A 72,089-nucleotide genomic window follows, 5' to 3' on the forward strand; every position below is an offset into this window, starting at 1 on the left:
AAAAATAAATAAGATAAGATATAATATAAGAAACATAAGCAGCTTTGTTTCTTGTTTTTGATTCGACATAGTCAGTTGTTTGCTTTGTTTCGTATTTGTTTTTTGGGTTTCAACTTTATTTCAGTTAAGTAACGGCGGACAGTTAACCTAACTAGTGTTCCTAGATCCCCTACCAGTCTAATCCTGTAACTGCAAATTTCCCCACATGAACCTTTTATCAAAACGTCACGGAGAACATGCGCCTCGCATGAGAATCGAACTCAAGAGCCCACAATCCGTAGATCTGTGCTCTCCCTACTGAGCTAAGTGGGCAGTTGAATAAATCAGCTACGTTTATTTTCTAAACGAGGATGCATTGTATGGTTAAAGTAACATGGTCATCTAACAGACTCTGCTTAGATTTAATTAAACGGTATATTTGCAGGAAACTTGATAAGGATATCGTGTATACTTCACCTCTTCTAGACTATTCTTCTGTGGACAAGTATTATATAACAAACGACCATTTTCAAACAGATAAGTTCTTACTGGAAGTAAAGGTAATAATTTCTCATTCCTGGTTATCTTTATTTCTTATCTTACCTTTTAATTATACGTGTTTCTTGATATAGATTTGGAACAGTACAATTTGGGAATACTTTTCTCAGTATTGAAAGTGGAGTGAAAAGGGACTCTGTATGAGCATTTTAAAGTTTAAGACCTTTACTATAATCAATTGTTTTTACATTCATATTGCTATTCAATAGACACTTTGAATTCTCTTTAGACAACGGTTGCTAGGTGGTGTGAGTGGTGTAGCACATTTCATTATTTCTTATGAACAGTTCAGTCAAACCGAGTTTGCTATTATTAAAGGTTTTAACTACACATATATGTATAAATCCCGCACGATAACTCAAACGATAACATGTTTGATAATTATGATTTTTCTTCATTAAAACATTTCAATACAGAAAATATTTTGTATAACGTTACAGTGTGCACTTAACTTCTATCATTGACAACCATTTTGAGTTCAACGATGCATGAGACCATAACGAACCATAACAATAAAACAATATTATAAACATGTTGTTGTTTAAATTATCGTGGAGTAGTAGCTCTATTAGCAATATTGCCTTTCTATTTATTGACTTATTGGCACTTGATGCAGCTGGTACAGAACTTCTTGATTCAAAAGACAGTGATGAAATCTCTGCTGTAGAGGTAACTCCATTCATTCTGTCATAGACATATCAACGTAATCTCAAGAGTCTTTTTTCAAAGTAAAAATGTTCAAGTCAAGTCAAGTCAATACTTTTATTCAGAGTCACAGTTTACATGGTGTAAATACATGTGAACAAATAAATACACATAACTGATAAAGTTCATACGGGAGTGGTAATTTCTGAAGGGGAAGTGATCAAATCAAGAAGACACTTTAAATAGAAAAAAAATGATACTATACGATGAAAAATATCAATAACATAATGTCAGATTTAAATAACAAGTAGAAATAAAAAACAAAAGCAAAAATAGAAGTTGAAAAATAAAACAATAAAAAACAAACATTGCTTTCAAATTATATGGCACGTTATTTTTGTTGTGTAATATAGAAGTAGCTAGGTTTGCATATACTCTGTTTTGATTGGACGAGTTCGCAGGGCGCGCGAAGATCACGGAATCCACGTGTACAGTTTATGAATGGAGGCTACTGTCGAGAGTTTATCTTAAATTGTAATAACAAAATAAGTCCGAAAGTACATTTTCCTTATGCTGATATCAAAATGGATTAAGATTTCGGAATGCGTGGACTTACACGAAGGTACTTTATTTTCTTTCTTGACTGAAATACAAACGAACAAGAATTCGTAATGCATGGACTTACACTGGTTTGTTAAATCTTATTAAATCATTTGGTACACAGTAAACACTGTTTAAGAAAGGTATGTATACAGATAGGAAATTACTTAAATTCTCGCAATACATGTTTAACAAATAAGCATAAATTATGAATAATTGTTTCATTTTTGCACGTCATCAGTTCTTTGTATTTCAGGATATTTGGTCTATGGGAAAATCTATGAGGAATATATTTATTCCTAAGAGCTGTAAAGAAAGGACAAATTAAGAGGTAATGCATTTCATCCCCAATATCGTTAAGTGGGCACCGTGGGCACTTTCTCTCCTCATGTGCAACGTTAGATTGTCGCCAGCGCCCGGTTTCAACCGGAAGTCGATGGTTTCCTGTTCTGAAATGCAGGAGACTTAGTCGGAACGAGCAAGGCAACGACATCAAATAGCTTTCCATCAGAAGGTTATCTTTAAATAGGCTATAGCCTGTACCTTTTGATGATCCAGTTAGGGAAGTTGACCACTGCTGGTTAAATTGGTCTGTTAGAACCCTTTTAACCAAAATATCGATACCTTTACAATTTAATGTCGCCTGATTAAGCCAGTAACAGGAATAGCCAGTATTGTCTAGAATGCTCTTAATACAAGATGACCATTTAAAAGCGTGTACAGACTGTATCATGTTCTGATAACAAATATAAACAATTTTAGAATGCTTGGATAAGATTATTTTATTCCAAAACTTTATCATTCTAGCTTTAATGATAATTTCAATTGGGTATCGCCCAAATTCTGCATACAGCATATACCTAGGGGTACTGCTCCTACATTTTCCTATTTTACGTAAAAAAGTACAATGGATATTTTCTATCATGTCTAGATTACTATAGCCCCACACTTCGCACCCGTAAGTTAGTATTGGTAAGATGGTGTGATCAAACAGCTTTAACTGAAGATCCACGGGAAGATCTAGATTATTTATTCTTGAAAAAAGTGCAAACATTGCCTTATTTGCTTGTGAAACAATATTCTTTTGGCATTGTAAGAAACTACCCGATGATGCGAACAGCACTTCTAGATATTTATATGTTTTTACGACATCAACCACTTGTTCACCTACCAGAAAATTATAATTCTGTGGCTTATTAGTTCCGAAAACAATAATTTTGGACTTTGTAAAATTTATATTGAGCTTCCAAGCGCGGCAATACGAAGCAAAATCATTTAGGCTGTTTTGGAAATCTTTTTCGTTATCGCTAATAACAATAGTATCATCTGCGTAAAGTAAAACCAGTAGTTGTAGAAATACGACTGCGTTGTCAATTTCAGCATTTAAATTTATTCCTGCATTTATCGTGGATAAAAAGTCTTCTAAATCATTTAAATACAATGAAAACAAAACTGGAGACAAATTCTCGCCCTGTCGAACCCCGCAATGACTTTCAAATAGATCAGAGTTCTGTCCATTTGCCGAGACACAAGACTTAATATTTTGGTACATGTTGGTTATAACATTGAATATTTTACCACGTATCCCACTTTTAAAAATTTTACTCCATAAACCTGATCTCCAAACTAAATCAAAGGCGGAAGAAAAATCAATAAAACAACAAAATAACTTTTTTTTACTTGATCTTAACTTCTCTATTAAAAAATTTAGTGTAAATATATGGTCTATCGTAGAGTAATCAGCTCTAAAACCAGCCTGATTTTCATGTAACAAATTGTTATCATTCAAAAATAGTTTAATTCTGTCATCTAGTATCGAAGTAAAAAGTTTACCTAAACAGCTTAAAATAGTTATGGGCCTATAGTTACTGGGTGATAGTGGGCTACCTTTGTTTTTGAATATAGGTTGAATAGAACCGATTAGCCATATATCGGGTAAGATACCTGTGTCAAGGATTTTGTTAAATAACAAACAGTAAATGGGAAGCATTAATTCGGTCGTACTTTTTAAGTATTCGTTCGATATTTTGTCAAAGGGCGACGTCGCTTTATTTCTCTTACATTTTGAAATCATTTTTCTGATTTCGTCCGCTGTAATTGGTCTATTTAGCGAATCTAAATTATGTATGTTTGGGACAAACGAGTCATCATAAGGTTCATTAAAATTTTCGTGCCGGGTTTCATTTACCGTTTTATAATAGTCATAAAAAGACTCGATGTTAGGCTTTGTTTCTGTTTTCTTTTTATTAATACTGTTAAGAAGACGCCAGTAATCTCGCGGTCTATGTGAGCTCATGTCGCGTAACTTTTTCTCATGACTATGATTATGCTTACTCAGGTAGGTATTGATTGTTTGTTTATACGCTCGGCTGGTCGCACTTAGTCTGTGTTTATTTAACATCGACCTATTTAACTGATAATCTTTTCTCGCCCTGTTATATTTATTCCTTGCGCGTTTGCAGTGCGGCCCAAACCATGGTTTGTTAGATTTATTTTTACTAAAATATTTTGCATTGGAAAAAGTGCAATCCGCTGAGGTTAGAAAAAGACGAGATATATTTTCGGTAGCTTGATTAATGAGTAATTTAGAATTTTCAGTATTATCATTCCGTAACATTGTGTCTATTTCATCTAAAAGTGACGTATTTAAATTATTAAAAAAATCGTTTTGTTTTCTGTTATCCCATTTCGGAGGGCGAATTGAATTCGGTGTGTCACAAGCTGTTTTCTCTTTTGCTGCGTTAGCCTGAGTACAATTCATACTCAAACAAATCTCTAAAAGACAGTGACCATCTGAGAATATTGGATCTGTTTCTAAAACCTTAAAGTCCTCAATCATGGGCAGAACCGGAAGTGACGAAATAGAATAATCAATAACCGATAGATTTCGGAATGTAAATGCCCCATCGCGATCAGAGCCTATCCTTCCGTTATGAATGAATAAATTGTTATATCTGCATATGTCTAACAACTTATGTCCAAGCCTATCAACTTTGGTACACATGGATGACCTGTCAAGTCGGATATTATAATCGCTTAGTAATCGATATTGGTTAAAAACATTTTCATCTAAATCAAAATGGTTAATTAAAAAATCATCAAACTCTGCATAGTCAGGTAGCGAGCCCGTATGCCCATTTGTGTCACCTAATAATAAGACGTTCTGAAATTCTATACATTTGCTTGCAATATCATTTTCAAACAGAAAATATTCATCCTCATTTAAAAAACGCGACTGCTCAGGCGGTACATACATAGCCCCTATTACAAAATGTAACTCATCTGTTTTAATCTTGAGCCAATAAATGTAGTCACTGTCACTTGACAGTATTTCAATATTATCTAAAAGAGAATTTTTAACGAAAAACCCTATTCCGCCAGATTTCCTTATCACATTTTTTGTCCTTGGTTTTGAAAAAAAAGTATAATTAGGAATGTCAATAATATCATACATATCTAGTTTTGTCTCTACCATGCATAAAATAGAATACTGAGAGATCATATCAAGGAATTCTGGAATGTTAAGCCTGGCCTTAAGGCCGCACACATTCAGCGAGCCTATCTTAAGTTTTTCATTACCTGCTGGGCTACAGTTATTTGATACAGAATTTACCATGGATAAATTACAAGTTAAAACGTTTTCATGACTGAGTGTGGCACTTTCAAAGTTAGTGGAAGTATTTTCACAAGCTTCATTTGACTTACGATTTTCACAGTTACTGATGAATGCATTTTCACAGTTTTTGTTTAAATCCAAATTGACAAATAATTCCTCATTTCCAGTTTGGACTGTTTTAGATCCAAGAGTTAAAGAATTAATTCCACTTTTATATTTTTCAGAAAGATGAATACAGAACAGTTGGTTGGAGGAACACGGCAAGTTTACACATTTGTCACAGAAGTAGGTCACGTTCCCCACGTGATCCTAGGCTTTGTTGTCAATGTTTGAATCTTCGTTGTCAGAGGGTTCCGGAGGTACAGATTGCTGGATGGGTGGGTGGACTCCAAGTAAATAGCCAGGAGCAGTGTTAATTTCTACTGGAACCTGAGAAGGTTCCCCTAAGGTTACCGGTTCGTCATCTGAAGATTCAGAAGAATCGGACATCTGAATATTAGTGTTTTCTGGCTGACGGGAGGGTGGCGCACTCTGCTCATCCCTGGTTAATGGAGAAGAGATTCGAGTTGAACGTTGATAACTCTCCTCCACCCGGGCCCTGACATTGGAATTACGCGAACCACGTAGAATGGCGTGCCAGCCGGGAAATAAGTCGCGTTTCACAGTCCCATTTACAAGTATAGCAGCCGGGAACACGAATTTGGCGTTGCGGAAACCATGTTGATCTCTGGCTCTTGACAACCTGGACATACTACATTGACAAGTATTGTTAAGGTGATGTTGTTTAATCTTGGTTAACCGCTAAAAGCATATCTGAAATGCAGTTGAAACACGGTGCTAATCCCAAAGCAAAACAACAGAAACGTGACAGTCAATCATTAGAGGTCATGTGAACCTGGCGGTACGGAAACTGGCCAAAGTCTAATAAAATAGATTGTAATCATATTGAAGATCTCAGTAAGTACTGTAGTAAAGCATTTACCTTAAGACTCGTGATAATTTCAGTTTGTGGAGACAGTGTTGCTTTTACCTAGAGGATGTGATGTTGTAGTGCAGATCAGATTAAATATTCCACTTGTGTGCACGCTAGGGTACCCGTGTTACTTTGACATTAAACTCTATGTCCCAGATGACGACTGTTCCAACTCATCTGTTGCAATTAAAGGTCAGCAAACATGCGGACACGAATAATTGGTACATATACTGAAGATGAGCTTGTAAACGAGGCACGAATCATCAATATCACAGTAACCACGAAAAATAACGCAAAGTATTCGTTAAAAGATACGTTCTATCTTAAAATGAAATTATCTGCACATGGAGATACCAGTACATTTTGGCTACACACGTTCAGCCAGGTTTTGACGGTAAGAGTATTTAACCATTTTTGACAATTGTAATCTTAATTTGTATGCATAAAAACAATTTTTAACTTATTTTGATTGATGTCGCAATGTCAATATAAAAAGTTTATTTAAGAAATGTTAAAAGGAAAAGGAATTGTACAATTTAAATACAAAAAGAAAAATATAAAACAAAGAAAATCTTGACATTTTCGTCGTTTGGTATACATAGCAGATATTTGTGAATCAAATTACGAATTCTTCTCTTCCCGTACTTGAACCTTTTAGTCTATTCTTAACTCTTTCCATGAATTATCTTAAACAATCATATTTCACAGCACTTTATTTTTTTTGTAAGGTTTTTGTCCGAGATTATGAAAACTACTGGCAAAGAAATTATTGCTACGCAAACAATGACCCGAGATTGCGGACGTTCGATGGGTTTCGTAACTTTGGCGCTTTTCCTTTTGTGGTTCATAAAAATGAACGTAAAAAACTTTTATTAAACGAATAGAGAGAATGTAAATATTAATCATTATCTCCTGAGTCTATTAAAACATGAATGGAATTACAAACATATAATACAGTTACAAAAAGGCACCTTGTTTTTACCATTTTTTTAAATATATATGTTCTTACTCACCCATTTGTATTATGCAGGGTCGCAAGAATAACTTATTGTACATATGAATATTCCATACTATACGCAGAATTATTTGTTGATTAACATCATTTTAGCAATTTCAGGTTTGGTAAAACACATTTTCTGACAACATTATAAAATGTGGCTAAGATGAAAGTAAAAACTTCATATTTTTGTAATGTAGAATGACTTTAATATTTCCTACTTGTAAAATTTACAGATTCAGCTTGAGACCACTCTGTGTGGGGGTTGGCGTGTTGCGTGTGCATGTGGAGTTACCATACGTGCTGGAAGGGACGTATTTATCGTGAACCATTGCCATGGTTACCACATGACAGGTTATTTACTGGCTGACGACGGTATCTTAAGAGAAAGAAAAAGAACTGCACATCGATATCAAGTAAATTTATATTTTTGTAGTAACTGTAGTATGAAATCGAAATCTAACTATATACAATAACAATTAACATGTTTTTTTTTAATCACATCTACTTTACTGGTACAAGGTATACAAGCAGGCATGGTGTATGAATTTGTTTTGGGTTTATATGTATCACAGAGACCATCTTCCGAGCGGCAAGGCGAGCAGTTAGACAAACAAAAAGTACAAAACAAAAAGCAGTTTTATTTTCATGCATTAGCTAATCGTAAAACAAAAAAAACTCGAAGTGTCAAAGCAAAAGAGGTTTTTGTGTTTCTCTGCAACTATGCTCTCTTTCTTCTCTCCCATTCGCTCAGTTTGTTCCCATCACTTCTGCAGATATACCTACCTCATGGCACCAGGGTAGATGTGCGTATCTCCTCTTGGAACGGATTCATGGTCAATGTTTTCGTTTATCCCTCTCCGGCTGATATGGAGAATGTAGGTCTTTGTGGTAATTTTAATGGTGACTGGGAAGATGACTTGATACACAGTGATGGAAAAGTCACTACTTCTAGTCAGTATTACTGGTGGTGGTATACCCCTGACCCCGACGATTTTGTTCAGTTCTGGGGGTATGTATGTGATTTATGAACTTTTAATTCTAAGAAAACAAGACAAAACTATTTAACTCAAGAAGTCGTTTCATGTTTCGTTTGATAATGCAAATTCAAACAAAGATTACAATTTGTATAGCATTAACCTTGACCAACATAAAAACACAAAAATAAAACGCATTTGAATAACTAAAGAATATTAGATGATTATTACTAGTAGTTATTTTCATATAACACAGACTCGCCTTTACTAATGACCTAGACTTGACTGATGTTGATGAGATTGATGCAACCTTACACAGTTGGTATGAGAGTGATGTTTTATGTGTTTGTACCGGAACTGATGGCGATGGAGAAATAAAGTGCTCTGCAAACGAGAAGGACACATGTATAACAAAGCCCGGTAATTCAAGGAGTAGATCTCTCAATAACTGTGCGAAACAAGAGATCTGTTGTCAGCCCTATACAAGAAAACAAACACAGACTTACAAAAATGCGTGAAAAACGCGCTGTAAGTTCCAAGACAGGCAATGTAAATACTGACTTCGATTATTTCATGTCCTTTTGATTTACCATTTGCACTATTTAATTACTGTTTCACAAATATTACATACATTTAAATGATATTTTATTAATATGAAATAAATTCCAGCTATTTCCCCTCTGTTTTAGATTAACTTTTTGCGAAAATACTATCGGAAAAGAGGGTATTTTGTAAAAAAAAAATGCTTAAAATTCACTAAACTTTAGAAAAATGAATTCATATCTAGAGTAAAAAGATAGCTCTAGTTCTAAACATTATACAATAGAATTTTTCAGGAAGAAAGAAATGAAAATCGATTGCCGGGAAAAATCCACATACAACATAATAGACCTTCTAATGTTTTTTGTATTTTTTTTGTAAAACTGCGCCACGCCTGTGGCGTGTTTGACTAATTGAGTTTAATATGCTACGGAAGTGAAATACCAAGTGTTCTGGATTTTGGAATAATTCCGTCTTGCTTTCCAAAAGTAACAGATTGTTTCGCCACATGAAACGAATGAATATAAAAACAAACCCTTTTCTGTCAAATACAGACATCGGACATGCGATATAAAGTCTAACAATTTTAGTAAAGTAATGTTTTTATATAATATTTAGCAGCCGCCTTATCGGCCGCAGCCTCCGACTTTCCTTCAGTGTCAAGCAAGCCCGACGTAACTACAGCCTCTGTCAACATAAATATTTATTTTTATTTTATATTTAGTGTTGTTAGTCATCGGAGTGTTATGGTAACCCATTTTCCTTTTTCTCTGCCTTGGTTGTTGACTTCCTCTTGTTTGCGCGACGATACGGTAAATCAGAAATCGAGCCTAAAACATTACGGTCCAAGCACTGAAAATTTCTGAGATGCTCATGAATGTATCCCACCTAACCAAGAGGCTTGTGGAAAGACGGCTTCATCTGTATCGTTGCTATACACTGGGCACGTTAAATAACCAGACTGTTTATTCGTAAAGAGCTAGGCTTAGGCCATAATAAATTAATTCCTAGATTATCATCCAAATTTTGTTCAAAAAGAGGCCGGGGTGGGAGGTTGGGGGGAGTAGAATTTTATTTTTTATTTTTAAAACAATTGTACTCAGGGATTCCATTTGACCCGGACTTGGGATTTTGACTCTTGAAATAAGCAAATGTGTACATACAGACTCCTAGGATTTCAGCTGAAGGGTCGTTTTCATCAACATGAGGTTTATTTCAGTTTAAACTCACAAAATCAAGCCTAATGTATTCAAAATGAACAGCTATTTATACATTAATCGAACCCCTGAGTACATGTCAAGACAAACGGCGAAAACGGAGTAAAGTAAAAACAAACTAGAAGACTTTTTTTTTATTCTCATATTTTATTTATCAACAATTCAACATTTTATTTAGAAGCTGGATCGACCTGCATTTTTGATAAACCGACTTAGTTTTCTCGAAAATAAAACTAGTATAATATTGTTATATTTGTTGTTTTGTTTTTGCTTGTTTGTTTTTTGTTGTTTTTTTTTAAATGAAATATTTTGAATGAAAAGAAAGCAAATGTTTCGATATTTCGGAATGGTATCTTTCAAAATGACATGAGCTTCTGAAAAATGTTTGACAGTCTTTTTATTACGATCAAATAGCCAGTAATTATCGGCAATAAGCTAGTCACCTCGTGTCAGTTTTGTTGTTCACAGTTTGATCTCGGTTGAAATGATCCACGATATTTATAAGTATCTTAATATATGTAATTTTTAATATTTCTTTAATCAAAATACTTTAAGATTTATATGACATTTATTTTGTTTGAAAGTAAAATATACTACTCGATCTCCTACAATCTCGATACGGAACGTAAGGGCAATCTTAGATTTTAGCGTATGCAGTAGGCGCGGAGAGTAGTTTCCCTTTACCAAAATGGCGAAAATCGGAAACAAAATAAGTTTTAAAGTTGGAAAGTCGTCTTTACGAATTGTGGACAAGACTCTGTGGTAATTTATTCAATTATTGCATGGTTATATTTGTATTAAATTCATATTTATTTAGTCAAGTGGTATGATCAGATGTACATTTATGTGTAACATTGTGCCTAACAGTTCTAAAGAAACATAAAGATAGCCATCTGGTTTTGTCGCAGAATGCTGGATGTGATGAGAGCAAAAGTCTAATTTAAGGCTTGTTTTTGGTTTACTTTCATTGATGGATCTATTATTGTGGGATTGATATTACAGGAATACTAGTAGATCTATTACTACTGGAATTAGAACTCGGGGGTTAAACAAGCTTTTGACACCACTTCAATCTGGATTCATCAAAGGTGATTATACCACAAATCAATTTCTCTACATATACAATGATTTCTGCAAAGCCTTAGACGAAGGAAAAGAAATAAGGGTCGTGTTTTGCGATATATCTAAGGCTTTTGACCGTGTCTGGCATAAGGGGCTCATACAGAAACTATCTTCTATTGGTATCCGAGGTACACTTCTTACTTGGTTTAAGTCTTATCTCTCTGACAGAAAACAACGTGTTGTCATTAACAACGCTTATTCTGAATGGCAAACAGTTCCCGCTGGAGTGCCACAAGGTTCTATCTTAGGCCCCCTTTTATTTCTTATATACATCAATGACATAGTCAATGAAGTAAACTCAAACATCAGACTCTTTGCAGATGACACAAGTCTTTATGTAATCGTAGACCATCCATTTACTGCAGCTCATACTCTAAATACAGACTTAGATAAGATTCACAACTGGGCGAACAAATGGCTCGTAGATATCAATCCTTCCAAAACTGAAACGCTCCTAATCTCAGAAAAAAAGAACAAAGTAAATCACCCAGTCTTAAAAATGAACAACATTCCAATCAAAGCTGTCAAACATCATAAACACCTTGGCATTACTTTTGACAACAACGGGAAATGGCAGTCACATATCACAGCAACCACATCTAAAGCATGGCAAAGATTAGGAATATTAAGATCTTTGAAATTTATACTAAACAGAAAGTCTCTTGAACAGTTATACATATCCTTTATCCGACCTCTCCTAGAATACAGTGACTCTGTCTGGGACAATTGTACCATAGAAGAAAAAAGAAATATTGAATCCGTACAAATTGAGGCAGCGAGAATTGTAACGGGTGCAACAAAATTATGTAATATAGAAAAACTTTATATTGAACACAAATGGGAAAAATTAGCTGACAGAAGAAAAAAACATAAACTGACAACCTTTTACAAAATGAATCACAATATCGCCCCAGATTACTTATCTCAACTCATTCCAGGTCAAACACAATCAAGATAAAATCTCCGTAACATCAATAATACCCCTCAAATTAATACACGTACTCAGTTGTATAAAGACTCCTTTTTAACTTCTGTTATACGTGACTGGAATTCTCTTCCTGAATCAACAAAACTAGCCCCATCTCTGTCTGCTTTCAAAAACAAACTGCCAAAACCCCACTCTTACTATTATCATGGTACAAGAAATGAACAAGTACTTCACACAAGACTACGGCTAGGATGTAGTTCTTTAAATCATGACCTTTTTCGAAAATCAATTACTGAATCACCCTATTGCTCTTGTGGTGAAATCGAAACTTTAAATCACTTTCTTCTCGCATGTCAAAAATATTCTGCTCAAAGACAAAGATTCTTTTCAACTTTGCCTTGTCCTGTAACGTACCAAAAACTTGATATATGGGTCGGAAAATCTTTCTACTGATCAAAATGCTCTTGTCTTTTCAACAGTACAGAAACACATCCTCGCTACTGGGCGATTCACATCGTAGTCTGATCCACGAACTCAATAACTTACTTGTATGTTGTCTTCTGAAGACGAGTAGCACTCAGCATTCAATATCTTTGAAGTATTAATGTGATCCTACAATTCTTTTGTCCCCTCTTCTTTGATGGTCTATTATTTTATTTTTTATATATAATTTTTTTTTCTTCTCTACTCTCCAAAATATGTTTGCTTATTATTAATAAGTAGTCGTACACTAAACATCGCAAGACAAACTTTCAAGGAGCTGTATTAATATAAGCCTCTACAGGCTTGTTTACATATCCTTAGACTAGAAAGCTATGTTCATGTTATTAGTTATTGCTATATAAAACTGTTTGACTTTGTGTATAATTTATAATGAAAATAAATATTGTTTAAACTAATCTGTATTTGTCCATCAAAAATTTTGATATTATCAAAATACCAATAAAGAAACACTACAAATGTTCGACTATTTGATACTCGCCTTAAGATTTTATTAAAACTTGGTCTTGCACACCCGTTATACTATGGGGATGTAGATTATAAAATTGTGAAAATCAAAAGTTAAGCTTTTTGTACAGTTAATCGCTGCGGTTTCCTATTTGATGGTGCTACAACTTAAAAATTGCAAGACTTCTTGCTTTTACTCTTTAATCCTACAAAAATGGACGAAGGGAGTGGAATTTTGTCTTGAAGACCTTAAAGTTAGGCTCTTGGTACTCTTGACAAATTGACCTTTGACAAATTGGTGAGTACATTGGTGTAGTTATACCTGATATTGGCCCTAATTTTATGTTTTACTTGTTATGATCTGGTATATTTTCACAATTGTTAGAGAATGCATTAAACAAATGGTTAGAAAATACTGCTTACAATTTATACAGTCAGAGATTGAAAAGTAGATAATCAAAACAAGTGATGCAATAAAGCTTTCTACTAAGTAAATCAAATAGTTAAACCCTTGACAAATACAGTTTATACTTGAGTTCTCGGACTCATTTATTTTAGATTTCCGGCTACCTCGAAGACATTTTCAAGTCCCGTTCCAAAAAGACATGTGCACAAAATATCATTTTATGTTGAATATCGGTTATCTCGAAGTAAAAAGCTCGATCCTTTGGAGTTCTAGATACAGGGTTTGAATTGCATATGAGAAAACAATTATTGAATATCGTATTTAACAAGAAAAAATGTATCGTATCATCATAGCAAATTCTGTGGCACTCACATTTTCATTGAATTATATGGGCGAATGAGCATAGCCTTATTTCCACCACTGCAGATGCCACAGATATATAATATTCATTCTCGCGATTCGAGGGAAACAGAACAGAATAATTCTATACCGTTGCAAGCTGCAACCTCAGTATTACCCGTATTAATGACCATCAGCCTCGAAGGAATAGATTTATCAATGCTGAAATTTGAAATTCATAGCCTTACTTTTAACGCTGCAGATGTCACATACATATAATATTAATGATAGTCACAGCAGCATGGTTTTGATGTGATTTTGCATTCTGCAAATGTGACAGGAAACATATCTCTTTTATCTTCAATTTGTATCAGTTTTAGGATAATTGTTGAATATGAGGTAGGATTTGAAATATGTAATGGGTCTGACTATATGAGGTAGCTCTGTGAAGATTGTCTAGTTTTTTGAAAACTATATATCAAGAATAATATTCAGGCGAGCAAAAGCATAACCATACCCGACTTCACTCATAGGGAAAGGATTGCTGTAGTCGTTCATAAAAAAAAGAAAGAAAAAAAAACCGAAAAAAAACCCCGTTTAAATCTGTTTACATAGCCACAGTCACGGTTTTTTCGCTACGTATCTATTAACATCGCTTTGCTATACTTAACTCGCTTCACGCAGATGAAACTACATATATATAAAGTTTCGATTTCTTGACTAATGCTGATAATATTTGGATGTTATTTTTTCTGCTAAAACAGGTTCTTTCTATATTTGAGTGGTTATAATCTTGATAAAATGACATAAGTTTTTGATTTATTTCATTTTTTTCTATATTTGCCATACATAACAAGAAATCAATTATAAACGTATGTATTCAGATTCTTTGTAGAAGACATATATCGAGAAAAGCAGGATTTAGGACTGATATATCAATGTTGATTTTAGGAGTAATAAGTCTGTTCCGACAGACACCATCTTAGAACCGTCTCAGTTCTCTATCGATAGAGCGCCCGCTACAAGTGCGGGAGGTCATGTATATGCTCCATGCTGCGTCACGCCAGACCCTTTAAACTTCGAAACAAAGTGACAGGAGATATGGCTGCCTCAGATAAATGAAGGGATTAAAAGTACTTGGGTCGTCCGTGGAGGTTGAAGCAGTTGTGCGTTTTCAAAACAACTGTTAAGGAGAATATTTTTTATCTTTGAAAGCCGAAAAGCTGATTAATGGAAGGTCGGTGGTTCTGTACATGTTTTGCCCGTCCGTTTCGGAAATAATTCTTCGGGCGTCAAAGGGGTCTTTCTTTACCATCGTCATGCTTGTGTTGAAAACGAGGCAAACAAATTAAAAATATTCATTATTTGATTATTTTAGGCTAATCCAGAGACGAATTGGATAGATCTAACATGTGAGGCGATGACAGCAAATATGGAGAACGAAGTGCGAAAGATGTTGTACTGCGGGTAAGCCAGTTAGGAAACAATATACAAGTTTCATGTTTCACTTTTTATGTTGTCAAACTGGTTTGTTCTTGTACAAAGCATATAAATAACATTTTTGCTGTCAGCTTTGTTATAACTCTTAAGGTATGAAAGAAATGGTATTTATTTGTTTGAGAATGATATCGAAGTAAATGCCATATGTAATAGTTGCAAAATATAAAGTACTGTCATTACGGGTGAGATATATTTTGAGCTCGCATGTAAAACAAAGGTTCTTTATATTCCATATTTTTTTAATGGTTGTAACCACATTAAATTTTACTCATTTTTCTAAGCAACATCATTACGTAACAATGTTGTTCTATAACATTTTAATGTGAATGTGTCTTTATTGTGAGATTCTTGTCATTTACATCTTTGTTTTTATCGAAGTTTATTTGATGAGAATTCTCATGTATTTCTTGTTTAAATGTTAAGAATCAGATTTTGGATGAAATGAAGCTAAACCAAGATAAGATCTCGCATATGATGGAATTTATCATTCGGGTTTCGCGATATGTATGTTTGTATACGTTCATATGCAGTTTTCTTGATTCACAGAGAAGATATTGTTACTTGATTACATGTCCAGCTTTTAGTATATTGTATGTGAAAAGATGAACATTAAGTTGACCGTTTTATACAAACTGCAGATAGATATGTATGTAGAGCAAAACGTGATGCTTATGAAAAATCATTGGAGAGCATTTTTCCTAAGCAGGGCTCATATGAAAATATAGTCCTATATTGTCTGAATGTTCTCCATGTAGCAGTACATTTGTGCTAATCTAATTTAAAAGTAATTTACTTACAAATATAAGATTTTCTTGCGTGAATAAATGAATAAATATATCGAATACAAATTGTGTGCTGTAAAGTCAAATTATTCTAGCATAGTTCGAGCTAATAATGAAAGGAAAGGAAAACTTTCTGTTGATGTGTAAAGCTGTGTTATCTTATTAATATACCCAAATAATATTTCGAAAGAGATTGCACACCAAGATCATTTTCTAAGAGCGCGTACTTCACTACAAGACAAAGTAATTAATTTAAATGAATTATTTCTATGAAAGCGTTACAATGAAAAGGTGTTTATCATCGCATTGTAAAATGTATATGTACTTGATATGGTATTGAGGTCGTTTTGATGGTCTTAAATGAAATGAACTTTCAACTTCACGCCCTTGGTGAGGTGAACGTAGTTGTAAATTTATTACAAGAATTATATGTCCAAATTTTTAATATTAGATATATTGAAATTTCAGTCGAGTTTGATTCTTGTATCTATTTATACATATAATGACTGGTTTTCTAACTGGAGCTAGTTTTGCACCTGAAATGGTATTTTGTACTGAAGATGCATTGTATAGAGGGTATTTGTTTGTTTCCAGTGTGATATCAAAATATATCATCACCGATAAGGAAGACAATTCCTTATTTTAACGAAGGCGAAAACAAATTGAAAAATCCTTTCGAAGCAAAGGGCTCCCTCATGTAACCATATAAATGAATAATATCGAATGGACTTAACTTTCCAAAGGACTGCAAATAGTATCACCCAAGCATGGGGGAACGGGGGTGCATTTTACGGCCACATCAAGGCACTCAAAGACTTCATTTGGGAAGTTTAATCAATTCATTTCTATACATTCGGTACTATTAGATCCTTCGAAAGAATAGAACATAATCAAAGGTAACAGCAGACTCGGTTGAGAGATGACGAAATGTGAAATACCCCTCACGTCCCCAGGCACCTGCTCATCAGGAACTCCATTGCTTAAATAAAATTGAATTAAATATTTGGTCCCAAAAGAATAACATACTTTGTCTCGGTATTTTAACAAAGAAAACTATGATAGTTCTTCAGTTGTCTGTTAATTTCACAGTAAAACTATCAGTTATGTTTTTCACTGTTACATAAGTACAGAATGAATAGATTGTTTTGAAACAGGAAATGAAAAAGAAAATTTGTTTGATTTCATAGGAGATCAAAATCTTTGAGTCGTAAACTCCAGATCTTGCATGTTCAATCGTGGCTTCGCCTCTCATGAAAATAATCCGTCTAGTGTTTACTTGGAAAAAAATATTTCGATCTGACGTTGAAACATTCTTTTTATTTCACTAGCGTTTTGTATCTGTAAAGAATGCATTGACATATAGAATAAAACATTTTGTGCGTCTCAATTCGACTGGAAAATATATATCAAATCACGATTTATGTAATGGCAATTGAAGTAATTCTGTTTTTTGTTTCGGTAATAGGCACAACTTCATGTAGTGCTATTTCTGACAGTATGGACTTAAGAAGTCAAAAGTTAGAATCCTAGTAATGTAAACATAATATTCATTGGAATAATACGGGCGATTTTAACATGCATATTTCCTTTCGTCGTATCACATAATGAAAATATATAAATTCATTGTGTTTTAGAAAGAAAAGCCTGATCTTGTCACAAAGATGACAGAAACGTGTGTTGGAAATTGTTCTGGACGTGGGCAATGTATCGAAGGTACAAACTTGACCGGTTGTGTTCTTTTTTACTTTAAGCTATATACACGCTCATTCATAATGTTTTCTGTCTTGATTTCTTCGATAATTATTTTTAAAAAATATGGTAACGTGCTTGTAATGCAGTGTTTCTGATACTTTGTGATTTATTTTGATTTACAATGCCAGATATTTTACAGGCATCTGTGATTGTTACCAAGGATATGCAGAAGACGACTGTTCAATTCCGCGTTCGTTTGTTAAAATTGAGAGAGTCGCTGGAGATGGAGTCTGTGACAAGAAACAGGCCGACTGTACTTGTATATTGCTAACCACTTCAGGATCTCTGGCTGATTCGCTATACACTGCTATTCATTCTGAGGTTCGCCTTTTTAATGTGTAGTTCTAGAAGTATTTTACGATTTTTCAACAATTTATTTACTCTGAGCTAAAGAGAATTTACGATAAATGAGTAAAACACTTCAATATTACACGAAAGATCCACTAACTGAAAAAGGACAAGCCAATCCAGTCGATCTTCAAGAGTACAAGTCATCACCTCAGCGCAAAAAGTGAATAGGTCCTTCTTTAAGTCAGTGCAGTAATCCACTTCTTTCATTGAGGTAACGAAGTGTTGCTCAGATGCTTATTTAGGCATTCGAAATATTAAATTTTCCTGATATGCGTTTTAAAATAAAATTTATTCGAACATGAAATTTATGTATGATGTAATTGAGAATACTGAGAGCAAAAATAACGTATAAATATACATACATGTAATCAAAAAGGGAAGCATACAGCTGTAAACAAAGTTTTCTGAGCATCGTTACTTTGCCTATAACTTCATTTACAAATAATGTTTTTCAACTACATGTATTTGTTGTTTTACAAAATAGTAAAAGACATTTCTTACTAACATATCAAAAGAAAATATAAGTACATATAGCTTCACTTTAAGATGTATTTTAAGGCTACATCCGATGGTTCCTGGGAGATAATTGCAACGTTTCAAGGTCAGGTTGACTACAGAAATCCTTATGAAGTCATGTTTTGTCCGAATGTGAATAGAAGAAGGAAAAGATCAACTAGCGGGAATATGTACATAGCTGATCAGTATGTTATATCCCTGAGCAATGATGACTCCACATTTGGAAATAGCTCCACAGTTTATGTATTGGATTCTACTTGTCTTCAAATCAATCAAACAAATGGAACGGACAACATTGTACTTATGGTAATTTATTATTTACTTCATTGCGTCAGTGGTGCATATACATCATTTCGCATTTTGCCAAATTAAGTCAGACTGTTAGATGTATTACTTTGCGAGACGTTGACGTTTACCGCCGTCCAGAAATAATTTTGAAACCATTCTTGTATGAATCCCCCTTTTTATATTGATGGATAGTTTCGATATAATTGTGTTTTTTTTTGCGTGAATAAAGACCTATATCTCACAGTATTTATGCCTATCTGACAAATCGACAACACTGCGAAAAAAGAGTTAATATACGGGAGTGTACGGGATTCCGTATATTACCAATATACGGGAAGAAATACGGGAAAACTAAAATACGGGCGAGTACGGGACTTGTATATTTAAAAGTCCGTATACTAATAAAATACGGGCTTCCGTATACTATGAAATACGGAATTCTTGATATACGATAACCCGTATATTACTGAAATACGGGAATTTTTTAAAAGGGTTATTCTGATCGTATACAACACTTTATATTTCCCATATATGTCTGGTGTACGGGAATAAATTAACCCGTATATTACGGAAATACGGGCCGTATATTTCCCGTATATGTTTCGTATACAGCCTCGTATATTTCCCGTATATTCTGGAAATACGGGATATGAATAATTCGTATATTTCGAAAATAGCGGACTTATATTTCCCGTATATTGTTCATATACAACTCCGTATATTGTCCGTATATGCCGGAAATACGGGATTTAAATGATTTGTATATTTCGAAAATACGGGACTAATATTTCCCGTATATTCTTGGTATACAACACCGTATATTTCCCGTATATTCTGGAAATACGGCATATGAATAATTTGTATATTTCGAAAATACGGGACTTATATTTCCCGTACATTGTTCGTATACAACTCCGTATATTGCCCGTATATGCCGGAAATACGGGATTTAAATGATTTGTATACTTCGAAAATACGGGACTAATATTTCCCGTATATTCTTGGTATACAACACCGTATATTTCCCGTATATTCTGGAAATACGGGATATGAATAATTGTATATTTCGAAAATAAGGGACGTATATTTCCCGTATATGCTTTGTATACAACTCCGTATATTTGCCGTATGTGGCGGAAATACGGGATTCAGAAATGTGTATATAATCATACTTAGTAAGTTTCTTTAAATCCTTCAAGAGTAGTTATAATTACAGAGCGGACGCGAAACAATATCATATAACTTTTGACCTCTATGTATGACCTTAATATTGAAGCGAGCCATTAAAACGTTGTCTCGATATGGTGAAGATTTGTGGCAAGATTTCTTCGAAATCCTTGAAGGGTTCAAGAGTTACAGAGCGGTTACAGAAAAGCTAACGGACAGACGGACACCAGCGTCATATCATTACACGCACCCTTCGGACGTATAAAAATCAACGACATTGATTAATTCATCCTTTCTTCCATGTTTTGAACTTTCTACAATGTACAATATATATTCCTTCGTGTTTTCATAATTTCTACATTCAATGTATACAGACAAAGAATCCAGTCCCGATATTCACTAAATTTTTCATTCATAATCTATATTAGACTGAAAACGTTTGTCACGGGGTACCGAAGGTAAACTGCGTTAATTATAAAGCTTTATTTAAACGGTCGTACAAATTCCTCCGTGGTGTGCTGGTCAAGATGTTTAGGGGCTTTATATTGCCTAGGCAATCCGGGTTCGATTCCCAACTCATAAATATTTTTTGCTTTGTTTAACATTCTTTTAATAAAAAAAGTGTGCAAAGAATAGCTTGTTCTAATGTTCATAATATGGACAATTTTCATTTTTAAAGAAAGATCATATTAGCTAAAATCTGGTGTAAAGGCCCTTTAATATTGATAGAAGAAGATGGATTTCTTGTAGTAAACTCATTCAAATGGAAAATCAAGACATGGAATAATTCATTCTTTGTTCTTGTGCGTCCAAAATTGAAAATTAACATTCGCGAACCATCACAAATATAAACTCAAAGACCTCAAATAATTCATCCTTTCTTCTTTAATCTTGCATGTTTTTCTTCTTCTTCTTTTTCAATACAAGCAATTAGGATTGATTAAGCTATCAATTTCTTTCCTTGTCGATACTAATGAAAAATCATTATGAATGATAAGCCATGCAATATATGTAGTGAAAATTATATTCTCCGGCCATTTCAAAGGACAAACGTTTTGCATGTTTTTGAACGTGTACATGTATGTCAAATGAATGAATGAATGAATGAATGAATGGATGAAATAGATGTATAGCACTAATATCTCACGAACTGATAAAAACATTCGCGGGCTAAAACAGGTATAAAATCAAAGACATGAATAAATCCATCATTTCTTCTTGCGCGTTTCTGAATTACTTTTACATTCAATCTAAATATCCGAGAAAAAAATTCATTCATCCTTATTTGTTTGTAGTGATAAACACATTCGTGTATCATCGCCGTTGTAAAAATCAAATGCATGCATGCATTAATTACTCTTCCTGCTGCTTAATAGATAAAATGGAATATGGACAGAAGGATTTTATATATTAAAAATGCATAATTCCCCTTGTGTTGTCTAAATAACGATTCTTTTATGTATAATAAAATCCAGCAATAAAGAGATATCATTGTTCAAAATACACATAATTTATAATTTCTAAAAGCTATGTGCCTGAATGCATTTGTTTGTATTTTTGATTAAAAAAAAAAACAAGCAAAAAAAAAAACTGCATTGATGAAATTTAATTGTTAAAAAACTTGATTATTGAAAATATGAAAAAAACACTGTTGTATCTTATCACTTTGTTTATTTAGCCGTAATTCAATCAAGCTTTCTAAACTCGTTATAAAGGTGAGGACTGAATTGCTATGCAGGTGAGAAGTATCACCTGTAATTTATGTACTGCACAGTAGCTATACAGTAGCTTATTATGATAAACAGAAGCAAGTCTATCAATGGTCCAGTCTTGTGTATTGGCCCTTACCACCAATACGCAGACCTTATCATTCCCATAGGCCACATACCTGGCATACCAGAATCAGTGTCTTTAAGAGAATATGTCAGTTTGAGCGAATTCCTCGATTTTTAAGCGTGATCGCGAAAATATTCTAGTGTCATGACTTCCTACTCGTATTTTTTATTCTTACTCGAATTTCGCAAGATCCTGGTCTGCTACCGTCCGGGTAGGTCGTTTTTGTGTTTTTGTTGAATTTAATGTAACATCGATACAATTATTGATCCTATAACGACTTGCCAGCTTTTTTTGGTGAAGGAATACAACAGGTGCCCTCCGTGCAATGTTTTATCATGAGCTGGCACCTGGGTAGCCCCACCGACCTTCCGTAAGCCAGCTTGATGACTTCCTCACATGGAGAACACCCCGAATAAGGCTCGGACCCATATCGGTGAGGGGCAAGTTGTTTGAAGTCAGCGATCTAAACCACTCGTCCACTGAGGCCCCATTCGGGTAGGTCGGGCCTTTAAACCAACGTGTAGATAACATGACATTTTGATTATTAAGAAAGCACATAATTAACCGTAGTCATTCAGTTTAGTTCAATTCAGAGAGCTATAAAATGTATTTTATACTTCTTTGTTTAATTTTAGCTGTTACTTCTGAACTATTAAGTGAAATATGTGTTCGTATTTTAAAAATAATTCCGCGGATGTTTCTATGTATACTACGGTTGCATAGCGGGGACATAGGAAACATTTTATTTATCACGTGCGCACGTGTTAGCTACCACGTGCCAACGTGTTAGCTAACACAAGCGAACGTGATAGCTAACAAGTGCGAACATATCCCCTCTATGCTACCGTAGTATACACTGTTCCAAGTTATTTCTCTTGGTTGTAGTTTCCGTTGGTAGTGACCTGGCACTCATGAATATTTCGTATATTTCCGTAATTTGATTTTCACTGTTCGATCACAAATAGCAATATAAATATTACATATATAACTCTTAATTGATATACTGTAGCATGTGCAGGTAACTGAGTGGACAAACGGTGTTGCTGCCAATATCAGGGTCGTGGGTTCGAATCCTACCTCTGACCATACCTTTTCCCCAAATTTTATATGCAAACTTACCAATACCACTTATTTGATCAAACGTATCGTGATATTTATGGTCTATTTACTAAAAGTTATCATATTTACTCGTTGTAACAAAGTAAAATAATTTGTTTAAAGTATCTTAGATAAAAAGTCATGTTACCCGTCATAAGCGTACTAGAATATAAATACTACAAGAGAAAACAATAAAAAAAATAATAAAAAATATGATACATAAATTAATGTAAAAATAAAACAGGTATCGTTAACATTACATTACATTTTTAAAAAATGATACCCGTGGTTACGTGCCTGGAAATCAAACCCACCGTGACATTTGTTAGCTGTAAAATATGGTTATTTTTAAAATACAAATATTAGGTAAATTAACGAAAACGCCCGAAAATATTTGCAAAGATTAATAAGTGCCAGGTCAATACTTACGGACATATTAAAAAAATAAACACAATCGTCTAACATAGACTTCATCAAAATGCTATATAAGTTTGCACTCATTCATCCATCTCTTCGTAAATAAACTGTACAAAAAAGTCATATAGGTTCTGCGGCACAGTTTAACTGCAACATTAATTGATACTAATTGTATGCATATTAATTAAATTTATGAGATAATCGGCATGGCCTAATTTAACCCTCTGTCGTTTAATGGAATCGGCCAATCAGCGCGCATTCATCTAGCCCGAGGCGATAACATCTGGTTGAAGTGACCGCACGCACTAATCTGTATATTGCAAAAATGTCTTGACATTAGCGTTATTCTGCAGAGGAAGGTGAAGGCTCGGGTAAGTACCTATTTGATTTAATTTTTGATTAACTGAATTAGACAGGGTTTTTTCTCAATATGAATTCTTTTTGTAACAAGGCAGATCATGAAATACTTAAATTCATAACGTTGTTTATTTCATATCATATTTGTTGACTTCCTGATGAAGACTTAATAAATAGTCGAAAGGTTGTATATAAATGGAGTTAGCCTTGTAATTCTCCTGTTCTCTGTTTTTTTTTTAATTAATCGGGAACACGAGTTGCTGCGGTTTAAAGGAAAATATTTAATGTACAATGTAGATTAAATAATATACTTCAGACGAAATACTCTTAATATAAATACTTTTAATTGCTAGCGTCAGTAAAAAAAAATGTCTATTTACTAAATTATTAAAGTATATAATTATAATATGAAAAAGGAAATTCAGAATAGCCGTTAAGTAGTTTCATTCATTCGTGAAATCTTTCATTCATTCAGTCATTCAAGCACAATTAATTCAACAATTATTTCATTCATTCTTTCATTCATTAGTAGACAAAAATTACAGTCACCAAAAGCTAATGTTGCAAGTGTTTGAAATAAAAGAAAATATCGTGCAAAAATATTTCATGAATACCATTGTGGTTAAACGAGAAAAAATGTTGTAAAGAAAAAAATATATTTCGCAGAAGCAAAGTAGCCACGGTTAACTTCTTTACGAATGAATTAGGCGGCACGTACATTCATTCATTCGATCAAAACTGGAATCTCATGAAGGCATTCATGAAGTTAGTATTTACGATCTTTTATCTTTAGAAAATGGGTAATCTAACTGACAAAATAATGCTTTTCTAGACTAAAATGTAAGCGGTTGTGATGCGTATTATTGTTTCATAGTATCATATCAAAAAAGGTTGGTTATAATAAAATTTCAGAATTTTGGAAAGTTTTATTCTCTTTCAATATGGAAAAAAATACACACCTACTCTAGATCTTTTGTTTGCCTAGGGTTTATATATTTTGAAAACAACTGTAAGAACATTAAAAATCTCGCGGGAAGGTCAATCTGTGCATGTAAACGTATTTTTACTCTAACCAGACCTGTTCACGTGCATAGATAGACCTGCGCACGTGCATATTCAATCATCCTGAAAACAAGAAGTCATTTGTTAGAAAAGAAATCGAGTATGTCTGTAATTTCGATCTTAAAACATATTATGAAATATTTAGAAATCGTTAGATATTATACATCTAACACATAAGTTTACTTTCTTGTAAATATATGAAACATGATATTAAACATATGAGCCGCGCCATGAGAAAACCAACATAGCGGCTTTGCGACCTGCATGGATCCGGATGCGCGGGCTGGTCAGGATTCATGTTGTTCGCTAACAGTTTCTCTAATTGCAATAAGGTTTGAAGGCGAACAACAAAGATCCTGGATGCGCGGGCTGGTCTGGATCCAGGCTGGCCGCAAACGCACTATGTTGGTTTTCCCGTGGCCCCGCTCATATTATTATTATATATGTACACAATATAAGTAATTGCGTAGCTAAGTCTTTTATTTTAAATATACACCACCGACCGATTTTCAACGGACTATTACGAAATTTTCATAATTTACATATGTATTTCCGAAAGATTGGTATATTTTCAGTTTTCTGTTATTACCTATTTTGCAGCCATGACCACAAACGTTTTTTTTTTAGCAGAGCGCAAAATGACGTACTCTAGAGGTTTTTCTAAGTAGCGTTTTTATATACAACAAAAATACAGCAAAAAATCTTTTATTTTCTAGTTTGTGTTAAAATTTTCTCTCCAATGATATAAAATTTGTCAAGTGAAATAAGTGTAAAAATCATAAAAACTAAATTCCCGAGAAAAAAAGACGATACAAAGACAGAATAAGGTGATACACAAATACAACGTAAAATCCATAAAAATACCTATCACTAAGTGTATTAACATATTTTATGACCCACCTTGAAACAACACTGGAATACCAAAGAATACCAAATACAGGCATTAGGCAAAGTTCGACATTTTTAAATCTCTGGAAATTAATGCTATAATTTCTTAATTACTGACAGACTATATGTTACAGAAAATGAGAATAAATTGTTTAACTACTTTTTATGATGAAAATTGAAAAGCGTTTGTACATTTAACGCGCAATGAACATCAAACCCCCTCAGCGTTTATGGTAACGACAGCGGAAAACTTCTTTATTGCCGCGGCAGTCCGGTTCGATTCCTGACGCTGTCATCTTTTTTTTTTTCTCTTGATATGGTATTTTTAAATAGCTGAGAAACAAAAATTCCTATTCTGTTGTTCGTAATATGACCAAACTTCAATTTGAAAGATAGCCTTTATGATCTGATGGTATCGAATACTAGTTTTCGGAAACACTTATACGAAATAATGTAAATTATATTGATACTCTGGTATCTTTTAATATTTCATTTAGGTTAATCTATAAGATTTGGATACATGTATCTAACAATTATACTTGTTTTCTATTGCATACTTGAATACAGGACTGCTAAATTAAAGCATTTTAACATGAAGAGATAAGACGTTTTTGGTGAATCATTTTACTTGTCTAAAATAAATTATACTGAGCGCGAGACTGGAAATTCTTGAAACTCTTCAGAAACATTTAGTGGCAAATATATCGTATATATCGTACAGAATTTGCTCATTTACAAAGTTTTAAGAAATGTTTGAAACAAAATGAATGGCATAATGGCGGACAGGTTATAGAACACTAACTAATATAGCATAATAACGACGATCAGGTTATGTGACTCAATTTTTTGTTACAATAAATGGCTACGAATGTTTATGTATAAGCTAGCTTTCGTTTAAATAGTGGATGGTTTTTTTTTTACATTTTAGTAGAAATAGAATGGGAAAGTGTTATTTAGATCACATCACTGCACTTTATATGCTTTTGAAGTAAACAATTGTTGCAGGTAAAATCTCTCTTGAAAATATCTTCCCTACTTTTGTCGTGACTTTATGTCAGTTTGACAATTTTTCAAATGAGGTGGCTACGTGTGTCGGACTGTCGGCACTATGAACACCATGCATTTTATATAAAATATAATGTTGGGGATAGATTTTAACGTAATATAACTATTAAACGCAAATGAAACACTTCTTTGCGCGAAATGAGCACTTAAATGATGTCATCCCTGCCCACACGTCATTTCATTTGTCATATTTTTCACATCATTTATAGCGTTAAAAGATATCATTCTCTGTTAACTACAAGAGTCCATTTATATAACCTTAAATGCTTTCAAATTCTATTTCAGGTTGACACAAGAGATTTTTCAATTAACTCCAACTGGACGACGATTTGTTTTCATGATAGAGAATACGCTTATGTGAGAAGTTTGGTCAATAGATGCTGACAGACAGCCCGGATGAGCCATCGTACTCAGTGACATTCGTACCTCAACAGATAAAAGCTTACATTTATTGAGATCATCAAACTGATTATTTTCATGGGGTGCATCATTTGTTACCTGCTTACATATTGAATTCCAACACAGAATGCTTCATGCATCTTTTCAAAGCGCTAAATTTGAATACATCTTCAGACATTAGAAAGGATGTACTGCTGTTTTAGCAGACGGCAAATCGAAACGCCTGTAGTGGGAATCATCATTCACTGGAATAGCGAAAAATTTATAAACAGTAATAAAGAAGTGTTACTATACTGATTTGTTGCGTTAACGGTGTGGCACATATTTAAATGTGCGAATTGTTAGTTTTCAATTAGAAACGAACATCTAAAATGCATAATGTTATTGATTGCTATAAGATTCTTTCACTGGTTGTAGGTGCAGATGGGAATTTCCGGCTTCGAGGGTAACTGTTTAGCCGAGAGCCGGATATTCCCATCTGCACCTATAGCCAGTGACAGAATCTTTTTCTTGCATACCGACATCAAGAAATAAATTAATAAAAATAAAATCAATCGAATGACTTCTTTATAGAACTATTTCTTACAGCAGCGTAATTAAACAAAGCGCGGGAAAGCAACGTCCGTAAACAGGAAAGATGTCATGACGTTTCATAGACAAATAACAATGTTTAGTTCCGATTTTGTTTTATCAGTTGCAGCGTAACGTTATGAATTTTGATAAAATAACGTCCTTTGAATCGAGAATATATTATCAGAACCAAGAGGAACTGTCAAGGTATTGGATTTTTATTTCGTTTTTGAAAGAAAATATAACTACATGAATCATCTCCATATATGTAGTTCGTAATACGTCATTTAAAGCACGAGAGTCATCTTACACCCCGGGGTGTAAGATGGATTTTTCCAGCACCGTAAAAATACCGAAATCCCCGTCTGGTATGCAAGAATTACATTTTCTGCTTATTTTCATTTGGACAAAAAAAAAAAATAAAAATAACGCATAATCGTACGAGAAAAAAATATTTATGTTATATATAATGTTAATTTAATCTGACTTGTCTCCATTGATGATAATGTTTTTCTCATATCCTGTCTTTGTCTTGATTTTTCCTAACATACCGTATTCTGCTAAAGGTTTGTTTAACCTTCATTCTATGTCATCTTTCAGTGTGTGCCCCATATACCAGATCAGTTGGAATAAAATGAAAATACGGGATAGTGCATATACGGGAAAAACCTGGCCAACGTATATGTTAACAATACTGTTCCGTATATTTCCCGTATACGAAAAGCAAATTCAGTCTGTATGTGACACAAATACGGGATCTGTATCCTACGTATATCTTGCATATACGGGAAAAACCCTGGCCCGTATATCAACAAAATACAGTTCCGTATATCCCCGTATATCAGATGCAAATAAATTCCGTATATGCCACATGTACGGGATCCGTTTATTACGTATACCCTGCATATACGGGAAAAGTCCGTAGCCCGTATATCAAAAAATACAGTTCCGTATATGCCTCGTATATGTCAAAAATACGGGATCCGTATATTACGTATACCCTGCATATACGGGACAAGTCCGTAGCCCGTATGTCAAAAAATACAGTTCCGTATATGCCCCGTATAAAAGTAAAAGTTAAAACGAAATGATTTCGTTTAAATGAAATAGTTTTTTCGTTAAAACGAAATGATTTCGTTTAAACGAAATAGTTATTTCGTTTAAACCAAATAAAAAAAGTCTCACATTACCTAAGTGGAAAAAAGTGCGTAACATGTCACTTTAGGGGCACCGTAAATATGTGATTGAAACCCATTTTATTTCTAGACTGGATATTGCATCATCGAAGGTGTTTGTTACGCCACAAGTATTTCCAGTCCATCAGATTCCTGCATGGTATGCAACGACTCGGTAAATCCTTTTGGATGGACAAACAACTATGCCAAAGGTAGAGATAAAATATGTCTCGTTAATCAAATTGATATGATATGTTTATTTTCTTGAAAGTCTTTGAAAAGAGCCTGTATGCAGAACTTTTCGTAATCGTGATTGTTATCAGCAGTAAAACACTTTTGTAGAAATTGCATGCTGTATAAATCTATGCAAAATGTTTCAAGTAAGTCAGTTTCTCTAGTATCAAACGTCCTTTTACTGTTTACAATAGTGGTTTAGTTCATTGCATTCGAATTGCTTCTGTCACACCAATGTTCATTCAAATCTTCGCAATGAATGTAGATATTTTTCATGATAGGAAGCAATGAAACTGGTTAACCAACGGCGGTAGTTAAATCCGAGTTTTCGTCCGTGTCGAAATAATGTCATGTGGTGTGTTTCCAGCATTTCAAATGATATGACATACCTACATTACGTTGTTATATGATCCGACAAAAATATTGCAGATTCCATTACCAATTTATAACAGACTTAATAAGTCTGAAGTGTTACTACTTCTATGCTTTCAAACGATTATGTTTTAGATTTTATTGATTGATGTTAAGATTTTGATATAAACAGATGAGTGCAGTGAGAGTGAAGCCGAGGAAGATGAGACAGATACTGACGATACTGATAATATCAAGTTGGTCTTGCTTGTTGCACTCCCACTTTCTGGCCTTGTCCTGATAACAGTCCTCATTGCTGTTATTGTAATAAAGAAGAAAACCTCACCCAGGTTGGTATACTTATACATTTTAGATGATCCTATTTACGAGTGGGTAGTTAAAAGTACATGCTTAGTAGAACGATATTCAGCTAACGTACCAAAGTTTATTGACGCAACTTGTAATGTTCGTATAAGGAATATTTCAATGAAATATAATATCCGCTCAAAAATTGACAAATTCTCTCAAAATACAATGATGTAGTTATGAAAAACACTTAGATCATAATTTTCATAAGCTCATTGTCTCAAAGACTATATATAGTTTGCTTTAACGAGATAATCGCTGTGTATAATGGATCACAGTCACGTCAAAACAACTGCGAGACTCTTGGACACTGAGCATTTTCTCGACTGATTTTATGAAACCGCGAGGAGCGATCGAAATCATTCCTATATATTATCAGTTGCCAGTAATGTTATGTCTTTATCGTAACTAAAAGCATAGAAAAGAAACTGATATTACAGAAATCCTTAACGCTAAGGAGGTTACATGTTCAGACAAACATTGGATTATCAAGCATTTGTTCAGACATACTTAGCATTCTCAAGCATTTGTATACTGTTGAGTATGATTTTTTAAGACAGCAATACATGTATAAACAAGAACTGTCACAGGAGACAGCGTGCTCGACTATTTCGGTGCTGGATCGTGAAAGTGGACACATCTGAGGAAACTGGAGCTATCAATAAGTGTGACTCAAATGGCTGATGAAGATATTGCAAAATAGCTTGAGTCTGTGTCAAAAATATTAAGAAATACTCAACATATACGTAAAATAATATTTTGTTGTGACAATATTATGAAATTATACACATGAAATAAATAAAAAGTTACAAAATTACATGAAACCACTACATACAAATAGAACTGTTTAAAGTTTGTAATAAAACATCTTTAATTAAATAAATTAATTAAATTTAGTAATAAGTTAGATAGAGTGAAAGTGCATCAAAACATTAACCTGAAATTTCAAGTAAAAACGGAGAATAAATTCACACAAAAATGTGCCAGAGCTATGCACCTTGTGTCATATGATGTTGGTGATGTTGTTGAACAATTATTTTAAGTTTTTAATCAAATCCATTCAGTAATAACAGAAACAGAATGAAAGTGCATCAGAACGTTAACCTGAAATTCAAAGAAAAAACGGGGACAATTGATGAAAATTTGTGTGCCAGAGTTATGCACCTTATGCCATGTGATGTGGGTGATGATGTTGAACAATTATTTTAAGTTTGAATTAAATCCATTCAGTTATAACAGAGATAGAGGAGTGAAAGTGCATCAAAACTTTAACCTGAAAATCTTAGTGAAAAGGGGAATAAATCATGAAATATTGGTACCAGAATTAGGCCCTTAAGCCGGATGATCTGGGTGATGATGAGAAATAACTCTTTTAAGTTTGAACTAAATCTATTAAGTAATCACAGAGATAAGGAGAAAAAAAAGAGAAAGTGTAAAAAAACATTCACTAAGGTGGGGATGCGGAAAAACGCCGACGCCGAGTCGATTAGGATAGCTCTCCTTATACTTCGTATAGTCGAGCTAAAAATGTCATATTCTTCGGAAACATTAAAAATAATAAATATATATTAAAATATTAAACAAGATCTTTAATATGAATGGATGTCGCTGACTGCAATACCATACTTAAAAACTTGACAGACATGCCATGTTATCATGTTCAACGCTTTTACCCTTTTTCTGTTTAACGATAATTGACCTAGAAGCTGACTATATTGTTATCAAAACACATCCATTTTAAGACACTGCATCTCTAAACACACACCACATCTAAGATGACATATTTTTAAACACACACCATATTCTAAAGCGACACATTTCTAAACAATCAGCATTTTCTCCGCCGACATATTTCAAAACACCCATCATTTTCTACGGCGACATATAACTAAACACACATCATTTTCAGTGGTGACCTATTTCATAACACACATTATTTTCTAAAGTGATATATATCTAAACACATATTTCATTTTCTAAGGTGACATATCTCTAAAAACACGTCCTTTTCTAAATTGACATATTTCTTAATACACACCATTTTCTAAGTTGATACATCTCTAAACACACATCATTATCTAACGTGACATATCTCTAAACACACTTCATTTTCTAAGGCGACATATTACTAAACACACGTCATTGTTTTCTCTGGTGACATATTTCTTAACACTTATCATTTTCTCCGCCGACATATTTCCAAACACCCATCATTCTCTACAGCGACATATAGCTAAACACACATCATTTTCAGTGGTGACATATTTCTTAACACACATTATTTTCTAAGGTGATATATATCTAAACACATATTTCATTTTCTAAGGTGACATATCTCTAAACACACGTCCTTTTCTAAATTGATATATTTCTTAATACACATCAATTTCTAAGTTGATACATGTCTAAACACACATCATTATCTAACGTGACATATCTCTAAACACACTTCATTTTCTAAGGCGACATATTACTAAACACACGTCATTGTTTACTCAGGTGACATATTTATTAACACACATCATTTTCTAAGGTGACATGTCTCTATACAAACATCATTTTCTAAGACGACATATCGATTCTACATATGACCGTTAACGTAACTTTCTCCACATATCTTTTTTTAAAAAATATAAAATAAACTCCATAAAATAGAGTGGAAGCCGCTCAACACGACAAAAACGAAAATGTTGCAGGCTCAAGTTGATTGAGCCATAAGCCATGTCCAACATTTCTAAATTTTAGGAAAGATGTTTTTATTTTTTCATGAAGATAGAACAACAAACAATATCATCTGATTAACCGTATTTACTGTACAATATAAACGAAATAAAAATGAAAACCTATCAGTTCTGTCGCCTATATAATAGGGTTATTATAACAGTAGCTTGATCTGGGATGCAGTATTCGGCTCGAGTGGATTTTGCCAGATCGGATCTCACGAGGCGCGCAAGCGCCGAGTGTGATCCGACCTTGCAAAATCCACGAGAGCCGAATACAAAGTCCCAGATCTGGCTACTGTTATAATGACCCTTTTATTATATACCTTTACCATTTTGATTCTTGTTTTGTTTTTGAACGAAATCTTCAATGTTTATCGATATTAAATGGAACTTAGTGAAGATTTTATGTGCGCTATTTACAGTAATGTGTCGGATCATGCATATTAATGAAAATAGTCCGGCAGCATGCAATACGGAAGGTACAATACGGAGTTTAAAAGGTACAATACGGAAATTTTGTCTGTCTCTTCATATTTAATTATGAAATACAAGCCGATTTTTTTACAGAATTTAAATAGGTATATAATAAAGTCAAATATTGTTACAAAACATGATGATCAGTGCCAGAAAAGCTATTAAAACTACCAACCCTATATTTGATCTAAAATTCATAATCTTGTCTTGCATATTATTGGTGTAAACTATCGCGGCCCTTTACCAGTTCCCTTTCAAAAGTATGTCATTGCATAGAAATACATCTTGTTTATCTTCGAAGCACAGCCATCTGTTTCTCCCCTCTATAGAGTCCAATTGTAGGTGAACGTCCAAGGAGGTTGCGTTGCTCTGCTTGCTTTTTCTATGCACATTGAATACAGACATTTTCTCTTACTTTTTTTCATAATATCAAGACGAATTTAAAGAACTTGTAGAGAATGGTTTAATACTTTTCGAACAGCTTGCCATAGAAATCTCACGAAACGCGAGTGTTTTTTCAATACAATTGAAGTAATACGAACAAACTATCGCTGTAAGGAAGATACGATCGGTGTAAAATCGGTGTAAAATATCGGGCCTATTATAGTATCTAAAAGTAATATAGTTACAGAAATAATTTATAGGAGAGATCGTGTTTGCATACAGACCCGTTGTATTTTCTATTTTTAGAACTGATAAGACAGCGATAGGTTGGGCAAAAACCGAACGTCCATGTTTTTTTGTTAATAGTGATGTTTTTAAATGGCCTAAACTTTCTATTAAACTATATGTCATTTAAAACGGTTTTTCATTTTAAAGATATATTTTAATACGAAAATATGAGAATTGAAAGTTTTCAAAACTTTTTGAATTTTGAAAATCCATCATTTTTTCATTCATTTGATTAACTTTACCCATGTTTAAAAAGTCACATCAAAAAATAAAAGGTAAGGTATATTTTCCGAGCACCCTTAACACAGCCATAGAGGTAGTATAGTTGATTCTTGTGCCTTTATTCAATGAGAAATATCTTTACATACATATTTCTTGTCACTGATATATGGTCGTAAAAGTTTCAAAATATGGCATTGATAATGAAGTTAAAGTGCTTTATCATGATTCACCACCATTTCTTATGTAAATTCAGATATTTTTATGTATTTTGTAAATTTTAAAAATGCTTTGAGGTCGCAAAAACATAACTTGATATTATAGCATTAGATCTACTGGATTTTCTTGAAGTTTTAACACGTTATTTACTACAAACTTGTCTAGATATGTAATAATTGTACTTACAACTACAACTGATATTACAACAAAATCGAATGGGTATTAGAAGTCTCAATAAGTATAGAGCGATAAACATATCAGACGGCGTCTCTCTGTACAATCTGAAATAGAACTTTGATTTACGTTAGCGTTTCATACCCACTATTTACATTTTCAGAGTTGTATCGACTCCAGACGCTGGTGGAGGCCTGTACGATATGCCGAGGAACGAAAAATTCAACCTTCGAAAGCAGGAAGCGTGGACTTAGATCAAGTCTTTTAAGAATAAAAACCTTCTGCAATAACATTGTGTTAGCGGAAACATTCAAAAGCACTTCTACTTTAAAACTCCTTTTTTCACGTACCTCAAAATGTCATTGAGACTGTTAATTTCTTGTTTTCATTTTCACTTTCATGCTGAAAAGAAATTTGAAACATATTATCAACCAAAATTTTACCACGACCATGTTAACTTTTTGTTTTATTCTTAAAAACACAAAATGCACACATATCTGTTACAGTGTATTTTGCATTATATTTCGTTTTAATGGTAAGATGAACATTCTGTTTGTTTTATTTATTTGTTTATTTATTTTTTCATATTTTTTATACTTTTATTTTTTTGTTTTTTTTTATTCTTATTATTTTTTTTTTGGTTGGGAGCCTGGTAGTTCAGTGTACCTATATCTTTTTAACCCATACAGATATTATTTTCTAGCTAAAACAGAGAATTTTATACATTTTATTCAAGCTTTACAAATACCTTTGGGGTCAAAATGAAAATTTATACATCAAAGTCAATGGCTCTGTCCTTTTTGACTAAATAATTTCCGTTTTAAACTTAACAAAATGTGGCAGAATTATGGATTTCTTTGAATATCCCTGAAACCAATGGAAGTGTTGCATTGAAACTTTAAAACAGGTTATCAAGATCATAAGACAGATCCATATACCGGGTGCCATAATTCTGTTTCTCTTTTCAAACTTGGAAACTGTTCCAACATTTCATTCAATATTTCTAGCACCTATAAATGTATTGGATTGATACTTTCTACAAACCTTAAAGATCATATTGCAAGTTAACGCATATAATCAAGGGTCGTAACTCCGTGTTGTTTTATTTTGAAAAAAGTATTCCCAGTACTGGACATAAAAACTGGGTGTTTTTATTAAGAAATATGGTCGATTTTTTTGTTTTTCTTCTACAGTTATGATACCGAGGAAGGTATATCTTCACATAAACCTCGGAGATCATGCAGCAAATGGTCATAATAGATATTATATTCTTGAAATATATGTCCTTTTTAATTCTACATAATTTATCACATTTTAATATTTTAGACAAGAATAGTGAAAGTATTTTAATAAATGTCGATAAAAGGAATGACATAATAAGACGGCATTTGGTATTTTGGTGTGTCAGGGTGGGTGGCAGCAGTGATAAGGGGTTTGGGGCTTGAGTGAGGAAAAACCTGTCATAAATACGTATAAAATCATCTCCATTTATGTACTTCGTCACATGTATTTTACAGAATGGCCATATGTAACATTAAGAACAATAAAAACTGCAATTCAATGTAATTTGAAACAAAGATAAATGTAAACGAAATAAACTGAAAAGTGGACAAGAGCCATAACTCTGTCGTGAAAAAAGTCCCCATATTTTGAATAAAATGTACCGTGAATAGTATCTAAAAGAATACAATGAATATCATTTATAGTCAACGTTTCAAAAAAGACATTTAGCGAGGGTAAGAATGACCCCAGTGTAACTGCTTTCTACATTTGAAACATAAAATAACTTACTACGTTACACAGGCATTTTTGTATATAAACTCTGTGTTATTTTATATATGTGTTGGCTTTTGCAACTAATGTATTTATATTTCACCTTTTAATGTTAAGACAAGAGTGGTTTTAAATAAAAATCAAATCTGTTTTGGAATCTAAATTCTCGTAGAAAAAAAGCTGTTATATACTGAAAGTATTGAAATACGTAAGAGAGGCTTGAAAATCTTTTCGAAGCACTAAAATCAGCATCGTTGTTTCTCTTCTTTAATTTTAAATCAGTCATATTTAAGAGTTTCTTTTTTTTTTTTCGTTTTTGTTGTTGTTCTTTTTCTTTTTTGTTCTGTTTTTTATTTTTATTTTTTGATATGTAACATGATGCACTGTCTCATTTTTTATTCAATTTTCGATATTTATCACTACTTGCATTAAATAGTCATTTAGTGTTTTGTATGTATAACATAAACCTCTAACAAGCTATTGTTGTTTTGTATAAGATCTTAAGGTTTGATGAGACATATAACTTTGATGCAGCAAAGTCACTTATCAACGCGATAACTTGAGGATTATGATTTGTAAGTTGATGGCGTTGTTAAACTTTTTTAACAGGAACCAGCGAAATATCTTGATAACAAGAATTGCTAAACTTGGTACACGCCGTACAGAATAATTTCATTGGACTACAACAATCATTTAGCCTTTTGTTGTCTATATATTTTTTCATAAATTTTATGATTGGCGAAATTGAAAACTTAAAACAGATTTTAAAATTAATTTATGACAATTACTAATAGGCAAAAGGAAATTTCAAACATTAAAATACTAATCATGAAATTTTATTGTTAGTGACTAATTTACCAAAGTAATAAATCTCTGACCACGCGGGCGAAAGCGTTAATGGCTAAATATCCAAGCATCTGAATGATATTACAGAACATAACAGAACAGAACAGATACTTTATTAAGACTTGTACATAGTACATCATGTATAATACATAATCTTTACATATATGATACCAACGTGACAATAACCATGACATAAGGAATATTGTATATTTAGTATTTTAGACTTGAATATAATGACATATTCAGTAGAAAATATGTGGAGAATGAACATAAGATATCCACGTTAGTTAGTTAGTTAGTTAGTTAGAATTGCATTTCTGATGGTTTGAGCTTCTTTTACATACCTAGATAAATGAATAAGTTCGGTTTTGTTATTTGAATTAAGGAGCTGTATGAACTTAAATACCGATGGACGTCTAAAATATTCTACTTTTAAGTAATTCTTCTAATATCGGCGTAACATCTACATATAAAAACAAAATGGTATTCGTCTTCAATGTCTACATTTTTGCAACATAAACAATATCTTTCCTCCCGAGGAATTCGATTTCTACTATATCTGCCAGTCTGTATTCTGAGTGGAAGACTATAGAAATAAAAAATAAAATCTGAAACATCTTGGCAGTATGTCATGTCCAAAAACTCTCATATTCTAAAAGAAATTTCAAGTTTTTATACATGTACAATACAGAGCTGTTTTCAATATTTAGAATAACATTTTTGTTTTACAGTGTCAATAATGCGACATTTAAACTCGTTCAAAAACAAAAGCTTATTTATAACTTCAGAATGATCAAATATAGATATATATCTACATGAGAATCCATATTGACTTAAATAGACAGTTGTAAACCAGAATGTTTTGTTTATTTTGATTCCAACATGCTTATTAAAACATTATGGTAAAATGTATGCTGTACTTTATTTAAGTTGAAATCGTCTCTTGTATAAATGGCATCTATGTTGATGTACATGTAGTATTGCTATAACCAAATGAAAACAGCGTGTATTTAACTAACACAATAAAAGAGTAATCAGACAATGTGTTTATTTGTATTCGATCCAACATTAGTGTAGTCTCGTTTTGAAGAGTGCAACAGGACGTACCACATGTATTATTATATACAAATACCTATAATTATCCCCCCGCCAAAGGCGAAGGGGATATTAGAAATGCTCTCTGTCCGTGCGTGTGTGCGTGCGTCCGTCCGCAACGATCTTTGTCCGGAGCATAACTCCAAAAGTACTGGAGGGATTTTCTTCAAACTTCATACACTGATAGAACACGTTGGGAGGAAGTGCAGTGTGCAAGAACAATAACTCTACCTTGCCTATTTTTTGAGTTATTCCCCTTTATCTTATTTTCTTAAAAAAATTTGTCCGGAGCATAACTCCAAAAGTACTGGAGGGATTTTCGTCAAACTTCATACACTGATAGAACACATTGGGAGGAAGTGCAGTGTGCAAGGACAATAACTCTACCATGCCTATTTTTTGAGTTATTCCCCTTTATCTTATTTTCTTAAAAAAATTTGTCCGGAGCATAACTCCAAAAGTATTGGAGGGATTTTCTTCAAACTTCATACACTGATAGAACACATTGGGAGGAAGTGCAGTGTGCAAGGACAATAACTCTACCATGCCTATTTTTTGAGTTTCTCCCCTTTATCTTATTTTCTTAAAAAAATTTGTCCGGAGCATAACTCCAAAAGTATTGGAGGGATTTTCTTCAAACTTCATACACTGATAGAACACATTGGGAGGAAGTGCAGTGTGCAAGAACAATAACTCTACCTTGCTTATTTTTTGAGTTATTCCTCTTTATCATATTTTTTTAAAAAAAATATTAGAAATGCTCTCCGTCCGGAGCATATCTTTTTTATGCATGGAGGGATTTTGATATATCTTGGCACAAATGTTCACCAACACGAGGCAGAGTGTCATGCGTTTAGAACCAAGTCCCTAGGTCTAAGGTCAAGGTCACACTTAGAGGCCAAAGGTCAGATACAAGAATGACTTTGTCCGAAGCATTTCTTCTTCATGCATGGAGGGATTTTGATGTAACTTGGCACAATTAAACACCATCATGAGACGAAGTGTCATGCGCAGTTCCCTTCTTTAGAATTACTTCCCTTTGTTGTTACTTTAAATAGCTTTTATTGTAACTTTTTCATTACTAGTCGTAGGGAAAAATCAAGACCACTTTTCTGTAGTACAACATGAATGCTACATCCAATTTTGAGGTGTATTTTGACCAATCTCTACCTGGTAAAGATTTTTGTGTGGACTTACAATTTTTTTTTTTTTTTTTTTTTTTTTTTGAAGATTAACTTCCCTTAGTTGTTACTATAAATAATTTATATTGTAACATTTTTATAATTGACTGTAGGGAAAAAACAAGACCACTTTTCTGTGGTTCAACATGGATGTTACTTTCCAATTTTAGGTGTATTTTAAGATATCTCTACCTGGTAATGAGTTTTTTTGTGGACTTAGAAAAACAAAAGACTTACAATGATTACTAAACAACAACAAAATTAAAATTCCATTTGCAAATACAGCTGCTAGAGTAAAGAAATTTGCCGTGACGGGCGTATATTGTGACATTCTGGCACTCTTGTTCCCTGTTAGCTTTCTATTCCTTCTTTTTACAGTAGCCATATAGAAAAACATCATAGCTATACTGTTCATGAAAATTAATAAAATTTAGCAGTAAACCACCTCACCACTGACTTATTCTTTCTTCCACATCTTTAAAACCCCTGATGCGGACCACAACGAAACGGTTCTTCAAAGTTTTCCCCAAAATTAATACTTTCAGACACTAACTTGCCAGGAACTTTAGCCTTCAATTATAATATGCCCGGCGGGGGGTTGGCCATGTCTAACATGGCTCTTGTGACAATTTGAGATTTTGTACGAGCTAAGATATAAGGCGTCGAAGGACAGTCTTTGTTATCACATATATTGGAACTCACAAACGCTTATTTCTATAAATGACACATTCAGTAGCGTTGTACATAATAATAATAATAATAATAATAATAATAATAGCTTTATTTTGTACCCTTTCCCCTGAGGCCATTTATCCCTATTGCCGGATACCGGTGCTTATAGCCTTACATGGTACGCCCGCCCAGACGAGCTGCATATAGATGTTCAAACCTCCTGGTTAATGGCGTAATCACTTATTATTAAAAAAAAGAAATACTTTACACACTACCCAACCCATACAGCCTGTACCAGCAAGTACCTTTAATTTATCAAAACTTGAAAATATAAATGTTATAATGCAAACACTTATACAAAAAATAATAGATATCACCTGTTGCCATGAACTCTCTGAAATACAATGTCTTAATTTTTTTTATTGTGTCAATTGATTTACTTTTGCTTAGTTCTAACGGCAGTTCCTTCTACTCCAGGTCATTCCAATTTTGGACCAATAATACAGAAACTTCTATCATTAAATGTTTTGCACTTGTTGTTTGGAACAACATAACGACACTCAGAATTTTCTGACGATCTCAAACCTTGTATTGTAGGAACATACCCTGTTAACCATTCTGTAAAATACATGTGACAGCTATACATGAAACTCTATCCTTGCCTTCACCGCTACCCAATGTTAGTCATACAATGCTTGTTTGGGACTGTCCAATTTCCTACTGTTTAGGACAAGTTTTGCGCACATGTTTTGAATACGTTGCATCTTACGCACCTCGTTGCAGTAATCCATATGTCAAATAACTAGAGACAAACAAAAATGTCAGCGGCTGCTTTTGTTAAATATTTTCGGATTTTTTTTGCTGCGTAGGTTATTCAATATGGCAAAGTCCTTAATGCCGTTATCTAGACATTTACACTCATTGTTGAAATAAACATTCTTTCTTTGAATTGGGTGGTAAAACTGATTAAGAGAGCTTGTTACATGCGTAATAGTGTGAGCAACTGACAACTCCATTAAAGCTCAATATGTTCGAAGGATTATTTTAACTTATTCGTTTAACTAACATTACTTTAATCAAAGGAAATTAAACTTAGGCAGAGATCAGTGGGAGGGGATTGGTTTTGTCTTATTGTAAAGAATGACCAACACAGTATTCTTACTATAAGTATATGTTTATTATATGAGTGCGCCTTAACAACTGCTGAAACAACATCCCAAACTGGATGTGTATAAAATATACGCATGCGCTGTGAGTATACTACATTATCTACATAATGATACATCTCCCCTTTTGGCAAAGAACAAGGAACACAATTTCTGAAAGCTAAAATAAAATAAATCAAAATACTCCAAATTTACTATAACGTAAAATTTCTTTCATAAAGTCTGTTTCTCCATGAATGGCATATTTTTGCTATCAGCACTTAATTATCTCTGTTCACTGTTTACATAGCACGCGTGTTCCGCTATCTAATGTTATCATATTACATTGTTTCAATTAATCTTGTCGGAGGTTTAACTGCCCTGCCAGATCTACTCATATATGTTTTTTCACTTGCTTCATTATCTGACCTTTTATTGCTTTTATCAGAGAATTGTGAAATACAGTCAGAATTTTCTTGAGGCGCCGAAAGGTTGTTATTTTCCACATTTTGCATGTCAACTTCAGGTATGCACTCTTTTGATTCATTGGTTTGTAACAAATGCCTCCTATTGCGACGATATGTGTTACCGTCAGGTGTTTTAACAGAGTATGACCTATCATGGTGTATTTGCACTACTACTGCAGGACTCCAATTTTTATTTGCTTGCTGAATTCGTGCCGAATCTCCTATTTCTAATGGTGGTAAATGCTTGGCTGTCATATCATAATACACTTTCTCCCTTTCCTTGTTTGCTGACAATTTCTCACGAATGACCTTGTGTGAGATTTGCCGGGGAAGTAATTGTGACTTAGCAACTGGCAACACTGACCTAATTTGACGTTGGAACATAATTTCACTGGGTGAAAAACCTATTTTAAGTTTTGTAACCCTATATTCTTGTATTCCTATCATTGGGTCGGTGCCTGATGCTCTGGCTTTCGTGAAAATGCGCTTGCAAATTTTCACGTACGCTTCCGCAAAACCATTACCGGAGCTGTGGTAAGGACTTGTTGTCTGGTGTGTAAAATCCCAGAGCTTTGCAAAGTTTGCAAACTCATGAGATGCATAGCATGGCCCATTATCAGATACTACAATTTTGGTATGCCAAATCTAGCAATATGCCCTTGAGCCTACTTATAACTGTCAAACTTCTACAGTTAGGCAGCTCTTTGACCTCAAAGTAATGTGAATAATGGTCAGCGACTATCAAAAAGTCTTTGCCATTGAACTCAAAAAGGTCTGTGCCAACTACCTGCCATGGGTATTCTGGAACTTGGGTGTAGACAAGCGGTTCTTTCTGGTTTGAGTCTCTGTGTTGCAAACATACAGGACATTTCAGAACGAGATCTTTAATTTCCTGGGTGATTCTAGGCCAGAAAACAATATCACTTGCTCTACTTATTGTTTTCTCTATTCCCCATATGACTTGAAGAATGTAGTTTTGACAATAAGTCTGCCCTTAGGGATTTAGGAATAACAATTTTGTGACCCTTCATTATTACCCCATCCATGACGGTAAGCTCATCCCTGTAATTCCAGAAATCTAGCAGTTCTGACTTGCAGTGGTTTCTTTCATCAGGCCAACCTTCAATAATGACTTGCTTCAGGGACAAAAGTTGTTCGTCCCTGTCAGTATTGACCTTGATTTCTTGTAATTTCCGGTCACTTACCGGTAAGCTTCTTTTGACCATATTAACCTGGACTTCTACAGTTTCCGTCAGGGACGGATCTGTATCCTTTACCGGAAATCTAGACAAAGTATCTGGTAAAGGAATCTGAGTTCCTGCCTATAAGTGACATCTATATCATACTGTGAAATGTTTAAGAGTAGCCGCTGTAACCTAACAGGTGCAGCAAATAAGGGTTTCTTACATATAGCTATCAATGGTAAGTGGTCTGTAACTACTTTGACTTTTTTTCCATACACCCACTGGTGGAATTTCTTCAGCCAAATACCAGTCCAAGACACTCTAACTCAATCATAGCATAGTTCATTTGCTTGGCGTAAGACTTTTACTGGCATAACCTATAGGTCTACCTTCTTGAAGGAGTGTGGCCCCAAGTCCTGACCTACTTGCGTCGGTTTGCAACTCTAAGGGTTTGGCCGGGTCATAGAAAGCAAGGACAGGAGCTTGCGTTATGATATCAATCATCTGATCATAAGCTTGCTGCTGTGATTCACCCCAGAGAAATTCTACATCTTTCGCCAATAATTCTCGTAAGGGCAAAGTGACCTCAGACAGCCTAGGTGCATATCTAGCGAGATACTGACTCATGCCAAGTACCGTTTCGAGTTGTGACCTATTTTCCGGGATAGGCATTTCTCGAATTGCAGACACCTTGTCTGGATCTGGGCTAAGACCTTGTTTAGATATCACATGACCGAAATAACTAATCTGGGACTGCCCAACCTCCAGCTTATCTGGATTAAGGCGTATACCTTGTTCTAGTGACCTTTGGAGCACTGCTCTCAAATTCGCATCATGCTCCTCCCTTGTTTTGCCATATACTAAAATATCGTCTACTATGGCAGCTACCCCTGGGAGACCCTCAAATATTTCGTCTATTTTCTTTTGGAACAGATCCATGGCAGACGAAATACCCATTGGAAGCCTCAGATACCTGTACCTCCCAAATATGGTATTGAATGTAGTCAACATGGAAGACTTCTCTGTCAAATGCATGGCCCAGTAACCTGACCTAGCATCTAATTTTGTAAAAAATGTAGCACCATTTAGCTGGGGAAGTATGTCATCCAGTGTTTTTGTCGGATGATAAGGACGTTGAATGTTTCTGTTCAAGTCACCCGGATCAAGTACTATTCGCAAGTCACCTGATTTTTTCTGTACTGTCACCATTGAATTGACCCACTCAGTAGGCTCACTTACTTTTGTAATGACCCCCCAATTTCTCCATCTTATCTAGCTCCTTCTTGCATTTATCTCGTAATGCAACAGGAATCCTACGTGGAGGATGAACCACAGGTTTTAGCATCATGTTTCAGATAAATAGAACATTGCCCTGGAATAGAGCCAATGCCCTTAAAAACCTGGGAATATTCATTCAGCACTGCTGTTTTGTTAAGCGGGGAGGATACATAATTGGAAGTGACAGCATGTGCGAGTTTAAACTAGGCCAAAATCTATGGAAGTCTGAAAACCAAACAAGGGTGGTGACTGGGTGTCTACTACATGAAATTCTACATACTTGGTCTGTGCAGAAGGTTCATGGGTACACTGCAGGGTAATGGAACCTAGACATACTAAAGGGTTGCCATTATAACCTGTGAGCTTCGTTACAGAGGAACAGAGTGCGGTTTTTACACCTAATTGTTGCAATGCAAAATGAGGTAAAATATTCACCTGTGCGCCAGTGTCTATCTTGAAAGAAATTTGTTTCCCAAGAGGTCCAGTTTTAATATCCACAAATGCCTGATTGCACATCTTGTTCACAGCACTAATTACTGTATCAATGTAAATATCCTCAGATGAATCATCAGCCCTCACTTCATTGACACGTTTACTCCTGCACACCCTCGCGTAGTGATTCCATTTTTTACAGTTTCAGCATTGCACTCCCTTCGCCTTACACTGTTTGTCTCCATGGAATTGACCACAGTTTTGGCACGATTTGTGCGCGACATCGGGCTTGTTTTCCGTTGATTTCTGCGACCCGCCTTTGCACTTTATATCTCGTTTTCTCGATTCCTCTTTTTTGTGAGTAGTTTTCCGTACAAAGTTAATAGAAGACGATTCTTGCATGTTATTCATTTGCTCTTGTGCATATTCTACAGTTTGACATATGTCAACAGCTTTCGCCAATGTTAGTTTCTCACCTACTGTCAAAAGCTTCTCTCTAATTTTGGACGACTTTACACCGAACACGATTCGATCTCTAATCAAATCTTCCTTGTAGGCTTCGCCATAAGAACAGTCATTTGCAAGTATCTTAAGTCGTGTGATGAATTGTTCCATGGTATTTTCACCTTGCACTTCATTATTAAATTTGAACCGCGCAAATACTGGGTTTGATTTCGGCTGAACGTGTTTTCAAATGCGTCGGCGGTAGCTTTTACTGATTTTTTCTGATCAGCTGTCAACACTAAAGTTTTATAAATTTCTCTTCCTTTTTGTCCCATCCATAGGAGCAAGTATGTGATTTGTACTGGTTCATCTTTCCCCTTTAACGGACCCTGGAATATCAATTCCGCGTGACCTCTAAAGGTTTTGAATGTTTCCAACAAATTCGGACTGTCCCAGTCCATTGTAGGCGTCGGTACACCGGTTAAATCCATTATTTAAATCCGATACACTATATGCACTATATGCACAATGATTGTTAATAATCCTGACAAATGCGGATGTATTAAAATCGTTAATTTTCTGACACCATGTCTTATTGTAAAGAATGACCAACACAGTATTCTTACTATAAGTATATGTTTATTATATGAGTGCGCCTTAACAACTGCTGAAACAACATCCCAAACTGGATGTGTATAAAATATACGCATGCGCTGTGAGTATACTACATTATCTACATAATGATACAGGTTTTTGTTTGTTTGTTTGTTTGTTTATTTTGGGTTTAACGCCGTTTTGCAACAGTGATTCAGTCATGTAACGGCGGACAGTTAACCTAACCAGTATTACTACTATCAGTCCAAGATTAAAAACTAGTAACATGAAATCTATGTTACACGAATGTGACCACTCTATAAGTATCGAATCTCTTTTGAGAAAACTTACTTATTTCGTCGAAAAGAACCAATCAAAACCTGTATAACACAATCTTAAAAGCAAATAAAATTTCTGTTAAAAATAAGCTAAGGAAAATTGGAACAAAATTTTTAAAAAACTTAACTGGAGAAATATATATATTATAACGCTTATTTTCATTAGAAATATGTAACACGAATTTTGCCGACAAACAAAGTTTTACATACGTGCAAAATAGTCAATTCGCACCTGTCATTCTTGTAACATGTATGTTGAATCGTCAAAACATCTTTTTTTGGGAATACAATGTGAGTCAAGTCTTCTGGTGTAAAATAATTACAATGTTAAGAAACAATAATATATATAGAAAAGAGTTTTCGAAATTTAGTTATACTAAGCTGTGGCGGTTGAGATTTTTGGAAAATGAGTGTTTGCAGGTTTTAATTTGTTTGTAAATTGTTCATAAAAAGCATAAATAGAGAATACTGGATTTCTTTATTTAAGAAATAATAAATATGTCCCTATATTTTATCAGTTAATAAAATATGGGCAGGAGTTCGGATGCGTAATAATTAAATCACGAGTGCGTAGCACGAGTGATTTAATATTCGCATCCGAACGACTGCCCATATTTTATTAATTGATAAAATTATTGGAACATATTTATTATTTCGATTCTTACCACGCAAATTCTTCGCATTTTACAGCACTACATTTTAGCTCGATATGTCATTCGGCTGGCCATATGCTATTACAAAAGCCTCCCCACGAATGGAAAGCGTTGCATGAAACGGAATTTTCCGATATTCAGTAAATTTTTATTAAAGTAGTTACTTTGTGAAAATGTTAATTTTAATAACATCTAAGGTCGGATAAAGAAATTAGAAGTAAATACTTCATTCAAAGTTTTTATATGCAGTTTCTAAAAATAGTACACGTCACCTACATGATGGCACTGAAACATACATGCCAGAACATTGCGGCATATAAACACGTAAACACCGGAGTCTGGAAGGTTGGAACATGAATTATAATTTATTTACTGTCAAAGTAGAATCTAGTTGACATTTGTGGTGCCTACAAGGCAGAAATTGTAAACTACGCACACGACGAGATATAAATGCACTGATGTTGAAGTTGAAACTTACCGGGCTGAAACATTTTCTTACGGTAAAAATATAAACAAATAAATTCATCAGTAAGAAATTGTTTGTTTCAGAAAATTTGATGTACTTTTTTATTACTACTGCTTAGCACTGAAAAAGTCGTGTATTTAGTCGGCATATAACGGGAGCGGAATAGAATCTTACAGTCATGTTACAATCGTAGGGAGGAATGGAACAGCTATATTTTATCGTAGATTCATGTATAGGCAATTTCGCTATATGTTTATATAGCAACTGGTGCGGATCGTGTTAGAATTCAAATTCATTAGGCGAGTCGAAGACAATATAAAAGTCGAGGCTCCAGCCGAGGCATCATTTTTTTAAACATATTTATAAAGTGATAAAGAAAAAAAATTAAAGGGCGTAAAAATATTATTTTCTTTTTGGCATTAACTAATACAATTGTGAGTGAAATTGATTGTGTATGCAATACAGAAATAAGACATGGTCACAATTATGTTATACACAATGCTTTATTCTTAAAAATTATCTCACATAAAAAGGCAATACAGGAAAGATATTTTTAGATCAATATCAGTTTTTATATAGGTCCTATTAAAACAATAGATTATCGGGGCTAAAAGCGCAGTTTGGAAATATAAAGGATGATTCTTTATTCTTACGCACATTAATTTTCAATTAGTTTTAATATTTTAATTTCTTATGTCATTCATACTACTACGGTGACTCTTCAATATCTGTCACTTAAACCTGTCAAACCATAAAAGTAAAGATCGTCTTCTAAACTGCTACAGACTACACCATCGAAAGTTTACGTCTGATATCAGGAGACGTAGATTCAAACCATACAAATACCATAGTTTTTAAAATTAAATGTCTCATTTTAAAGGTATTGAAAGCATGTGCACAGTAGATAGTTTAATTAAGCAGTTGTAGTCAGAAAATAAAATGGACAAACATGACTGTAGTATAAAATTAAATTAATAAATGTATTAATATATAATGCCGGGCTCAGGTTTTTTTAGTATTTTATTTAATTTACTGCATAATTTCAATCAGACATTTATCATTTTTGTCCGGATAAAAAGCACATGTACGAACCTACATCTTCTGATATGTGTAGTTTGTAACATTTTTTGTCGGGATATACATTTGTATAAACAAACCAAATATTTTGTTAAAGTACTCAATATTAATCAAAAGTGTAATATCGTTTTATCATCATTCTCCTCATGTATGCAATTATTTCATTACGGATCAATGTATCTGCACGTCAAGTACCACGAGTGAAACTATGCAGTGTGAACGTATTTGTGGTAGATGTGATTCATAACACCTTAAATAAACCTATGGGACAAATCCCTTTCTGTCCTCATTAGATTGCTGTATGCGTAATCTAAATTACTGTCAACTGTTTCTATGTAAGGATGGAATCAGTAACTGTGCACTCTTCAAAATACTAGAGTTCGAACTCATCATTTTTATTTTCTTATTGCAGTTTGGTATTCGCATGCTGGTGTTCTATCGAATTTTATATACATGCCATATAATGAAAAAAAAACGTCTTCATTTTATTACTATTGTGATATTATTTCATTTTATTATATACCTATATAAATTCTGTAAAAAATCGGCTTGTATTTCACAATTAAATATGAACAGACAGACAAAAATTCCGGGTTGTACCTTTTAAATTCCGTATTGTACCTTCCGTATTGTATGCTGCCGGACTATTTTCATTAATATGCATGACCCGACACATTTCTATAAATAGCGCACATAAAAATTTCACTAAGTTCCATTTAATATCGATAAACATTGAAGATTTCGTTCAAGAACAAAACAAGAATCAAAATGGTAAAGGTATATAATAAAAGGGACATTATAACAGTAGCTAGATCTGGGACTTTGTATTCGGCTCTCGTGGATTTTACAAGGTCGGATCACACTCGGCGCTTGCGCGCCTCGTGAGATCCGATCTGACAAAGTCAACTCAAACCTCATACTGCATCCCAGATCAAGCTACTGTTATAACTAGAACTGTCACAGGAGTGACCCATACCCCCACTATACGGTCTTGTCACAGAAGAATGGCAACCATAAGTAATCTTAAAAATACTTAGAATAATATAAAAATGTGAAAAAAGCTTAATACTTAACAAGAGGGCCATGATGGCCCTATATCGCTCACCTGTCATCATTGCACTTGAGGACAAGAAGGTCCTCAGAAAAAATATCTAAGTCCAAAGGACAGGAACAACAAAGGGAAGAAATTTAACCAAAAAGAAAAAAAAATATTACAAGGTACAGATATGTCAAAATACACCTAAAAATTGAAGGTACCATCCATGTTGTACCACAGAAAAGTGGTCTCGGTTTTTCCCTATGGCCAATAATAAAAAAGTTACTAAAAATAAGCTATTTATAGTAACGTAAAAGGGAAGTAATTAAAAAAAAAAATCGAAAGTGAACAAAAGAAGGATCTGTCAAATAAATCTGTTGACATAAATTAAATTTCAGATCAGTATCTTCATTAGTTACGGAGATATACCCATTTTAATTTGAAATAAAGGGAGGTATTTTGACATAAAATCAGTCCATAGTTATCTACCCTGATTGGCTCAGTCCAACTAATGACAATAATGAAATTTCAAATAAGTCCTATAAGTACTTACTGATATACAATCAGGGGAGGTAATCAGATATAAAATAACTCTGGAAACTACGATTGGATCTAATTTGTCATGGAATCCAAGATTTATTGTTGTTGAAGATATTTTGGAAGTTTGTATCAAATAAAACCATAAATGAAGTATCTATATGGCTGCAAAATCAAAATAGCCAATTTTGGACCTTTAAGGGGCCATAACTCTGGAACCAATGATGGAATCTGGCCAGTTCAAGAAAGGAACCAAGATCTTGTGGTAATACAAGTTGTGTGCAAGTTTGGTTAAAATCAAATCATAAATGAAGCTGCTATTGTGCAGACAAGGTCAAAATAGCTACTTTTGGCCCTTTCAGGGGCCATAACTCTGGAACCCATTAGGGGATCTGGCCGGTTTAAAAAGGAACCGAGATCTTATGGTGACACAAGTGTTGTGCAAGTTTGATTAAATTCAAATCATAAATGAAGCTGCTATTGTGCAGACAACAATCTGACTAAAGTACTTGATCTTCTAAACGAAGATCTGAGAACGACCCATTCACATTCGTCTTCTGTATATTTTGGATTTCCATTATTGCTATTTTTATGTTATCCAATCAAAACGACTTGTTCGATTGTCAAAGGATAAGAAAAATATTGCGGTTATTCCAGGACTCGAACCCGGGACCCTCGTTTACAAAAGCAAGTGGCCTACCGGCTGAGCTAACCGGCTATCTGATACATTACGACATAAGAATTGTAAATATCAAAGTCATGCTACATGTAGATTTGCAAGATGTTGTAAGCTAGGCTCTGAATGGCTAGCGAAAGAGCCGTCAGAACGAGGCAATGAATAGGTCGTTTTCAGATCCTATGCGTAGCGTAATATAGGAGATGTACTTTAGTCAGATTGGTGCAGACAAGGTCAAAATAGCTAATTCTGGCCCTTTCAGGGGCCATAACTCTGGAACCCATAATGGAATTTCGCCAGTTGAAGAAAGGAACCAAGATCTTATGGTGATACAAGTTGTGTGCAAGTTTGTTTAAAATCAAATCATAAATGAAGCTGCTATTGTGCAGACAAGGTCAAAATAGCTAATTCTGGCCCTTTCAGGGGCCATAACTCTGGAACCCATATTGGAATCTGGCCAGTTCAAAAAAGAAACCAAGATAATATGGTGATACAAGTTGTGTGCCAGTTTGGTAAAAATCAAGTTATAAATAAAGCTGTTATTGTGCAGACAAGGTCAAAATAGCTAATTTTGGCCCTTTCAGGGGCCATAATTCTAGAACCCATAATGGGATCTGGCCAGTTCAAGAAAGGATCCGAGATCTTATGGTGATACAAGTTGTGTGCAAGTTTGGTTAAAATAACTTCATAAATGAAACCACTATCGTGCAGACAGAAAAATTGTTGACGCACGCACGCACGGACGGACGGACGCACGGACTGACGACGGACGAAGGGTGATCACAAAAGCTCACCTTGTCACTTAGTTCAAAAAATTTAAATTTTGACTTTAATACTTGATGAAGTGTTACAGATTTCTTCATTAGCATAAAAGCTACATTTTCCATCTAAAACAGGTGTTAAATTTTGAAAAATTTTTTTTTTTTCAAAAATTTTCATGGCCTAGACTTTTACTTGAGAAGAAAACACAAAGAGTACACTATTAGCCATAAAACTGACATTATTTAAAGCAATCTTAAAAATTCAAAAATTTTCTACTTCGACATTTGTTAAATGTTAAATGAAGAATGAGGCATAACTTATATTTAGATCTTGCAAAATGAAGTGTCAATTCTGTTATTTATGAAAAGATTTGGTGGATCAAAAAGTTAGTCTGTATTTTCGCGTAGGTTAGTATCCACAAAAAACATCAATAATATAAAATTAATGTGGAAGATCATTCAAGGATCAAAGATATAAATAATACAACATAATTATTAAACTCCAAACTTAACAATAAAATGTTCAACACAATAGTAAATGCCTACAAAATACACATGTGTTTTATACATATCAATTTAATTACCGTACTTTGGGATATTTTGTACGTGGTTAATACTTGGCCTTATCGTACAACCTTAAGGAAATGGTAAATATTAAACATATGAAAATTGCCCATGGTTCAACACTATTCTGTAATATTTACAGGTGTGAAGTTGGAAGAATTGGATATTCTGATAATTTTCCTCCAACGGAATATTGTTTGTTTCATTTCTTTTGTGGAGTTTCATAACGTGTGGTCATAGTGACTTTCAAATGTTTCAAGCTTTCCATGGTGGAGGAAGAAATGATTTTGGGCAATGTTGCCCTTCTCTCCCTACAATCAAAATATTAAATCAAACAAGAAAAAAACACCTTGATTTTAGTAAAACTTTAGAAATTTGACCACGCTAAAAGAACCCCTAAGTACGGTAATACATAAATATAATGTACAAGCAGCTTCACCAAACATTCTATGTACAAATAGAATATTTACATATGCATATAAATTGTAAATACATATTGGGTTTTAAAACTGTTTCCTGTTAATTACTTTCATATAGAAAAAGTATTTAGCATACAAACTTCATTACTATGTGAAAGTGCCTTTGACACATCAACACAAATCAAATACTATCGTTTCATATTTTCTATCACTATAATTATTTAGACAAGTATTTGTTTATTTCAAATCAGCATCTCGTCCATCCAAATGCATTTGCCTACAGTGAAATGCTTGATTGTAGAAAGTGAAAAACCAACAAAGTTCATCTTGAATCAAGGAGCATTCTGAGAAATTCAAAAAATCCAGTGTTGTATAAATTTACACAAGAGGGCCATGATGGCCCTATATCGCTCACCTGTTATCATTGCACTTGAGGACAAGAAGGTCCTCAGAAAAAATATCTAAGTCCAAAGGACAGGAACAACAAAGGAAAGAAATTTAACCAAAAAGAAAAACAAAATTCTTACAAGGTACAGATATGTCAAAATAACCTAAATATTGGAGGTACCATCTATGTTGTACCACAGAAAAGTGGTTTCGGTTTTTCCCTACGGCCAATAATAAAAAAGTTACTAAAAATAGGCTATTTATAGTAACGTAAAAGGGAAGTAATTCAAAAGACAATTACTGTAAGTGAACAAAAGAAGGATCTGCCAAATAAATCTGTTGACATAAATTAAATTTCAGATCAGTATCTTCATTAGTTACGGAGATATACCCATTTTAATTTGAAATAAAGGGAGGTAATTTGACATAAAATCAGTCCATAGTTATCTACGCTGATTGGCTCGGTCCAACTAATGACAATAATGAAATTTCAAATAAGTCCTGAAGTACTTACTGATATAAATCCATTTTGACTACAATCAGGGGAGGTAATCAGATATAAAATAACTCTGGAAACTACGATTGGATCTGATTTGCCATGGAATCCAAGATTTATTGTTGTTGAAGATATTTTGGAAGTTTGTATCAAATAAAACCATAAATGAAGTATCTATATGGCTGCAAAAGTCAAAATAGCCAATTTTGGACCTTTAAGGGGCCATAACTCTGGAACCAATGATGGAATCTGGCCAGTTCAAGAAAGGAACCAAGATCTTGTGGTAATACAAGTTGTGTGCAAGTTTGGTTAAAATCAAATCATAAATGAAGCTGCTATTGTGCAGACAAGGTCAAAATAGCTACTTTTGGCCCTTTCAGGGGCCATAACTCTGGAACCCATTAGGGGATCTGGCCGGTTCAACAAAGGAACTGAGATCTTATGGCAACACAAGTGTTGTGCAAGTTTGATTAAATCCAAATCATAAATGAAGCTGCCATTGTGCAGACAAGGTCAAAATAGCTATTTCTGGTCCATTCAGTGACCATAACTCTAGAACCGATAAAGGAATCTAGCCAGTTCAAGAAAGGAACCAAGATCCTATAGCGGTACAAGTTGTGTGCAAGTTTGGTTAAAATAAAATGAAATCACTATCGTGCAGACAAGAAATTGTTGACGGACGGACGCACGCACGGACGGACGACGGACGAAGGGTGATCACAAAAGCTCACCTTGTCACTATGTGACAGGTGAGCTAAAAAGAAGTTTACTCGTCTTTGGAGTACTTCATCCTGGGCTTCCACATATAAGTAATACTAGTATAATTATGTGCCCTGGATGAGGGATGAGGTAAATATAAAAAATCTCTAATATTAGAGATACACTAAAAGCGAATACAAAACAGTGTCTTATCGACCCATGTTACCACAGAAAAATGTATTTACTTTTTACCTAGGACTGATAATAAAAAAGTTAGAAAAATACCAAAAATTTTGAAAATCTAAAAACATGATTTCTAAAAATAGACTAACTCCTGGAATTTAAGGGGAAGAAACTCAGTACAAAAGTTATAAAAATGTTACTTTCCTTTGGCTCTAAGCCAATCAGAATGAGATATAGTGAAAATACATCAAAATTAACCTTAAATTCTAAGTAAAAGGGGACATAATTCAAGAAAAATTGGTGTCAGAGTTATGCACCTTGTGTCACATGATGTGGGTGATGAGGTGGAACATCTATTTTAAGTTTGAATCAAATCCATTTAGTAATAACTGAGATAATAGATTTCGAGACGCGACGGGACGCGACAAAACTGACTCCTATATACCCCACTCCAAACATGTTTGGTGGGGGTATAATAACCCTATTATATCTACCAAAAGAAACAGAATCTGAGTTTAAACTAATGGAAATACGAAATATGTACAAAGACGTCGTTATTTTTACTGGGGGTAGGGGAAGCGCCACGGTACATACTAGCGAAATCTAAAACGGTGAGCCCTATATTTCTTTAACGGAATCGATAGCGATTGAAATTTTGCACGCTTGTTCAAATTTATTCAAAAACTTATCTGGTCGTTTCTTAAATATAGGCGTCTTTACGCAAAATTTTGGGTGAAGCTCGACGTCAGTTTTACGTGTTTTGCTGTCATAAATCGTTTGCCTCCAATGTAAAGTCGAAATAAACTTGACATATTATATACCATTGGAGAGATAATTTCAATACAAATTAGTAAAAATAAAGATTATTTGTCGTAGTTTTGTTGTATATAAAATCACTACTTAAAAATATGTCAAGCACGTCATTTTGCGCTCTGATGAAAAAATGACGTTAGTTGTCATCTTTGAAGATTTACAGCTGCAAAATGGAGAATAACAGAGAATTGGAAAAATACCAGTCAATCGGAAATATCGCCAACTTGAATTCCGCAAAATTTCACAACAGTCCGTTGAAAAACCCGTTCAAATGACGTAGCTTAATTCCTTTAATGTATGTGTATGTGTCCGGGTTTAACATCTTTTTTAACAATTTTTCAGTCAAAGGCTGAAATGCAACTGGTTTACCGAAGTTCATTCACTGACTATGCTTATAATTATACCTGGTGGAGCACATGGGCATTTCTATACCAATCAAAACTTGCAAATTGCTATATTCCTACGTTTTATTAGTTTGACACAAAATCCACAAAAACAGAACATCATAGTCCAGTTTTTAATACAAAACAAGCCTAAGTTAATTGACTTCAGTTGAATTCCTGCCCGCACCGAGTGCGCATATACACACAATTAAACATCCACATGAAGAAACACCTCCGCGGCGCCCGAACTAGTACAAAACGCGCTACGGTCCGACTGATGGAGTTCCACCGCGGCGCCCGAACTAGTACAAAACGCGCTACGGTCCGAGTGGAGGTGTTCCTTGCCGCACCGAAATGGAAGGAATTCTGAAGTCATACCTGAAAATTGCTCACCTACACCTTAAAGGTACCACTTCACTGTAAAAGAATATCTATTAATTTAATGCATACATGTTATAACAGCAGTAATTGTTCACTTACAAAATTGTCAAGGGTTCATTTCTCTTGTTAATATATTTCAAGCCCCAGTTAACTAACTTCAGTTGAATTCCTAGTTAGAAATGCTCAACTACCCTACACCTTAAAGGTACCACTTCACTGTAAAAGAATATTTATTGGTTTAACAGATACAAGGATTAATTTGTCTTATTAATTAATACATAACAAGCCTAAGTTAACTGACTTCAGTTGAATTCCTCCCCGCACCGAGTGCGCATATACACACAATTCAACATCCGCATGAAGAAACACCTCCGCGGCGCCCGAACTAGTACAAAACGCGCTACGGTCCGAGTGGTGGAGTTCCATCGCGGCGCCCGAACTAGTACAAAACGCGCTACGGTCCGAGTGGAGGAATATCCCTTGCCGCACCGTAATGCGCACAGACCGCATGAAGGGATTCCTCCGCGGCGCCCGAACTAGTACAAAACGCGCTACGGTCCGACTGATGGAGTTCCACCGCGGCGCCCGAACTAGTACAAAACGCGCTACGGTCCGAGTGGAGGTGTTCCTTGCCGCACCGAAATGGAAGGAATTCTGAAGTCATACCTGAAAATTGCTCACCTACACCTTAAAGGTACCACTTCACTGTAAAAGAATATCTATTAATTTAATGCATACATGTTATAACAGCAGTAATTGTTCACTTACAAAATTGTCAAGGGTTCATTTCTCTTGTTAATATATTTCAAGCCCCAGTTAACTAACTTCAGTTGAATTCCTAGTTAGAAATGCTCAACTACCCTACACCTTAAAGGTACCACTTCACTGTAAAAGAATATTTATTGGTTTAACAGATACAAGGATTAATTTGTCTTATTAATTAATACATAACAAGCCTAAGTTAACTGACTTCAGTTGAATTCCTCCCCGCACCGAGTGCGCATATACACACAATTCAACATCCGCATGAAGAAACACCTCCGCGGCGCCCGAACTAGTACAAAACGCGCTACGGTCCGAGTGGTGGAGTTCCATCGCGGCGCCCGAACTAGTACAAAACGCGCTACGGTCCGAGTGGAGGAATATCCCTTGCCGCACCGTAATGCGCACAGACCGCATGAAGGGATTCCTCCGCGGCGCCCGAACTAGTACAAAACGCGCTACGGTCCGACTGATGGAGTTCCACCGCGGCGCCCGAACTAGTACAAAACGCGCTACGGTCCGAGTGGAGGTGTTCCTTGCCGCACCGAAATGGAAGGAATTCTGAAGTCATACCTGAAAATTGCTCACCTACACCTTAAAGGTACCACTTCACTGTAAAAGAATATCTATTAATTTAATACATACATGTTATAACAGCAGTAATTGTTCACTTACAAAATTGTCAAGGGTTCATTTCTCTTGTTGATATATTTCAAGCCCCAGTTAACTAACTTCAGTTGAATTCCTAGTTAGAAATGCTCAACTACACTACACCTTAAAGGTACCACTTCACTGTAAAAGAATATTTATTGGTTTAACAGATACAAGGATTGGTTTAAACATATTTTATTTCAAACAAATTGATACGATTACAACAGAGATATTAACATTAACAACGATACAATCAATTTGAAAAGGGATACGACCGAAAGCCTAGCTTATAGAGGTCTTCTCCCGATTGAAGTGTAATTACTTATACATCTGACGGTCAAGAATATAATGTTTGAAATATGATTTTAACAATAACAAAGACATTTTCATAAGAAGTATGAAAGGAATGACGATGAGAATTGATTTGGATTAACGAATGCTGGAAGCAGATCCTATATGTTGTGTCATGGAAAGCGTTCTACTGTCCCTTATGAAATCTTGAACAGCGATGAATATTTCAGTGTTAGTATTTTCACTAAGATTTGGATCACGTGTTGCAACAACGTATAGAGCGTGACTGTACATAGGTTAGAGATTTTTTGGAAAAACAAAGCTCTGATATTTGTGTAAAGTGGACATTCAAAAAAGAAATGATGGTTACTTTCTATAAGGCCACAATGACAGAGAGGTGAGGAGAAATATTTTTGCTATGTAAGTGTTGGTTTTAGGGAACTGCACTCGTTGCGTAACCGAGCATGATGAATTTGCCATTTCCTCGTTCCTATATAGAAATGTGCAGGTGTTTTGCGAATGTTACCACGGATTCTGTGTTTGAACGAAGATAAGAAGGGGAATTTTGCAATGAGGAGATAAATCATTCCATTCTCTTAAAGCCGATGGAAGAAAAGAATTATAGTAAAGTGCCGTACGAGTACGTTAGTTCCTGAATGTCGGCGGCATTTCTCAAGTTGTATGTAGCTGTTTTCTCCCACAGTTTGCGGAACAAGCGAAGACAATATTCAGGTGTGAGACCATTTTTCATTTTTACAAAAGAATCAATTTGTGATGCATCTACGTGTTTCAAGTGTTTTCCCAGGGAACTTCTTTATGAAGATTATGAAATGAAACAAGCTGTGTCGTTCCAGACACAATTCTAGATGCTTCGTTCTGTATTTTGTCAAGCTCCTGTTTTTCATATTGAGTGCAATTGCAATAAACAACGTCGGCATATTCGAGAATGGGTCTTATAAAGGAAAATAATGATTTTCGAGAGATTTTCTGTCAAGTTGAAATTTAAGTTTGCGCATCAGATGGATCCTCTTCCAGGCCGTTCTGTTATGTGTGTTATGTGGATTATGGCAGGAACCATCCTCAGAAAGATAAACTCCAAGGTGTTTATGAGATGTTACGTTGATATTTGTTGATTATTCATGAGAAGTGGAGGATGAAGTGGTTTATTTGCTTTGCGTGAGATAAGCATAGTTTCTGACTTTGATGGGTTAAATTTTACGAGCCATGTATCTGCCCAAGTAGAGATTTTGTTGATGTCAGTTTGCAAAACTTGAGCGGAGATTACAGGATGGTCAACTACAATATGAAGGCTAGTATCATCAGCAAACATGTTAATTCTAGCACCAATATCTTCACGATATCGTTTATATAAACTAAAAAAAGGAGAGGTCCTAGGATTGAACCTGAGGAACCCCAGCCTGGAGAGAACACCAGTTAGATTTAGCACCAGGTTAGAATAACAGATTGACGTCTATTTGTGAGATAGTTAGAGAACCAAGACAAGAGAGGACCATCAACACCAGCTTTACGAAGTTTCAGAAGAAGACCATCATGCCAGACTTTGTCAAATGCTTTGCTGATGTCAAAAAGACTGTTCGGATTTCAAGACCATCGTCCAAGCTTTGCAGAAAGTGTTATATAGGTACGTTATTGGTTGACAGTGGAATCGCCTGGTTTAAACCCAGATTGCAGATGTGAAATAAAGTTGTTTGCATTTAAGAAGTTGAACAGATACTTGAATATTATTTTCTCAAAGACCTTTTCAACACAACAAAGAAGAGATATATGGGCGATAATTGTTTGGCAAAGCTGGGTCACCTTTTTGAAAATTGCGCAAACATGAGCGTCTTTCCAAAGTTGGGGTACAATACAACGTTGCAAAGAATGATTAAACAAGGAACACAATGGATATTTAATGGCCGAAGCAGTCTCTTTAAGTATTCGATTATTAATGTCATCGGGTCCAGTTGCTTTGTTTGTCTTCAGTGTTATGAGAGCATCTTCAACATCTTGCGGGAAATTGATATTGTTAAGAGTTTGTTTGTTGGCTCCTTATAGTAATTATGAGGTAGTTCTTTGTTGGCTATATCCAGAGAGATTGGCCCGCAGAAGAATTCATTTAATAGGTTAGATTTGATTGGGGATCGAAGACTAGTTCATTTGTTTGTTCATGTTTAAGTGCTGGGATTGTTTGTTTTTTCATTAGGTGATAACAGTCCTTTGATTAATTTCCACCAGTTTGTTTGTGAGTTTGTATCTGATTTTAGCGAATCTGATATTTTATTGAAATGATCTTGTTTAGCACTGCGAATGAGTGATACTATTTCATTTCGAATTTGTCTAAACTTACGCCAGTGTAGAGGTTGTTGTGAGTGTTTTAGCTTTTCGGTACAGTTTTTTCCTTTTGCGAATTTTTTGTTTTTATTTGTGTTGTTATCCATGGCGAGTCATTTGATTTTACAGTTATAAATTTGGTTGGAATGCATTGTTTTGATAAATCTAAAAGTGTTTGTGTTACTGATGCTGCATATGCTTCAATATTGTCATCTTTAAGAATCTCCCAAATAGTGTTGCATATGTTTCTACGCAAGGAGTCGTAATCACCACGATCATATTGCCAAACAAGACGCTTAAATGATTTCAACTTAGGTTTTGAGAAAGCAAAAAGAGCAAAGATGGGACAGTGAAAACGTACATTTTGGTCCAGAACCGGCTCTCCCACGCCCGAGGCAATTACAACGGTGACTGCATGATACAAGAAATAGATCAGGATGGAAGAAGATGTTCTCAGTAAAATGGGTTGGTTCAGAAATAAGCTGGTTAAGATTAAAATATTGGCAGATGGAAGTAAGTTTACGATATGAATTAGGATTAGACAGGTTAAAGTTGAAATCACCAGTTACAACTATGTCTGAAATGTTAGTGTCAAGAACTAAACTGAGAGAATCTTCTATCAAAGACGTATATATGGCATTTGAATTTGGGGGTCTGTAAAAGGTACCAATTAAAACTCGTTTCGAGTGGGTGAAGGATACTTCAACCCAAATACACTCGAGGTCTGTTGGTTCGAGATTGGTCGTCGAATATAATGTAGGCTATCCTTAACATAAACAATAACTCCGCCATGACTATCTCCTTTTCTGTCCCTTCTTTCTGGCGCATGAAAACCTCTAAATCGTATATCGTCATTAAGTCATAGAGCTGAGCCATGTTTCAGAAAAAGAAAGGACATCAAAAGAGCTAAACTCGGCTTCCAGAACATCAACCTTGTTAAAAAGACTTTGTACATTGTAATGCAGCACAGAGAGACAACCAGTTCCCGACATAAGATCTGACAATGACTGTGATATGGTAGAAGTAGATGAGCACGTTGAGCTAACAGAGTGAGTTGATGATGGACCAGGATTCGGAATGAACGTCGCCAGCAAGAACCAGCAGGCAAACCAGCCATGTAATAAAGGTCATAATGAAAGTGTGCTAATAGATTTATTTACGAAAGAAGTATTTCGTAAATAGTTAATTTTCCAGTAAGGGATTGTCTATATGGGTGACTGATATTGTGTTTTATTTGAATCTTTACCTGCGTGTAAGCACTGTACGTGTATATGTTATTTGAATAGATGGACAAAATTGTAGTTATATGCAGAAATATAGACAGTTTCCACGGACTTGTGTATGACTGCTGATCAGCGAAAGGCGATTATTACACACTATGTGATTGATGCAACCAACAACAAGAAGATATTGTTTGGAGCATACAATCATACACAAAAAAATGTGCAGATCGCAGTCCAACATTCAAGAAATCCAAATCAAATAATGGCTGCAAATTAAAACAGAGATGAAAATCTTTTATGAAACACTGATGAAAATAAATGAAAAGAAAGAAATTCATAATTGTTTGATATGTATGGGATGAAAAAAAAATAAATATGATGAAAAATATCAGATTTCATTTACAGCGAAAGTTTTACACGTTAACTAGAAAGATATTTCAAATATATATATGATACGATATATCGTGATTGTAACAGAAAACTGTGGTCTAATTTGATATTCATATTGCTTATACAAATTTCCTAGAAATTAATATTAAATGAAGACAGCCTTGTCAGATGAAAGTTTACACAACTAGAAGCGAAGCAGTGACTAAAAGACAAAACAAAAACAAGGATTAATTTGTCTTATTAATTAATACATAACAAGCCTAAGTTAACTGACTTCAGTTGAATTCCTCCCCGCACCGAGTGCGCATATACACACAATTCAACATCCGCATGAAGAAACACCTCCGCGGCGCCCGAACTAGTACAAAACGCGCTACGGTCCGAGTGGTGGAGTTCCATCGCGGCGCCCGAACTAGTACAAAACGCGCTACGGTCCGATTGGAGGAATTCCCTTGCCGACCGTAATGCGCAAGACGCATGAAGGGATTCCTCCGCGGGCCCCGAACTAACAAAACGGCCCGCTCATGAAACTGTTTGACACACCGTTAGTACATGAAACTGTTTGACACACCGTTAGTACATGCAAGTCGGCAAAAGGTTGAACATATAAGCATAATCTTTACTTATAAAACAAAAATATTTAAACATTTTGTCTTCTCTATTGCAAATGCAGTATCTTCAAATTAGGGTATATTATCTCGGGGGAGGGGTGGATATGTCTTACGTGGGTGTCATATACCAATTGGGGTAATAGAAGAACAACAGAAAAGCATATACCAGTTTACATTAAAAAATTTAACCGAAAACCGCTGAGTCAAAAAAGGGGAATATTTGGTAAAAAAGAAAAATAGAATTATAAAACCTATGCAATGTAAGTAAGATCATCACAGTAAACTAGTGTGTGAATTTCCAATCAATTCACGTAAATGGTTACAGGATTACATACAAAAAACCTAACCAAATCTGGACGTCGACATCACCGCCGACGCCGACACATGGGTGAGTCCAATAGCTCAAACCAGATACAGGCTAACCACCCTCAAAATTAGGTCGGGGTGCTCCCCCCCCCCCCCCCCCCACAAACACACTACACCTGGGTCCATGAACATGCCCGAACTTGTGTCATGTAGGTAACGGAATTCATTTTACTTTACTTTTAGCTAACACTTTCATGTAACATCAGTGTGATTCATTTGCTGAATATGTTTTGAAAAATGACACTGAATAAAAATTAGGAGACAACAACAGTACAAATCATTAAACATGGCACCTTTTCGGCAGGCAGGGTTATACCATTATATTACAGACAAGAGTTCAAATTTGCACCTGAAATGTGAAATTACAAATAAAATATTTTGTAAATTTGACTCATCCCTCTCAAAATCCGTTCACTTAGCTCAATGCAGATCTACGGAGTTCGATCCTCAGATGGGGCGTATGTTCTCAGTGACGATTTGACAGACATTGTGTCTGGAATCATTTGTCTTCCACTTCTGATTCATGTGGGGGAGTAAGCAGTTACTTAAGGAGAACATGTTTGTACTGAAAGAGAATCCAGGAACAAAGGTTAGGGTTCCTGTGATACGCAGGTTCCATAACTTCAGGTCCCCTTTCTAAATTCCACTTTGTTTAGTTCTGCCCATTGTTTTCTCGTTTGAGGCAAACCCTTTACTTTATCTGGGGACCAAACACCGCTCTTCATGGAATTACTCGCCTCAACACACGTATCATTGAAGGTTCCATGTTCACCGCCGTTTAAATACATCTGTGGATGTCTCTAAATTGCTTATTGTACTTCTAGCATGTGTAAATGTTGAGTTCTGCTCAACCCAGGGCTAGAGGGCGTAGACGATAGCATGCATCTCCCCTACCGTCCATGAACAGGCTCAATCAAACCGAGCCTGCAACATTTTCGTTTTTGTTGTGTTGGGCGATCTGTGAAGTTTCCACTTTTCTCTATTTTAGGTTAACTATCCGCCGCTACATAACTGAAATACTGCTAAGAAGCGGCGTTAAACCCAGAACAAACAAATCATCCCTCTCAAATACCTTGAACAATTGTAACAAAAGCTTGTTATAACGCTGGGATCGCTGTCCTTTTCAAATAACAGTATTATGTCCAAGTTAGATGGCACTATCCGAATTATTAAACCTAATTATTTTCTCTTCTGTTGTATTTATTGAATAAATAATTACTCATATAAAACTATGAATATAGCTTTGTGTAAAAATATATATTTGATATGGAGACTCATGTAAATATAATTACTTGCATAGCATGTTAAATATATAATTATTTAACTATTAAATTTGTACACATAATTTCTTTATCAAGTTGTATAGTGCATATTTTTAAACCTGGCGGAGATATTTCTAGAAAGGTCATCAATGGGCCATTCTATCATTTAGTTTAGGGTAATCGGTGACATCATTAGATTTGATTTCATTCCGTACGAATAAATCCGATATGCACAAAGTTACCTATTGATTTTAATGGTACAACCTGTATTAAAAATATCTCTTCCAGGTCAGAAAATATGCCCTATACATAATGCAGAAAACCCCCGACAAAATAGGATGTATAATTATCTTTTTAACGTGCCTACGGCGGTCGTTGAACAGTTACTGAACTAGTATTGTCCCTGTTATGTGATGTCTGGACACAGAAGTGTGAGTCCTGTGGGTAATGGACTGGAAAGTAGTACATGGAATATAGTATTTAGTTGTTTTTCCTCTTACAATGGTGGTTACTTATGTCATACAATTTCAAGATTTCACAAGGTGCAAAACGCTGCCCGCCAGAAAAGATTCTGTGCGCACACAGAGACATCTAATGACTTCCAAGTGTGACCTTTATCTCCAGCCTAGTGGTCTGGGTTTTGCTTGTGACTTGTCCTGTTTTTCTAAAAAATTAACAATCATTGTCTCTCATTGTAATTTAAAGACATCTAAAAAAAATGTTCTAATTATTACAAATATTAACGGGGACCAAAATTCGAAGTTTACCCTGCTATTTTCCAGATTTATTTACTTCACAACAGTGCTGTGTGGCGGCATCGGGATCATTGATTTCAACTCATTTAGATTTGAAGATTGAATACTGCTTAAGCCGGTACTATGGGGCGTGGGCAGTGTTGCATTTTCAAACTGCTCATGAACAGACTCAATCAAACCGAGTCTGCAATTTTCACTGTTTGCCTTATTCTCAGTGCTTCCGAGGGATTTATTTTTCAGATTTTATTCAATAGTTTACAAAGTTGTGAAAGTCAGCGAAAAAGTTATCCAAACCTTTGTTCTTATATAACCATCGTGATCCAGAGGGTGAAATTTTAGACTAGAAGGTATTAAAGTCTACTGCACAGACTGGCTCGTTAATGAATAGGCCATCGACATGAGTTAAGTCAAGTGCGTATCATCGTTTCAGCCAGAGATCATATAGGTGGGGACAGCAGAGGTACACGCAATTTGGGGGCAGGCTTGCGGTTTGGGTTGTTTCAATTTCCCCCTATAATAAGCAACTTGTAATATTTATTTTTCCAGTTGCATTATGTGTATCGAACTGGATTGATATCGTACACATGAATTAAATGTGAACCAACTATATCTTCTGATAATATTTGACAGTCCTCAATAATTCCGCGTAGATCTATTTTAACCAACATTCATCTACACTTTACAGGTAAGAAGTCAAAATTTCGAAATGACACATTAAACTTACCTTTCGTAACAATGTTGTTTGTGTCGGTGACAGATAAAAGTCCCTTTTTACACAATTTGCTTTAACTTGATATCGATACATTTAATAAAGAAACAAAAGCAATTTGAATTTAGATCTAACTCTTTTTTTGCCTCAGATTTAAGTGTAAACTTAAAGCAACCCGATCCATTCTTGCTTTTGACTTAAATTCTATCCACGTAGACAAGTCAGTTTACAGATAATTTACTTTACCCACTTTAAATTTGGGACTCAGTTAGCTTCATTGATATAATTACTAAATTAATTGTCATTGGGGTAGCTATGCGTAAGAGCTTACATATCGTGTAGCTATGCACTTGATCAATCGAGATATTTAGTGATATTATGTAGTGTATGACATCATTGAAATTTAGAGTTACAAAAGTTGTTATCATATCACTGCGAGCCTGTTAAATATGTAAAGTAGGCTTTATTCTAAGAAAGCTGAAGCAGTTGACGATTTTGTATCATACAGATTCTTCTTGGATAAGCATAGTTCAGTTATCTACGTGATATTCTTCGAACACTGCCGCTGATAATGACTGTCTGGATAAATTTTTGATGATGGATTTTCTTTGTGAAACGTCAGACTTTAAAAGTTGTGCACTGAAATAGACATCGATTGAAAGGATTTGAGTATGAAACGAATTATGATTACTTTTCTAATTTCAATTTTTGGATTTTTTTTAAAACTTCGTTTGTAGCTGATTCTATTTCAGACACAATCACAATCTGTTTTCACGGAAGGAAAAATAGCTTTAGTTCTGTTAAGTGCAAAACAAAAGTGTGAAACGTCCTCGTGGGCTGTATAACATGTTTTCCAAACATAACACGTGAAATGTCCGTAAATCACCAAGAATAACTTGGCAATGGTGACCACAGATAAACAACAGCAAATTTCCATAGAAAATAAATGAAATTCAGTCACGCGGGAAAACGGGACGATTGCTGCAAAAATATTCTTAAAAATACCGAGGGTGACTTTTAGAATTCAAAAACAAATGTTATGTTCTTTGATCTCGTTCCATTTCTTCATATAAGTCCAAAGTTCAGGTCCAGTAAGAGATGAGACACACTTTAGTTGCGTGACCTGCAAAAAGTTCCAGAAGAGACGGCGATACTAGATAACAAAATCATTATCTACACCAGGGAACTATTTCATAAAAAAAAAATCTAGATTTATATCCAGCATGACGTCATGGTTTTGTTCATGAATGATAATTTTAAAAATCTTTTTACAGAATGAAAACATTTCACTGTCATGAAAAATAGATATGTGGTAAGATATAAAAACTACCATGTGCTTTTAAGCTCTCATATCACTCGGGCGGTGTCACTTTTAAGCTCTCATATCACTCGGGCGGTAATACGTCGCACAAATAATTTCACGAGGGCTCCGTGAAAATATTACGCCCGACGTATAACCGCCCATCGTGCATAAAAAGTGTTAAAGCACTCTTTTGCTATAAAATATTTTCTTAATAAAGAAGCGATTTATTACATTATACATCAGTCATCAACTGAGTTATCTTCACTGCTTGATACTATACTACGTTATTATCACACATGCCGGATCATAAGTAATAAAATGACGTGCCCGACTTTTGTACTACACGAGAGTCAAGTATCAAGCTTAAGTATGGTTTAGTTTCAAGTCAGTTTCCTTTATATAGGTTTTCTGACCGTTCCAAGGCGGTGCCTATATTTTCAATTGGTTTTCTGTCTGTCTTGTATTGTGTGTTGCGTATGTTTTCTTGTTTGTTATATGCGTTTTTTTCCCTCCTCCTCTCCTCCTTACTCCCCATATTGCCCCCTCCTTTCCCCTTGCATTTACACTACTTTTTGCATCCCTCCGGCCTTTAATTTGAGTTAGTTTTCGTGTCTCTCCTTTACTCAGGCTGACGGAATCCTAAGGAAGTACTCAATTGGTCTTTCCATCTTATATGGGTGCGTTTGTGTGTTCGTGAGTCTAAGACGGTGCCCTACACATTTCTATGTTATTTAGTTAGGTATGATTGTGCGTTTGATTATGGTACACGAGTGTCTGCACTTACGTTGTAGTGTGACTGTTATTAAGGAACGTAGCATTCCTTTGTCCTGTGAAATCATTAATTTTCGTGGGGGACTAATTTTCGTGGATTTCGCGGTTGAGTCAATCCACGAAATTTAATCCCAACGGACAAGTAAAATTCCTATTCACTTTATGTTCAAAAGTTGTAATCCACGAATTCATATCCCCACGAAATTCCCATTTTGACCAAAACCACGAAATGCCCACCAAATTAAATGATTTTACAGTATTTTCATCATTGTTCTTCTTTCCTGTTCAAATTCCTGCCCCCACCCCCATGCCAACCCACCATTTTACCATTTTCTCAACCTCTATCTATATTTCACATATAGTAATATGTACTTGTTAGATGTTTGAAGCAACCCGTCTGTAATATGTTTACATTGCAGCTTCTTTTTGTTGTGGGTCTACTTTGCTAATGCATGGCTCTTAGGCTGTGTTTTAGGTGCTCTGTGCTGCTGAGAAATCTACCCTTACCTATTATTTTTTTTTAGAATGTGACAATAACCACTAATGCTGCTGCTAATTTTATACCTAACGCAGTATTATGTCATTTGTATGGAGCATGCAAATAACCGGTTTTGCTATGGGTTTCATTACCTTGTTACTAAGCGTGGAAGATAATATAAAGTTACTTGTTTATAATAGTTAATATTATACTGAGTCAGAAATACAGTATATAAAAGTTAAAAACGCTGTTTGTTGCTTTTGCAGGTATGATGCTCCGGCTTTTAATCATTGCCACCTGTATTTCGTTTGGGAATGGTAGCTCTGCGAATGAGTCGTCCGTTCTGGCACGCATGTCGGATATCATAGGGGCATTTTGTCCCGGTGACACTGTTTGTCGTGAAAAGCAGTCAGTTCCAACACCAGAAAAGATGTTTAAAGATGGAACTGCGTCTTGCTGCACAGGTATGTTTAAGATAGTTTGTTTTCGAGCTACTGATATGATTATGCAACCTTAGTATTGCTAATTTCCTACATATTGCCTCAAAACGTTTACAGAATGAACATTCTCGAATAAAACTTCAAACCCGTTTAATGTTGAATCATCACTATCGCCAGAGACATCTACATTCAAGGAGTGAAACGATATAGTTAATATATGTAAATGAATAAAAACAATAATTTTTAGGTCAGACTTAATTTTTTTTCAAGGAAACGTTAAAATATCTCATTAAAGGGCAATAGTTACAAACGTTAAAATATTTATGCAAATGACGCATAATATACCTCTAAACATTCCGAGGTGGAAACGAAATATGTCCACATGTATATATACTCCACGATGTATGATTTAAAAGACATGCTATGTTCTGACGCCAGTTAGTACTGTATGGGAATACAAAGACACATATAATTTTGAAGCATATTTGTACAATTGGATCGAGCACAAAACTTTATTATAAAGCTGATTAAGAAATGAAATTTATAATTATGAAAAAGTAACAAGTGAATGCATACTCCACTACAGTATCTTGTGTGCACTTACATTAGCAGTGTGCAGTAAGTCATGTACCCGCATTAAGTACAAGAAAATGTTTTGGTTGGTATTTAATATTATAGTAATGCGTTTTATATATTATATTAAAATCTTAAATAAGCAAAATAAGGATACATCTTTTCAATTAAGTTTGTTTATAGGAGATACCGGTAATAAATATTGGAGACTCCACCAGAAGACAGTACTCTTTAGTTTGAGAACACTACAAGATATAAGGAAAAGCGTACTTTACAATACTGTCCCTGATGGACTGTATGTTTGCAATCTTGAGTGGACCAGGGAAAGTTTAACTAGAAATGATTTATAGGCGCTCGCTACAGTTTTTCCGGACGGATCGATATTTACCCCAACACTGTGCCAATTTGGTTATGTTTGTAATCGATGTAGCTCATTGCAGAGTTGGAGCGATCTTCTGCGCATTCCCGGAAGTGATTATCTAATGTCGCGTACGGCAAAAATTCGCAAATTAATGTATGTTCGCATGCATTTAATGTATAATATGTATAATATATTGACTACAGTTATGTATCACCATGGTTACAAAATATATACATATAAAGTACTTTTAGTTCAAATTGCTTCAATCCGACATATACTCGAGTCTGTAATTAGAGTGGTCTATCAAGACCTCTCCATAGTGTTGGCTTTCAAGCAAGGAGAATTTAGACTTATCTTCTAATTTTACGGCGTTAGATTTCACTTTCTAGCGCAAATTACGATAAGCCAGTCTGAAATGGCCCCATGCGCTTGCGCACAAGTAAGTTTTGAAATCCTCTTAAACGAAAATAATTGTTCGTTCAAAATAAAGCAATATAGTGTAATACGATTGTAACAGTTACAAATGTTGAAAACGGTTCAGTTATTAACAAGAAAAATATAGATATATATTTACTATTCTTTGTTCGCTGTATTCAAAGATATGCATATGAATTAAATAACGTTAAAATGTATTCCGTTCAATTAAATGAATTTATAGTTTAACTTGCGGGTTCGTTTGTCCCGTTCGGTAGATCTGCCGGAATAGGAAGAGTTCTTCCGAGCTTCTGATAGTTGGAGATATTAATTACGTGATCAAAACAAGGCGGCAATTCGACAAACTCAGTAATAAACTAGAACAAATAAAATGTTTAGAATTTCAAATAGCACATTAACAATAAAAATATCTGAAAAAAAAGTCATTTAAAAAAGAATGATATTCTTTTCACTTCCGGTAGACTTCCGTTCGATTGGGATTTTCTTCTAAGCTTTTCTAAAGCTTCTCGGAAGCTATTCTCTTGGGCCCGTTTACAAACAAACCTGTCAGGTGAGGTTTTAGCAAAAATGGTAAAATGCTAATTTGGAAGCTTTCACCAGGGTCAAGTTCAGTGTACAATTATTGCGGTGGTAACTTTTGAACCTTTTTAAGGTAGTTCTGCACGTTTGATAAACCGGAAGTGATTGCGTAACGTCATTTATCCGGAAAACGTAGAAGAAAGCCTGGATTTGGCGTACGGTAATGAAAATCATTTTATGATTTTAAGACAGCCTGTAAATTTATTAAAATGACACTGTTACTATATTTATAAAGTCAAAAAATGATATTAAAACATGACATGTTAAATTATTTAAATAATATCTCATATTGGCGTTGAATAATTGGTGCACTTTATTCATAGTCAAATATCTCAAAAATAAGCACACGGACCTATACATTTTATTTTACCATATTATAGGCCATATGATTATTTACAACTGTGAGAAGTTTCATCCGAATCTACATTGTAGAAAAATATCTATTTGCGAAAATGTTATGAAAGTTATGATTTTCCCATAGACTCCCATTATGAACAATTGCGCGAGGTCCAAAGTTTTCAAATCAGTCCAGCAAAAAAATCAAGCGCACGACTCTAATTTTTATATTTGCCGCATTTTCTAGGTAAATTCTGAAGTTTTAAAAGATCGGAGTTTAATCAAATTTTACATTGTAGAAAAAAATTCGATCTAAACGTGCAGAACTACCTTAAATGAAATTCAGTAACTTGGAAATGCTTGGGCTTTCAGTCCTCGGATTGGTTGAGATTGATAATTACCTAAAGATTTATGGATTTTGATGTCATTAGGTCATGGTCACAGTGACTGTGACCCTTAATAGGTCGCAGTGACTTATTACAGGGAAACTTTTTTTCGTCTATCGCACAGCCTATCATATAACCAGATAACAATTAGGTAACAATTGTTATCTATGTCTCTGATATAACTTTAAAAGGAACAACACTGGACCTCCCCTAGGTTGCTTTTTTAAAAGAAGCCTACTTGTTTTTACTTGCGCTCCAACTCTGCATTGAGTCAAAGCTGTTTTTTAATCCCGTACCGTACCTATACCGTACATCCGTATTCGTAAACTATAGGTTTTGTTTGGAAAAAGGGGGGAACTTTCACCGTTCTATGACATCAAAATGTTTCAAAAACACCTTAAAATCCGCTTATTAAGAAATCTGCCATTTGATAATTTGATATATCTAAGAGCCATTCGCTCAAACACTGAAAGAGTATTTCGTACCAATCTGCGTTGTATAAATGCCCGCCATACCCCTCCTTGTTGTAATTTGATTTTAGCTTGAATATTTCAGGGTTTGTTTTAGACTTTCTAAAGGCAGTTTTCAAATCGAAAAGAGGGGTATGAAGGGTCCATGTTGGTGTATCTGGAATTTTCTTTAATACTATCGAATTCAAAATCAGTTTCATTCATAGAAGATTTTATGCCAAATCCAAACGGTTTGATTTGTTTTGTTTTTTCCTCATATGAATCGGAGAACTTTGGGTTAGAAATAATTTCATGAGCAGGATTGAATTTGTTGGCAGCAACTCTTAAAGCATATTGCAATGAAAGTTTTTCTCGGCGTGTGTAAAGAGATGGTTCGTTTGCTTCAGCTTGTAAACATTCAACTGGTGATGTTCGGAATGCACCAAGAGCAATACGAAGACCTTGATTATGGATGGTATCTAACATTTGTAAATAAGATTTTTTGCGAACCATAAACAATACAACCGTAATTTAGCTTAGATCTAATTAAAACCCCATAAAGACTTAATAAAACCTTGCGATCGTCTTCCCAATCAGTATTTGAAATTACCTTTAAAAGATTCAATTACTTCAGACATTTGGCTTTCAAGTATTTTATATGCGGCACAAAGGAAAGCTTGTAATCAAAGATAACACCAAGAAATTTTGCTTCATCAACAACGGGTATTTTTGAAAAAAGCTCATTTAGAAAAAGCTCAGTGTCACACTGATGTTTCCGTAATTGGCAAAAGTGGACACATTGAGTTTTCGATTTGGAAAATTTAAACCCATTTTCCGTAGCCCAAGTTTGAACTTTATTCAAACACTGTTGTAATTGGTGTTCAATCGTACGCATATTTTTTGAACGATAACATATCAAAAAATCGTCAACATATAATGAACAGTGTGCCCCTGGTAACAAATATTTCACAATATTATTAATTTTAACGCTAAAAAGTGTGACAGATGAAATTGAAACTTGTGGAACTCCCTGTTCTTGATCAAAAGAGTCAGAAAGGGTATCACCAACACGTACTTTAAAACTTCGATCACATAAAAATTGTGATATAAATGTTGGCAGACGACCTTTTAAATCTATGTCGTT

General features: G+C 34.6%; 1 protein-coding gene across 1 annotated transcript; it reads left to right on the top strand.

The window, feature by feature from the left end:
- Positions 1–17,991: 17,991 nt before the first annotated feature.
- On the top strand, positions 17,992–34,820 carry LOC128558658 (uncharacterized). Its single transcript, XM_053548653.1, has 5 exons — positions 17,992–18,200; positions 18,789–19,052; positions 29,160–29,280; positions 29,847–30,003; positions 34,664–34,820. The coding sequence occupies exons 2-5, from the start codon at positions 18,864–18,866 to the stop codon at positions 34,752–34,754; spliced, it is 558 nt and encodes a 185-aa protein (XP_053404628.1). The 5' UTR covers positions 17,992–18,200; positions 18,789–18,863; the 3' UTR covers positions 34,755–34,820.
- The last annotated feature ends 37,269 nt before the right edge of the window (positions 34,821–72,089 follow it).

The sequence above is a fragment of the Mercenaria mercenaria genome, chromosome 7, assembly GCF_021730395.1.
Source record: "Mercenaria mercenaria strain notata chromosome 7, MADL_Memer_1, whole genome shotgun sequence".
Taxonomy (NCBI): domain Eukaryota; kingdom Metazoa; phylum Mollusca; class Bivalvia; order Venerida; family Veneridae; genus Mercenaria; species Mercenaria mercenaria.

What these genes read in the sequence shown, in the direction of transcription:
- LOC128558658 (XM_053548653.1), top strand. Translation starts at nt 18,864, where the DNA reads ATGTTTTGTCCGAATGTGAATAGAAGAAGGAAAAGATCAACTAGCGGG. An exon ending in CGGACAACATTGTACTTATG is followed by an intron (nt 19,053 to 29,159) that starts GTAATTTATTAT and finishes TTTTATTTCTAG; the next exon opens with ACTGGATATTGCATCATCGA. An exon ending in GACAAACAACTATGCCAAAG is followed by an intron (nt 29,281 to 29,846) that starts GTAGAGATAAAA and finishes TGATATAAACAG; the next exon opens with ATGAGTGCAGTGAGAGTGAA.